At 56.2% G+C, this 54,511-nt stretch overlaps 3 protein-coding genes across 10 annotated transcripts; 1 reads left to right on the top strand and 2 right to left on the bottom strand.

Annotated features, from left to right (window-relative positions):
• Positions 1-4,266: 4,266 nt before the first annotated feature.
• Positions 4,267-16,732, top strand: Mafk (MAF bZIP transcription factor K). Its single transcript, XM_047533155.1, has 3 exons — positions 4,267-4,465; positions 12,637-12,716; positions 13,699-16,732. Exons 2-3 carry the CDS (start codon positions 12,681-12,683, stop codon positions 14,131-14,133), a joined length of 471 nt encoding a protein of 156 aa, XP_047389111.1. The 5' UTR covers positions 4,267-4,465; positions 12,637-12,680; the 3' UTR covers positions 14,134-16,732.
• Tmem184a (transmembrane protein 184A) lies at positions 16,355-33,784 on the bottom strand. Of its 8 annotated transcripts, none has more exons than XM_047533153.1 (9): positions 27,565-27,765; positions 26,665-26,892; positions 23,109-23,334; positions 22,802-22,892; positions 22,624-22,699; positions 22,376-22,467; positions 21,608-21,777; positions 20,878-21,072; positions 16,355-20,338 (listed from the first exon to the last, which is right to left on the bottom strand). In XM_047533153.1, the coding sequence occupies exons 1-9, from the start codon at positions 27,631-27,633 to the stop codon at positions 20,079-20,081; spliced, it is 1,407 nt and encodes a 468-aa protein (XP_047389109.1). In that variant the 5' UTR covers positions 27,634-27,765; the 3' UTR covers positions 16,355-20,078. The 8 variants fall into 8 exon arrangements, with proteins under 8 accessions (XP_047389109.1, XP_047389110.1, XP_047389105.1 ...); XM_047533154.1 differs by having other exon boundaries at positions 23,109-23,274; positions 27,565-27,763; XM_047533149.1 differs by lacking the exon at positions 27,565-27,765 and adding an exon at positions 33,559-33,784 and having other exon boundaries at positions 22,376-22,699.
• Positions 33,785-38,216: 4,432 nt separating this feature from the next.
• On the bottom strand, positions 38,217-39,796 carry Psmg3 (proteasome assembly chaperone 3). The gene is made up of 2 exons (XM_047533854.1): positions 39,246-39,796; positions 38,217-38,691 (listed from the first exon to the last, which is right to left on the bottom strand). Exons 1-2 carry the CDS (start codon positions 39,459-39,461, stop codon positions 38,539-38,541), a joined length of 369 nt encoding a protein of 122 aa, XP_047389810.1. The 5' UTR covers positions 39,462-39,796; the 3' UTR covers positions 38,217-38,538.
• Between the last annotated feature and the right edge of the window lie 14,715 nt (positions 39,797-54,511).

Raw genomic sequence — 54,511 nt, 5'->3', positions numbered from 1 at the left:
AACCGAGGATGCAGAGATGTCTCCAGGTTTGCCCCAGGGCTCCCGGGGCCTGTATCACCCCTGGGTGGGAACCACAGCCCTTGGCAGCATCAAGTGCATCGGTGGCTGCTGTATCTCTGGCAGTGGAGGGAAGTGGCACCCAGGCCCTGCCCCAGAGGTGCCTGGTGAGATGTCCAGGTGCAGCGGCACTGGTTTGGGGGCTGTGGTCGCTGTTGGTCACTCTCACTGTAGCTCATGGAGTTTGGCCACAAGGTCTTTGAGGAATGAATTTGAGTACTCTGAGCCCAGCCACTGAGACATGGGTGGCCTTAAGCAAATGACTTTGCCATTACGGCAGTTGACACTGAGCCCAAACTTTCCCAATGCCTCCTGTCCCTGTCCCAGCGGCCGTGGCTGTGAATGCATGGGAGGGGCGGGGGACAGATTTTTCTCAGGAAGTTTCAGGAATTGCTCTCAAGATGGGAATACAAAGCTATTTTATCCCCTGGTGAGAAACAAGCTCACGACAATAATGGTGACAGCAACGGTGACCATGAAGGTCTTTCCACACGAGAACATTGCACAGTTCTCAAGGAACCTCTTGTACTTGCTCCTCCATTCCATGCTGTCCCCGTTCTAGGGATAGGAAATAGGCTCAGAGATGGTGGCCGATGCACCCAAATCTGCACAGCTGCCCCAGGACCAAGGCCCATTATGACCTCTGCCTCTTCTTCTCCAGGGCCTGCTTTGCTCCCCGCTCTGCTACAAAGCCCCTTCAAGACCCCTTCTCCCCAAGACAAAGCCTGACCATCTCCATCACCCAAGCCAGGGGACGAGGTAGCAGGGGTTCCTGGCCCGACCCGCTGCTGCCCAGCCCATCCTGCGGCTGCGCCTGGAGGCCTGCAGTTCCCTCCCTCAGGCAAACTGCTCTCCGACCCGGGTGAGCCAGCAGTCCCGGCCTGGCCAGCGTCCACATGCTGGACTCTGTCAGGGCCTCGCTGTGCGCTGCGACCGTGCACTGACGCATGAGTCATGCATTGTATGGTCAGCAAACATCCGCCTGCAACAGCTGCTCCTTCGCAGGCATGAGGCACAAATACTGGGCCCCATTTCAGCTCCCGGAGAGCCATGCTTGGCTGCCCCAGGCAGCACTGCAGGATTCCTGAAGGCCAGCCCCTCCCAGACTCCGGTGCCCCATTTCTAGAGTCTGGGTCCCTGGGGGAGTATTTACAGAGGTCCCAAGGGGTGAACGACTGGACCCCTCTCCCCTCAGGTCTAGTGCTGGCTCACTCCGGCCTGTCTCCCTGTCACAGGGTGATCAGTGGTGGCCTCCATGTCGTCCCCTTTCCCTGACCTCAGCCATGATCAGTGGAGTCCACTCCAACTCTCCAGAAGAAGGGAAAGCAGGATGGATCCTGCTGCTCCTCAGATGCCAGCTCTGCTTGGCTGGGGCAAGGGCAAAGAGGGGCAGTTCATCAGGACACAACCAACGCCAACAGAGTAAAGTAACGTACGTAAAGCCAGAGTAAAGGGCAGCGTTATCAAGGCCGACCAGGTCCCAGGGACGACCTGCTAGAACTCACAGCTGCTCAGAAACATGGTTTCCTCCATTTTAATCTTTCTTGTAAAGTTTTTAATAGGTAAGTCACACAACTGATCTAAAAGAAACTGGGCGCAATGGTGCGTGTCTATAATCCCAGCAACTCAGGAGGCTGAGGCAGGATTATAAATTCGAGGCCAGCCTCAGGAACTTAGTGAGGCTCTAAGCAACTTAGGAAGACCCTGTCTCAAAATAAAAAATAAAAATAAAAAATGCTGGGCATGTGGCTTAGGAGTTAAGCAAGTGCCCCTGGGTTCAATTCCTGGTACCAAAACAAAAACAAAAACTAAAAACCAACCAAAAATCAATAACACACACATTTTTAGAAGTCTTTTTTTTTTTTTTAACTGGAAATTGAATCCAGGGATGCTTAATCACAGAGCCATACCCCCAGTACTTTTTGTATTTTATTTAGAGACAGGATCTCACTAAATTGCTTAGGGTCTCACTAAGTTGCTGAGGACGGCTTTGAACTCGTGATCCTCCTTCCTCAGCCTCCCGAGCTATGGCATCTTTTCTTGGTAGGCAGACAAACACTTAGTGCTCAGAATTGCAAGTGTTTTTCCCTAGTATGTAATTTGTGCTGTGAGTTCACTTGTGTCAATTTTTGCCTTGAATCTTTTTTATGATGTCTGGATTTTTTTTTTGGGGCGGGGGGGTTGCCGGGGATCGAACCCAGGGCCTTGTGCTTGCAAGGCAAGCACTCTACCGTCTGAGCTATTTCCCCAGCCCCTGATGTCTGGATTTTTAACTATGATTTTCTTTTATTTTTTTTAAATTAAAAAAATATTTTTTACTCCTGTACCTCCAACCGTCTCAAGAACTTTTTCATCATTTACTGGTTTCTTTTTAAAAAGTTTAAAATGCTGGATCCATTTAAAATATATACTGGTACATGGTATTGGCAAACTGGGACCCAACTTTATCTTTTTCTAGTTTCTAACGTCTCAGCATTGTTTGTTTAAAAGTCCACGTTCAGCTCACTATTTTTTTTGGCAGGGGGTGGTGATTCTGGGGATTGAACCCAGGGTTGCTATACCACTGAGTTACTTTTTTATTTTTTATTTTCAGATGTGATCTTGCTAAGTTGCTGAGGGTCTTACTAAATTGCTGAATTTGGCCTCAAACTTGTGATCCTCCTATCTCAGCCTCTCGAGTTGCTGGGCCAACAGGCATGCACTATCTTGCTGGGCACATTAAAGTCCAGGAAACTGACTCAAAGATGTGAAATAAAGAGAACCCTTGCCCTGAAAAGGTCATGCCCACATGTGACCTGTGTCCCCACTTGGGAAACACCTTTCAAATCCCAGGGGAACCACTCTGAAGACACTTTGTGGAGGGAAACTGTTGTCACCTCTGTTGCTGTTGATCTGTAGTAGCAGCCAGTGTAAGGGGGTCCTTACAAGCAAGGTGTCTGGAGGTCTCAAGGACTGAGAGTATCCAATGTGAAGGACCACATGACCACGCAGCACCCCAGGAGCCTTTGGGAGTAAGAGTAGGTGTCCTCTATAGCAAGAGGCCATGGTGCTTCCTAATTAGAGACTTGGGTGGTGCTGACCACTTGAGGAGACCCTCAGGCTCCTTGGCAGTTGCTCCTTTTGATTCCCAGGATGTGCAGGTAGCACTTCAGATCTGGGAAAGCAGACTTCAGAGATTTTGGGCAGATGCAGCCTATGCCTGTAGGAGCCTGGGCACGACTTCTCCTCTTCAGCTCAGACCAGGAAGGCCTCATCAGGCAGCTCCTGGTTCTGAGGGAGAGACCCAGAAACACAGTTGGGTGCTTAAACAGGGGCTGGCCTCTCATCCCAATGACTTAGAATGGCCATCCTCCAGCTCTGCCCACCTGGGGGAGGAAGAGGAGCAGCTGCCCTCAGGGGGCTGGCCCCATCTGAGGGTCAGTCTCAGGAGTCCTAAGGCTGGGGTCACTTGCCCACCTTCGGTTCACCTGTGCTCTGGTTTCAGATGAGTCCGGGTTTCTCCTGCTCCTGAACACTGAAGTAGTCGATCAATAATCATTTATAATAATATCCTTACAGTATTGTTTTCACAAAGAGAAGAAATAGTGTCCTTTATGCATTGCTTGGTCAAGCGAGAAAACAAAGGACAAAGGGGGGTGTTGGTCAGTCAGTGGGGAACACCAGGCATCTCTTCTTCCTCTGTGGGGCCCACCTGCCCTGCAGCGTGGGTGCTGGGACCCTGGACCCATTCCTAGCGCCCAGTACACTTCCCCTTTGACCTGTGGCCTGGGCATAAGCAAACTGTTCTCCACTCCCTGTGCGGGGCCCCTAGGAGTCCTCAGCACCTGTGGCTCCGCGTGGTTCGCCCCTAGAACCATAGTGGGTGGCGGGGGATGTGTCTCAGGTACGGAGGATGACACTATGCCCCATGGTGTGTGCCTGCGACCTGAGGGGTGTAGAGACGCCCCGAGGACTCCTGGAGTTCGCCTGTCATGCCCCGGCCTGGGAGGGGCGCAGGGTCACCACGCAGACACCTGCGTAGGCGGGCACAGGTGCAGACTCCAGCTCGGTTCCAGGTGGGCAACTACTTCACACAGGGGCTGCCGAGCCGCAAGTGGGGCCGAACCCGAGGGGCGTGGCCGAGGGCTGGGCGTCGGAGCGGGGCGGAGCCTCTGCGGGCGGGGCTGGGCCTGGGGGCGGGGCGGGCGCTGACGCGCGCCGACGCGCGATCCCGGAAGCGGTGTCAGCGCTGGAGCCGGCGGCGGGCGGCGGCGGCGGCGGCGGCGGCGGGCGGCGGGTACTTGTTGTTCTTCGCGAAGTCGGAGCCCGAGCGCTAGCGGAGGCGGCGACCCGGGGGGGCACGAGAGCGAGGAGCGGCGAAGAGAGCGCGTGCCCGCAAGGAGCCGCCGCGCCCGGGCCGCGAGGCCAGGTGAGGGGCGGCGGCCGGGCCGCGGGACGGGACGGGACGCGACGGGACGGGCGGGGCGGGCTGGACGCGGCTCGGCGGGGCGGCGGGCGGCCTGGCAGCTGAGTCACGGCCGCCGGGCACCGGGGCCGCCGGGCCGGGCCGAGACCCGCAGGCGCACCTGTCCGACGGCCGCCCGCCGCTCTCGCACATGCGGCGGACCGAGCTCGCCCGTGGTGCCCGGCCGTCAGTGGGACCCGGACTCCGCAGTGGCGAGGCACCCATGACCTGCCCGGGCGCGACAGGCACGTGCAGGAGGCCGCCGCTCACCTGCAGCTGCCGCGCGGCGGGGAAGCCCGCGCTCAGACACTTCCTGAGTGGCGCGACTCCCGCCCAAGGCTGGGTGCACGTGCCCCCGAGGGGGTAGGGGTGAGCCCGTCTCCCGGGCGGCCTTGGTGGCTAGTGTCACTTGCTAATCAGCTGACCTGCCAGGGGTGCCGGAAGGAAGGCCGCGATGTGGAAGCCATGGGTGGGGAGGACGGCAGGTGACAGTCTTGGCGAGCGAGTCACTTCCGTCACTTTCCTCAGGTGTGGTCAGGGGCCAAGGTCTCTTCCAACTCCTAGTGGGTGTTCTTCTGTGTCCCTGTGGGGTTAGCCAACAGGTATCTTCTACTCTGCGGCTGGCCTCTGCACACTTCAGGGGAGCCAGGGAGCAGGGGCAAGAAATGAGGCAAGTCTAGAAAATCACAGGTCACAGAAAGCCTTGTGGTCTCTGAGGCCTGTCTTAAGTCTGCCTTCTGGCTCTGTACCCCCTCCTATACTCACCTAGTGCCAGCACTTTGGCTACATGCATTTGCCCTGTTCCTATAGTAGTCTGTGTCTAGGAAGGCTGGCAGCTAGCTCCCTGCTCTTGGATCTCATGTTAGAGATTGTACCCTGGCTTGCTTTTCATGAAGCTGGTAGCATAGGAAGAAATTGGATGCACCTAACGGTTCATTCAGTTGATAGGCACAACCCTGCTCTTGCTGGTGCCTGGCCCCAGGAAGCAGCAGACCCTAAGCCTTCCACATGACCTGGTAGAAGTCTGTGGCTAGACCTGCTTTCCCCTTGACCCATCAGGATGGGCTCTAGGACCCCTTTATTGGCATTGATGAGTGGCAGTGAGATTGTAGAAGGCATCTTGGTGAAGTACAAGTGCAAGATCTGATGCCTCTGGAGATGGACTTCTTTAAGCCTGGCGGTTTCAGGGTCAGGGAGGTTTTTTTGTTGTTGTTGTTTTGGTAACAGGTATTGAACCCAGGGGTGCTTAACCACTGAGTCACCTCCCCAGCTTTTTATTTTGAGATAGGGTTTTGCTAAGGGCTTAGGGCTTCACTAAGTTGCTGAAGCTGGCTTTGAACTTGAGATTCTCCTGCCTTAGCCTCCTGAGCTGCTTTAAAAAAAAAAGGTGTTAGTCTAATCAGGTGAATGGGATCAGAAGAGGTGTAGGTGGGCTGTGCACTGTGGGCAGCCATCACCATCCATGAGAACTCCCCTCCTTAGGCAGCCCAATTGGAATGTCTGAGTCTGACCTTGGCAGAGGGGGGCCTGTTTTTATCACTTAAAACTAGCCCTTTCTTTACTCCAAAGTAGAACATTTAATAAGGCAAAAAGCAAACTGAGCTTTCCTCTGGAGCACATTTGCTTTTTTTTTTTTTTTTTTTTTTTTTTTTTAATTTTTTTTAGATGTTGATAGATCTTTATTTTATTCTTTTATTTATATGTGGTGCTGCGAATCGAACGCAGTGCCTCATACATGCTAGGCAAGCGCTCTACCACTGAGCCACAACTCCAGCCCCCACATTTGCTTTTATACTTGGACCAGCGGGGTCAGAGGGACCAGTTCCAAGTCCAGTGTTTCGTACTTTCCAGGTGGTTGCTAAAGTGGGAGTTGGATAGAGGGTATTTGGGAAGCCAGCTTTTACCAGGGGTCGCCCTTTCTCCAGCACCTAGACCCTGCTGTGGAGGAAGACTGTTTACCGACCGACCATTCTTTGTCCACAACTTGCAGCTTTTGGGGCTGTGGGATGACTCCAGGGTTTGTTTACAGTCCCCGTCTAGACCGAGAAGAAGTTGTGCCTGTTTCTGCTCTGGCCTTTTCTGAGGCGGGAATCTTCTGCAGTGGGCTTTCTGGATTTCAGGTCCTGTCCACACGGGAAATGGAAATCCGGCCAGCTGGGAGAGTTCTGTGTGGTGCTCCTGAGAGCAGTAAACAGTGACTCACACTCCACTCCCCACCCTCCCGGTTGTCGTTAATGGAAGATGTGTTGCTCCGATATTCACTTTTGCTTTTCATAAGTCACAGACCTCGTGTTTCCTCTTTCTTACGGTTCAGAAAACTGAAAGTGTTATCTGAAAATACGTAGATTTCAGAGCAGGTAGACATGAACCTGAGTGATCCCGCACGTGGTCCATTGCATCTTCCACTGCAGGTGAGGGGCGACCACCAGGGATTGTTCTCTGGCTGGGTTAGGGTCGGCAGCTGGGCGTCAGGTCTGGTCTGGTACCAGTCTGCTCTTCAGTGCTGCCCTCTGGTGTCTTGGGGGTGGGAAGGGTAAATACCTTACCTAGGCTCCCTGCTTCCTACTCCCTGCTGGAGCCCAGTGCCTGCATATGCAGCAGACTTTTCTCAATGGCTAGGTACTCTGGGGAACTGAAGTAGATAAGACCTGTTCTCTCCTTGCCAGGTGCTCCCTGCACTTAGGAGGCCTGCCTGTCAACAGAAAGTTCTAGAACCAGGTCTTGTTCCAAGGTGATTTCTTGCCCCAAAGAACACAGCTGGGAGGACTTTCTGGAAGAAGTGTGTTGTGGGGGTGGGATATGGCCAGTGCAGCCAAGGTCTATTGGGAGCCAGAAGAGGAGGGCTGGGATGGTGACAGAGATGGGGATTAGGGGCTCAGGAGGGACCTCACAGTCTCCACCTGCCTGGGGGACTCTGTTTGAGACACCATGGTCAGAGTTGGGGTCTTTTGAGCCAACGCTGTGTTCAGGTAGAAGCCAGGACCTGAGCTGAGGCAATGGTGTGGGCAGAAGAACTTGAGGACTAGGTTGTCGAACCCTGGTCACAGAGGAGACAGAGGAGAGGGACTTGGGAATAATTCCACCTGGGTGATGGGGTGCTGTTACCACCTAAGCTGGAGACCCAGAAGGAGGGGCTTTACAGGGAAGATAGGCAGGTCTTTGCCCTTGGTTTTTCCCAGGGAACATCCCTAGCCCAGCCTTGAGGTTGGGAGTTAGCTGAAACCCTAAGATGATTGAGGACAGAACAGGACCCTTAAGGGGAGCTGGCGGCAGAGGGAACACTCAGTGAGGTGGGGGTCAGGGGCACAGTGGTGCTGGAGGGGGCATGCCATGCAGCTGTCAGCCTCTGCAGCCCCTGCCTGAGTCACCTCTGGATGTAGCTGGGATGACACAGCTTCCTGCGACTGCAGACACAAGGTGACCAGACGTCCTCTGAGCCGGGCAGACAGTCGTGTCTTGCTGGAGGGCGTCCAGTCAGGGCCAGGCTGCAGGACAGCACTGCACACTGAGGGGGCTATGTCCAGGGGCAGAAGGGGCCAGTGGAGCCTTCCTGGTCTTCAGTGGGCTGGGAAATCGCTAGCGCTTCTATGGGACCAGCCGGGGTAACTGCTGGTTGGCACTCTTTGACAAGGGCCCACTGGGTGCCAGTGCTGTGTCGGCCCTGCCTCCCCTGTGGCTCCTAGGAAGGGCACTTGGCTTTGGGTGCTTATAGAAGGTTCTCTAACTCCTGAGCAGAGGTAACCATGGCCTTGGAGGCTTCAGGTTTTGTGAACTTGCACCCATTAGGCTGAGGGGTTGAAGAGCGAGAATTGTCACCAAGTCCAACTGGGAGTTTGGATCTGCTCTCCTCAGAGTATGTGCCCGGTTCCTGGTCTTCCTCCTGCCGCTTCTCCTTCCCCCTCTAGAGAGTAGGAAGGTTGGCTGAAAGGGGCAGGGACTGACCTGTAGTCACTGTCACCCCCAAAGAACAAGAGCCTTACCTGGAGCCCACCCAGCTCCACATCTGAGCTCCATCAAACGGTGAGTCAGAGGGTCCTGGTTAGTCATTTATCTCCTTAAGCATCAGGACCCTTTGGAACTGTTTGGAACCGCCTTTTCTCCTAGGCAGCCACCCTAGCACTATTATATAGGGCCATGGTGCTGGGCTGCCACCTGATTTTGGAGAAAACCCCACCCCCATGTCCAGGCCAGTTCTTCTCATTGTGTGCCTGGGAAGTCTGAAGATGTAAATGCCCCCAGGTGCAGTCAGGGCAGTGGGTGACCAGGGAAGAGTGACTGGAAGTTGAACAGTAAAGAATAATCCATGGGGGCTGGGATTGTGGCTCAGTGGTAGAGTGTGTGTTTAGCAGGTGTGAGGCACTGGATTTGATCCCCAGCACCACATAAAACTGAGTAAACAAAACAATTTAATGTGTCCATCTGCAACCAAAAAAAATAAAAATAAAAATAAAAAGATAATCCACAGAATGGGAAGTGTCCTGCTTTCTGAAAGGTCCTTTTCTGGACTGTTGAGTCAGGCCACCTGCCCTGCCCCCCAGGATGCCCAGGCTGGGATCCTCTGCTGCATGCCTTCCTGCTTTTTATGGGACTCGGGCCTCCTGCCTGGATCTATCCTGAAATAGGAGGGTTTCCCACCCTGGCTCCCTAATCATGTGAAGTGGACATCACCAGGGGCGGCTGGCATGCCCTCCAAGAATATGGATGGACATAGTTGATCCCTCTTTAGATGTTAGAACAGCGGTCACCTGAAAGGTGTTCCATGTGCACACACCCACTGAACCTTTGCAGTTCTGGGCCTTTGTGGAAGGTAAGCCGTCCACCGCTGTGAACCTTCTTGACCAGTTGCCTGTCCTGGCGGGCAGCGCGTTCCCCTGCTCACCCAGGTCAGGAAATGCTTGCATGAAGGGGGAACAGATACCAGTGTCACAGAATTCAGCTGCTGAACTTCTCTGACTTTTCTGGAATTCCAAGTAGCTCAGGGCATGGGGTCTTTGTGCTTTTGGCTGATGGGCATTAGATGGAAGACGCAGAGCTCCCTCACCAGAAGCTGCCTAAGAGAGGCCTGCCTTGAGCCACAGTCCCAGGAAGAGGGCTTCTCTGGGGCTTCCTGTGGGCTTCACACACCCTCCTGCCTGGAGTCTCAACCCAGGCTCAGAAAGGAGTCTTCTCATAAGGTGTGCCCTGTGGCCCTCGAGGTCAGTGACTTACAGAGCTCCCTCAGAGCGCTTTTAAGTCACTTGTTTTACAGACTCTTTTTCACATAAACGAAACTCTCCTGGGACTGGAGGTGCAGCTCAGTGGTGGCGTGCTTGCCTGGCCTGGCCAAGGCCTTGGGTTCCATACCCAGCCACTGCAGAAAACCAGAACAAAGTAGAACTCTCCCTTGAACCTTGTTCCAAAGGCCAGTTGTCATTTTTCTTGCCTTTGATGTTTAAAGCAACTTGAGGTCAGTACTTCACGGGTGTACTTTGTGAGTTTTGGGCAGAGGCACCAGTGTACCCACGGACTGGGTTCATGAGAAGCGCCATGCCTGGGCTGCTCCTGTGCCTGGCACCTGGTGGAGGGGCAGAACCTTGACCTGCAGCCCATCTGTGCTCACCTTTCGTGTGGGCAGATGTAGACTGAGTTGTCCCAGCAGAGGAGCCAGGCTTCTGCAGCAGACCTCATCTGCCTGAGGAAACAGGCGGGTTCGTGCACACACAGTGCTGCCTGCACCCCACCCCAGCACGTCCCCTGGCCTGGACTGCTGGGCTGGGCTCCCAGGAGGGCCTGGTACTCGGGAGTGGGTGGCGGTGTGGTGGTGGGGAACCCAGGTATGGTTTCTTTCAGTGTCACCTGCTAGGCCCAGCCTGGGCCCTTTGTTTCCTCCCTCATTTTTTCTGAGGAGGTGACCCATGAAGAGCAGAGGGTCTGCTTGTCCCTAGCATTGTTCCATGTGGAAGAGGAGTCTTGGAAAAAGAGCAGGTTTGCCTACATCTCCACAGTCCTCTGGTTTCTTGAGATGGCAGGCCTGAGGACTGAGGGAAGGTCCTCGCTTCCCCTGGGCCTGAGCAGGGACCCCTGTAGGTTGCTTTCTCCAGTGGTCTTGGGTCCCCAGAAGCCACGTGAGGTGGTTGTGGTAGGCTCAGAGCTGGCAGATGGAGTTCACGCCAGGAGAGTGACCTATCTTGCCACCCAAGAGTCCTCAAAGTCATGGAAGGGGTGGACTGCTGTGTGGTCACCTGGAGACTGAGTCCCTATCCCATGCATAATCTGGCCCCTCAGTTGTCCCACCACTGTGATCACAGGAGTCGATTCCTTCGTGGAAAGGTCTGGCCCTCAGCTCCCAGCGGAGCACAGCATATCACCCTTGGGTCTGACCACAGCCCCCTTCCCTGGCACCTTTCTTTTCCACTGGCCTCAGGGGCCCTAGCAAGCGCCATACGGGTGGGAGGGGCATCCTTGTGTGGGAATGTGAGCGGCTCTGTAAACAGCTGGTGACTCACCACATAGTTATGTCACTGACTTGTAGTTGCTGGAAGAGGTGCCTGGTCCCTCCTCCCTCCCATGGAAAAGTTTCTCATGGAGCTCCCAGGCCCCTGGGTCCTGCAGGTCCCTCACAGGGTGGCCAGAGCCCAGGGCTTCTTCAGTGTCTCTATAACCCAGGGTGGAAGGGGGGCATGCCTTGGGGCCCTCACATCATGGGGTCAAGTCATGTTGGAAAGCAACTCTTACCTCCCTCTTTGATCACCCTGAACTGCCGCTTGTCCATTTCAGGCCCAGGTGTGTAAGGGATCAGGATGCTCGCTCAGTCCCTCCCACACGAGCAACCCCAAGCCTACCTGAGGCTCCCCCAGCTGGCCCCTGCTGTCCTGCTGTCCATCATCAACCTCCGTGGGAGCGGCTGGAGTCTCCAGGGTGCTGGGTCCTGTGTAGTTTAGAGAGTGGCAGGACCGGGGTCTACAGGGCAAGGGGCAGTGGAGGTCACCCCATGCTTCACCCCTCTTTGGTGTGTTTCTCTGATGTTGCTTCTGCTCAGCTTATCTTGTTCCTGGAATGTGGGGGTGGGGTGTGGCCCATCCCATGGCCATCCGTGTTTCTCCCCTTTCTTCCTCAGTTGTTAGAATGAATGAGTTTGTTTACTGTCTGACAACCTCGGGATGTCGTGATGTCTTCGCAGAGGCCTGACCTGAAGTCATGATTGCTTTTGGGCTTCTCCATTTCTATGGCAACCATCAGGGGTTGGCTATTTCCCAAGGTCGCCATGGCAACTATCAGAGGGGAATCATGCTTGGGATGCTTTGGCTGGGTTTTTCATGAATGATTAGAATGTGTGACACAATGCAGACTCTAAAATGAGAAGGGCAGGTGGCGGGGACAAGTCTCACCAGACTATTGATTAGTTCTGCAAGGTGGCCATGACTCCTCACTGCCCATCTCTGGCCCTTGTTGTGAATCTGGTGCCCACCAGGAGCCCCCACCCATCCTTGGGCCCCAGAGTCACCTGGGCAGCCCAGGGCAGTGAGGCTGAGGTGGTGATGTCACAGCTTCAGTTCCCTTCCCCATGGTAGGTGGCAGGGACAGGTGAGCTGGGTGGGGCTGGGGAAAGGTGGCAAGTGCTCTGCTCTATCCCCAAGAGGGGGCTTTCTAAAAGGGCCTCCTTCTCCCTGCTGGGTCTGAATCAGTCAGAGCTCTTGCCAGGCAGGGTCATTGTCCAGGTGTGTGGCCATTCTTGGAGGTGGCTTTGCAACCGGGCTGTGGTCTATTGGACATAGCACCTTATACCTCACTGGTGCCAACACCTTGTGAGGTAGGAGGGGAGTGAGGACAGGAAGCAACAACTGCCATGCCAGGCCTTCACTCCTCAGTCCTGGTGGCTCCGGCACATGCTAGGTTTGGGGGCAGCAAGGGACCACGTGGCTGCTGGGCCTGGGTACCAGGGTTCAGGCTGTTCTGTGAGCTGTGTTGGAGTGTCAGCTGAGGCTGGGTCTTACTGGAGCCTCCTGGGCAGATGGGCTGGGGGAGCCCCTCAGGATGTTCTTGGGGCACTGTGACTGACTTATCTCCTGGGAGCCTCCTGCAGTGATTCAGTGCACAGTCCTGAGCTCACCAGGGCCTAACCCATGCTTCCTCTGTGCTCTTCTGTGTTTCTGCAGTTACAGTTTTCCAGCACTTCCATCCTGGTGATTGTGCCCGGGTTATGACGACTAATCCCAAGCCCAACAAGGCGTTAAAGGTATGGTGGGTGGCAGCCCTGGGCACAGACATGGGAAAGATTTGTCCTGGCCAGGAAGCTCCCCATTTCTCAGGATTGCCCTTAGGGTGTGAGGAAGGCCCTGCCCCTGAGAATAGGTGGGACCGTGGACTAGGAGAACATTCTCAACAGAGGTGGGTGACACACCAGGGATGTAGCCTGGGAGAACCTGCCGTGACCTCCAGGTATTGACTCCTGGGCCAAGGGGTAGATGCCTGCCAGCTGGGACTGTGTCCATGGGTCCTACTCCTGCCTGAATTCAACTCCCAGTACCAGGCATGGGCAGAGTGGCCTCCAGTGGGCGGGTGCCCAGTTCCAATGACCTGGCTCCATCTGTGCTGGTGCTTGCTGCCTCCTGGGCCCTTAGCTTCTGTGACAGGGTGCCCTGGGTTGGTTTCATGTTTTGGGGCTCTTGGGAGTTGTATACAGAGCTGGGACTCTGTGTTTGCTCCATATCATCTCTGGGGTCCCTGTTCCCTTGAGGTGGCTCTGCCTGGCCAGACCCTGGTTTCAGTCTGATAGGCTGATGGGCAGGTAGTAGGGGAAGACTGAGCCACCGTGCCTCACCCTGGAAGGGCTGGTCGAGATCCTTCCTGGATCAGTCTCCAGTGTTGGAACATCCCATGGGAAGGATACCTGTGCCCTGTGTCCTTATGGAACCTGGGAGGCTGACAGTGACAGGTAGGGGTGGTGTTACCTCTGGCCTTCCTTAGGGAACAGCTATCAGGTCCTCCCTGTTCGACAGGGTCACAGCGACAGCAGTAGCTGTTCTTAGGGCTGCCTGATGTGGCCTCACAGTGCTACGTCATGTGCACAGTGTCCCCATTGTAGAAGAGGGGACCAGCCCCAGATAGAGGGCAGGTCAGTGCTACTGCTGAGTCTTTCTATTGCCCAAAACCAGCTCTGGGCTGCCTGAGGTCAGACACCCCAAGTGCCCTGGTGCTGACCCCGTGTGGCCCTGCAGGTCAAGAAGGAGGCGGGCGAGAACGCCCCTGTGCTCAGCGATGATGAGCTGGTGTCCATGTCCGTGCGGGAGTTGAACCAGCACCTCCGGGGGCTCACTAAGGAGGAGGTCACCCGCCTGAAGCAGCGCCGGCGCACACTCAAGAACCGTGGATACGCAGCCAGCTGCCGCATCAAGCGGGTGACGCAGAAAGAGGAGCTGGAGCGGCAGCGGGTGGAGCTGCAGCAGGAGGTGGAGAAGCTGGCTCGTGAGAACAGCAGCATGCGGCTGGAGCTGGACGCCCTGCGCTCCAAGTACGAGGCCCTGCAGACCTTCGCCCGCACGGTGGCCCGTGGGCCTGTCACGCCGACCAAGGTGGCCACGACCAGCGTCATCACCATCGTCAAGTCCACAGAGATCTCCTCCACCTCTGTGCCCTTCTCAGCTGCATCCTAGTGCCTGCTTGGGCCGTGAGGCAGCACTTCCCTCGTGCCTGCCCAGGGTCCTGGCACAGACTCTAAACACCAGTCCATTGCAGACCCCTCAGGGCTGAGAGCGGGGACAAGCGAGGTGCCTGATGAAGAGTAGGCTCTTGTGAGCCAGGCACTGCACGCTGCTCATGCACACACACGTGCACACACACTCATGTCCCATCCCTTCTCCCCAGAGGTGTCTGTTTTCAGGAGTCGATGGGAGGACAACTCTACAGTCCCCTGCAGGTTCTGCCAGGAGGAACACCCCAGGAGGGGCCCCTGCAGCTGGGTGCAGGGCTCACCTTCCACTCCTCCTGTGAGCAGCCTTTAACACCGTCCCGCCATGGCTTCCACCTGGGCCAGGCACCCTGTGCTGACCTCACCGAGCTCTGGCTGCCCCTGGAGCGGGGTGGAGGGAGCTCACAGTCGGCTCTGGTCTTCCAGTTGTCCCGTTGAAGCGCGCTACAATGCGCGTTAGCCCTTCGCACCAGGCCTGCATCCTGGGAGGCAGATCTAGGAACGTCTGTGAGTGGCTGTGTGTGTGTGTCTGTGTGCTGTGGGCCTGCTGTCACAGGGCCTGTACACCAGAAGCACCAGGGTCATGTCAGGAAGGCTTGTCCAGTATGTTTGCAGAGAGTTGAGTGTATGTTGTGAAGTTTCCCTTGTGTTCTGTGAGCCAAGGAAGTTGCCCAGCAAGGCCCAGCAGCAGAGCCAGCTAGCTTTCTGCCAACCTGCTGGCCATCCCTGGATCTCAGCAAGGTGAGGGGCAGGAGCATCCCACCAGCTGGTGGAAAGCAGGTCTTGGTTTCCCTGGGGCTTGCTTCTGGCTGGCTGTGCTCAGCAAGGTGGAGAAGGTGGAGATTTGGGGCCTGTGGGGAAAACTTTGTGTGGTTTGGAGAGGAGTTGAGGCCTCAGGGATGTTGGTGGACAAGGAGGCAGCGGTTGATGTCCTGTGTGGAGTATCCAATGGAACACTGTGCTTCCCACTGCTGGGGGGAGGTGGGTAAGGATGGGGCGGGAGCCCTGGAGATGGGGCCCAGGCCCCAGAATATGAAAGAGGCCCAAGCGTGCAACGTGCTGGGTCAGAGGGCACAGCCAGGATCTCCTCGTGGACATGCCTTTGTTGAGGTCAGCCGGGAGCCCCTAGATGGGCTTGGGCACAGAGACGGGTCTCTGTGCCTTGGTGCTTGACCATCGCCTGGAGCCTTCGCTTGCTCTTCATTCATGGAGCTCTGAGCCACTTGTGGTCTTGGGGATCCTTCTGGGGCTTCCTTTTCCAGAGCACTGCTGCAGGGCACCCTCCTGTGCCTGGGGGGATTGGGCTTGGGCACTCCGGTCTGGGGTGAGCTGGTGGAGTGTGAGCCTGTGTCCTGCTACCAACTGGAAGCCACCACATGGGACAGGCAGTGAGGGGGTTCCAGCCCCTAACACCCAGTTCCCTCCTGACCTGACCTCTGTCCCCAGCAAGCTGCCATGCCCATGTGCAGACCGCCCCAAGGGCTGCAGTGTGGTTCTGAGTCTACTGTCAGAAGTGGATAGAAAGTGTCAGGGGCTCTCTGGTGGCACCGCCATGTGGCTGGTCCTCCTTCAGGTCCAGGGCAATGCTAATGGTTGGCCAAGCTGCAGCCCAGCCATGCAGGGTCACACTGGAGCCTCAGAGCAGGAGGCTCTGCTGGGCACTTGAAGCTGTCGATACCATAGCCATGGTAGGTAATCCATATTGGATATCAATAAGGGCCATGGGGAAATATTTAAAGAGAGAAAAAGAATATATATATATATATATATAAAAAATTATATACACATTTTATCGTACAGATTTTTCATAAGTTTTTCTTTTCCAGTTTGATACTGTAGATCTTTAGTGCAGAGTTGTGTTGGATGGGGAGGGATGGGTGAGCTGCCCTCCCTGGTGTGTGCTGGGCCCAGGGATGAGGCCTAGCCCAGCAGGCACCCTGCTTGGTGGGCGGCCCCCAGGGCAAGCCATGCAGTTGCAAGTTCTCTCTAGCCCCAGGGGTCTGTCACATCTCTGGGATGTGGCAGGCGGGTGGCAGCTGGTTGTGGGTAGCTTCTCACTCTTGGCCTGTGGTGCTGTGCTAGAGAAGGGGCTTCCTACCCTCAGCCTCCAGGATGCCCGCGGGCACAGGGCCAGGGAAGGAAGTGGCACATTCTGCTTTGCCTTTGAGATCACTGAAACTTCATTGTCACGATTTAATATATGAACTTTTTTTTATTTAAGAAAAAAGACAAGGACCTCTTTGTCGTGGGTTTGTTTGTCTCGCGTCTCAGACCTCCCAAAGAGGGCAAGCTCCGTCTTTCCCAGGTGGCCAGGCGCTCCCTCGACACGCCACGCGCACGTGTCCTGGCCTACTAGTTGCAGTTCCATTTCAATATTTATTTTATTTTTTTTTTTTTGCTGCTTTTCCCTGATATAAATTATTGAGAGGAGATCATAGCTGTGGACCCGCATCTGTGCCCGTGCCCACCCGCCCCAGCTCACAGCCCACCACCTAATTTATTGCTGTACACGTCGCTGCTCTGACTGCTTTTGTACCTTTGCAATAAAGAACCTCCTGGTTTCAGATCCTTGTGCGTAGCTGGTACTCTGGGTCGAGGGCCTGGTGCCCTGGGCTGTTAGGGTGGGCTGAGCAGGTGCTCCTTCCCATATCCTTGCCTTTCTCCCCTGGGGAGTCCCGTTAGGACCTGGGCCCATGATCTGAACAAGGGGCAGCCCTGGGATGGCAGCTTCTACCTCTGCTCCTGGCTCACTTGCTAGCTGGCAGGTAGAATTCCTGAGTGCCCCATCCCACGCTGGCCAGAGCCTCTGGTGGTCAGCACAACCTCTACCTAGAGCTAGGAGCCACAGAGGTCTGAGCTTCCTTCCCTGTAGGGCAGACACCCTCACAGGCCAGGCTGCTGCCCTGCTTTGCTGGGTGGGCTCTAAGATAAACCTGCAGGAAGTTTGGAGGGGGACTGGGTCTGTTGAGAGCAGAGTAAAGCCGCACTGGCTTAAAGCGAGCAGGTAGCTCCAAAAAGCCGAGGGCAGCCAGGCTGTCCTGAGCAGACGCTGTTCCTCTGGCCTGTTCCGTGGTGAGCAGCCCCAACCTTGCCATCCTTAGAGGGGCGAATGGGGCAGCACTAGTCTGCAGCCTCAAGAGGGTCAACCTTGCAGTGAGTCCTGCTTCTGGGAGGCTCCAACCCCCAAGTCCACCTTCCTGTGGCCTCTGCTGACCAGGGAGTGTACACTAGAACTTCAGAGTGTGCCTGACCCAGTGGGGTTTTTATCTGCTGAGGCCACAGTGAGGTGATACTAGGAAGGCAACAATGGCGTCCCCAGCTAAGCCAGACCTCGTTGTAGTGCCTGGGGACCCTGACCCCAGCTGGGTTCCCTGAGGCTGCAAGCCTGCAGTTGAGCTCGGAGCCCGGAATTCTGGCCCAGGCTCTTGGAGGCAGTAGGCAGAGAGGGAAGCTGTGAAAGTAGACACTGCCCCCAGCCCACACCAGGCCAGCCTTTCTCAGAAAGGAGACCATCCCCAGGCAGTCCAGCTCACACAAAACCAGATCCCCAGAAAAGCCACCCCCAGGCCACCCAGCCCATGCCAGGCCTCCATTCCCTCACGTGGGTCCCTGGTGACTTTTAGCTGGGCCATTTCACAGATGGGAACACTGAGGCCTAGGCAAGTCAGGTAACTTTGCTTAATGCTGGGTAGGCAAGCCAGTTTCTGCCTGCCAAGCAGCCACTTCCTTTACCCCTGTGGGGGCTGTAACTGGGGCGCCCCTCTTCATCAGCCCTAGTGAGACTGAAGCCACTCAGCCACCCACCTCTCCTCCCTCATGTGCCCATGTTTCCCTCAAGAGATGAGTGGAGCTGAGCCTGGGGGCTCCTTTAAAGCCACTCAGTGGCAGTGTTCTACCTGCATGTGGTGTGAGTCGGGGTGCCATGTTCAACCCACACGGCTTTATTTGCTGTCTTAGAAAGAAAAGGGGCCCGTCTGCAGGTGGAGGAGCAGGTGGCAGGTGGAGAGTGGATCTGTGTGCAGTTATCCCCTGCCAGCTGTGACCTCAGGTAACTTGCTGGACCTCTCTGGGCTTACTCCCCTTCCCCGGCTGTCGCAAGGTTTAGTCTGTGTAGGCTCTGGGCTTGCAGGAGGGGAGCCTTGCCCACTTGCTCTCTGCACATGGCTCTAGGTACCTCAGACCCAGAGGATGGCCTCTCCAGGGCAGGGCTGGAGCGAGCCAGCCCACTGGTGACCAGGCACTAGACCGCCCCATTGGTCATCTGCCGAGCCTGGCATCAAGCTTGCCCACGGTCTCTTTGGTCAGCAGGTCTCTGGGGAGAGCAGAGACGCCCCCTCCCAATCCTGCTGATGGAGCGGAATGTGGGGAGCCTCCCGGTGGGTCTGGCAGCTGCAGAGGCATGATAAGGTGGCGGGGTGTGGGTGGTTCTTTCCAGCCGGGTGCAAGGAGGAGCCTGGCCTATCTTATCTGCAGTCCCGCTGAGCCCAGAAGCCACTGGCCTTGAGTTCCCCTGTTCCTAGGCCCAGGGAGCAAGAAGGCAGGGGAGTGGCCCTTGACTCTCACACTGCTCAGCCCAGCTGATTGCCAAGATCCTGGGCATGCTGCCCTCTTCTTCCCGTGACTGTGGGAGTGGGCAGCCGGGTGGGTGGACAGGAGCTGTGGCGTCTGGGTGGTGCCTGCCAATCTTTCCCGTCTGGTGAGTCTGCCTGGCCAGCCAGGCCTGGATCCCCACACCTCTCCCAAGCCCCCTAGGCTTTGCCCACCAGAACTGCAGGACCCAGACTTTTGCCCCTGGGAGTCCCCTCTGCTTGGGATGCCTCATGAGAAGATGCCCCTCGGGCCAGGGTCCAGGGCGGGCCCTCCAGGAGGTCCCCCCCCATCCCCTTTGCTCTCTCCCATGTTTCCAAGGCCACTGGGCCCTCCAGCTCTGAGGCAGGGCCTGTCAGGCTCAGCTTTCTGGGTACTGGGCATGTGGGAAAGAGGAAGAGGAGAGGACAGCTCCCAGGTCTGAGTCCAGCTCCCAGGTACTCTGGGCGGTTGCAGGGTGGGGCCTGCGGAAGCTCCATTTTATGAGGAAAGCAAGGCTCAGAGGGAGGGGGCTGCTCTGGCTCCCTAGAAACCAGGTCCCGTCTCAGAATCCGCGCTCAGGGGCCTGCAGTGCTGAGTAACGCCTTGGGCGGCCACCCGGGCAGGGAAGAGGACTGAGACCCTTCCTGACACTCAGCTCAGAACAATGGGCCTTGGTAGACCACCCCTCTGTGGTTTGTGACTCTGGGTACTGACTCTGCAGGAACAGAAGGTAAACAAGCCATTAAAAATCCAAGGCATTTATCTATAAATAAGGGCGATTCACTGGGAAGCAGCTAGTCACTGGTAAGTCCTGGTGGTTCCATACATGGCCAGAGGGCCCCAGGATGGGGACCTCGAAGCTCCCAATGACTGGAGTGGGTGGAGCAGCATGAGCCTTCTTCACGTGCCACAGCAGGCACAGGCCCTCAGTGCCTGTCTCCTCTGCTAGCCCAGGCTGCCCAGCCGTCCCCTGGCCATCCCTTCCTGCAGCTGCCTGGCCTGGGGTCTGACCATCCATCTATCTACCTGTCACGTCGAAGGAGCAGCCAACATGTAGCTCCCCTGGGGCCCCTGTAGCCAAAGCCCCAGTGGTCACATTAGCACCCTGCCCCACGTGGGCCGCCCTGCAGGTGATGTCCAGGTCATGCCAGTGGGTCCTCAGGCTTGTCCAATTTGTTCAGGTGTCTTCTCCCAGGGAAGTGGGCCCACCCCTCACCCTGAGCCTTGGCATGAGTGTGAAGGCTGCACCTTTGGCAAGAGGGTTGGTGGGTAGGGGGCCTGTCCTTTCCAGAGGCCTGGGCAGCCTGGGTCCCCAGCCAGGCACTGGACACCCTGAGTTCCCTACAGGTCTTCTGAAGGGATCAGCATGCGCTTCTCCAGGTTTTGGCTCCTCCTACCCCTGTCAGAGCCACTAGTGGAGCTGGGCTGGGTGCCAGGCGAGGGGTGTCTGCCTTGGCCAGGCCCTGGGGCCTCCTGGGTGGCCTGCTGTGTGTACTGCTGGTAAGCAGGGGAGAAGTTGTGGATCGCATCCTGCACGATGTCCTGGGGGCTGATGGTCTCCTTGAGGCCACTGGAGATGCTCTGCATGGGTGCTGGGGGACCTGGGGGCACAAAGCACGTGGGCTGGCCAAGGGCTCCCTGCCAGATCCCCCATCATACGCTCAGCCCTGGGACTCCTGCATAGCCAGGCCTTGGCCGTGTTTAGCCAGGTGACCCCAGGCCTCCTGAGGCCAGCCCAGCTCCTCCTCAGTCTTGGTGCTGGGGCCTGTCCCTGTACAGGCCCTTCTGCCAGGGGTCCCACTCCCCGCGAAGCTCTGGGGGAGCTTTGGGCTGGCCTGGTGGGAGTCTTTCATGCTCTTGGCTGCTTTTCACTGACTAGCGGGAGCCAAGCAACCTTGGCAGCCACTGGCCATCCTGGCCCAGGTGGCCTACTCACCAGGGATGCTAGCTCCGCCCCTCCAGACACCCACCCCCATCACCAAGGGACCCTCAGGCCATGGTCCCAGTCTATCCCACTTCCCTCAGAGCTGGAAGCTGCTGCCAGCCTGGCTCAGGCAGCACGGGGACATCCCCTTGTCCAGCCAGTGGACATCCCTAGGGCTGAGATGTTCCAGGGCCCAGCTGGCAGGGCCTGGCTCACCTGGTGAGTCCTTCTTCTCTGAGTACACCTGGCAGGTGAAGGCGTAGCGCAGCGCGAGGGAGGCGAAGAGCATCTCGATGCAGATGAGGAAGTTCTGGTAGCCGGCAGCCAGCGTGCCAGCCCCCACCCTGGTGCCATCCATGGCCTCGACCTCAGGGATAGCTCCACACCTCTCTAGTATGGCCAGCAGCATCCCTGCGGGTGAAGAAAGCCATTCAGGCACCAGCCTTTGTCAGGTGGCCGGGCACGGCCAACACTAGCCAAGGCTCCCCCTGGGCACCGGCCAGGGTTCCCAAGGGACGGGCTTGGGGTTGACAGGGCTGGCGGAGGGTTTCAGACCTCCTTTCCATTGGGAATGGCGAGTTGGGAGGGCGGGGATTCCTGAGTGCCCTGCCATGTCCAGCCCCAGGCCTGGGGCCACCCCAGCTCCCATGGCCTACTGGTCATCATCCTCCACAAATAGGGACCAAGTACCCACATGGGGCCTGGCAGGGCCCAGGTAGCCTCTGTGGCCTCCACCTACACCCTCAGGGCTTCCCTTCACCAGCCACCAGGACAGACTGGCTGGTGGACCTCTCATGTCCCCGCGCCTGGGCTCTGCCAGCTTAGCACTGGTCACTGCTCTGAGCTACAATGGGGGGACGGGGCACAAAGGCCTGGGACGAGGTGCAATCGGAACCCAGTTCCTGGACTCAGGCCGGTCGTGGCGCTGCCCCCGTGGGTCACACACCCTGCCAGAAGGAGAGGAAGATGACGGCCTTGACGGTGAGGAACTTGAGGACGGGCTCGAAGGGCCGCAGCAGCTCCCGGGTGGCGGAGTAGAAGAGGAACAGCGCGTAGAGGGCCAGGCTGACGGAGGCGTTGTAGACCAGCGCCACGTACAGGTAGCCGCTGTGGACGCTGGGCCCGCAGAGCTCGGTCAGCTGTGTGCCCGCCTCCCTCCAGGGCTTGCAGACGGCACCGAGGGGAGCAGGGCCTTGGGGAGCCCTACCTGCTGCCTCCCCTCCATGGCCCCAACCCTGCTGCCCAGTCAGAAAGCTCCCTGGCCACAGCCTGAAGGAACGGGTCCTTCTGCTGTGGACATGGGAGTGCAGTGTGTGCTTGGGTGCCGCGTGCGGGTGTGAGCAGTTGTTGGCCTGTGGTGCGTGGGAGCCGGTGTGGAGCCGGCCGGGGCTGCTTCCCGTGCTCACCCGTCTCTCTGCTCCACAGCAGGCAGGTGCGTGTGCTCCTACCTGTGCACCCTCACATCCAACCCTCGTCCTCCATGGCAGCCCCTCAGGTTGGGGGCCGGGGGCCACCACTGCCTGGGCTGTGCAGCCCTGTCCCCATGTGTGACAAGGCCAGCTCCTCTGTTCCACCTCGCGTCCCCTGGCAGTCTCCCATGAGGAGGGGACCCTGCCTGCCTGCCGTGGGCAAGGAGGGGCCCTTCCTGGGCTGTGACGAGCCCCGCCTCCAAAGGCCTGTGCCCCTTGGGTTCCTGCTCCCGCACCTGCCCTACCTGAAGTCCCCGTCACGGTATCTGCCGAATGCTTGGAGGATGATGGTCACCACGGCCATGATGGGCTTCACCATGCAGAACTGCAGCGTGGCCTGGGGCGGGCACCGGGGCACCCGTGGGGGACAGCAGCTGGCCGTGAGCTTGCCCCCAGCACAAGGGTAGGGCGGACCCAAGCCTGGCCGTCGCTCCTGCTGGGTGGCCAGGGGGTGGGGAGGGGGCGGAGGAGCCCACGAGTCGGTCCCACTTACCTGCTTGCAAAAGCGCAGGAATCCGATGGAGTAGGACATGCCCCTCAAGCAGCAGGTGCCGTAGACACAGCTGGACCTGGGGAGAGGAAGTCCCAGGCTCTGGGAGGCCAAGTCCCCAGCAGCGGCTGGCTGCCCTGTCCTGGGCCTCAGGTGTAGACGGCTCTGTGGGTCGGCTTACTTGATGGGCTTGCCCCGGATCTCGGCCATGATGGCACTTTCGCCCCCCAGGTACTGGAAGCAGAGGCTCAGGAAGCTATAAATGGCAAAGGCTGCAGGGCAGACAGAGGCGCTGCTGTGAGCCTGGCCCACCAGGAGCCCTGCACGCCGGCTCCCGCCAGCCCATAGTCGCGGGAGGCGGCCTGCAGTCCCCCCTCGGCATCCGCCTCACCCATTGTCAGGGCTCCCCGGACAGGGCCAGGAGGGCTCTGGGGCCAGGCCCCTCATGCCATCCCACCACCCAGACCGGACGTGGCCCCGAGCGTCACCTTCATAGCAGTCACGCACGGAGTCGAAGTAGACGTAGTACTCGTGGCCTCCCAGGAGCAGGAGGCTGAGCCAGGAGTCGAAGGCATAGATGGGCACCATGAGCAGCAGGCGGATGATGTAGCGCTGCTCCTGGGGGACCGTGTAGGAGCGCAGGTGCAGGTAGATCTGGGCCGGAGCGGCAGGGTCGGGGGTCGGCTGCCCCTGCCACCCTGCCACCCAGGCGCCCTGAAGGAGGTGGGGGAGCTCCTCTGGGGTGCCACCAGCCACCTGTACCTGCCCATGTTCCCTGGACGACTACAAGGGGCAGTCTTTTTTTTTTTTTTTGGTACTGGGGATTGAACCCAGGGGCGCTTGGCCGCTGAGCCACATCCCCAGCCTTTTTTATATTTTATTTAGACACAGGGTCTCACTAAGTTGCTTAGGGTCTCACTAAATTGTTGAGGCTGGCTTTGAACTCATGATCCTCCCACCTCAGCCTCCTGGGCTGCTGGCGTTACAGGTGTGCGCCACCGCACCTGGCTAAACATGCTATTATTAATTCACAGAAATTTTGGTCTGGGAATGTAGCCCAGAGGTAGAGTGCTTGCCTAGCACGAAAAGCCCTGGGTTCCAGTACCAAAAAAAGTACATACTTAAGTTGTTCAACCTGCCGTTTCAACAGACATGCACATTGTGGAGGCAAAATCAAGCCCATTAACATGTTCATTACCTCACATACCTATCATATTTTGTGATGAGGAAGTGTATTTTATAGTTTTTAAACGTGTAGCACATTTATGACCATCACCTTGAGCACAAGACTGTTCTCGATGAACCTCCGGCAATGGAGACACCCATTCATTCATTCATTCATTCATTCATTCATTCATTCATCTTTTCACTCATTCTGCAAGAATTACTTGAGCCCCACTAACTGTCAGACCCTGGGGAAAGGGAGGGGACAAGCCCTAGACCCCGATTGGGCAGGTCCTCAATAGGAGGATAATGGAAGGACTTACACCCTTTGTAAAAATTTGTTCTAATTAGTTATACATGACAGTAGATTGCATCTTGACACATCATACATAAATGGGGGCTTATACCCTTTGACCCCTCTAGGAATCTATCCCTAAGAGCAATTTTTGGGGAGGAGTACCGGGGATTGAACTCTGGGGCACTCGGCCACTGAGCCACATCCCCAGCCCTATTTTGTATTCTATTTAGAAATGGTCTCACTGAGTTGTTTGGGCCCCCCTAAGTTGCTGTGGCTGGCTTTGAACTTGCGATCCTTCTGCCTCAGTCTCCCAAGATGCTGGGATTACAGGTGTGTGCCACCACACCCACCTCCTAGAAGCAAATCCTCAAAATAAAGCAAAAGATTTGTGCACAAGGCTGTTCTTCCTATATATAGCAATATATAGGAAGTGACTGGTAGGACCCCACAAGGGAGGGCCGGGCTGGCCACACAGTGGAACAAGCTTAGCAAGGAATAGTATGCAGGCAGTAAAAATATGCTCAAAATAGCATCCCATGGTGAAGTGCTCTAATAGGATGCAACACCTCAGAACCAAAATGACCAGACTCGAGCTAGGATTGTGACTCAGTGCTAGAGTGCTTGTCTAGCACGTGTGAGACACTGGAGTTGAATCTCAGCACCACATAAAAATAAATAAATACAAAATAAAGGTATTGTGTCCATATACAATGAAAAAATATATATTAAAAAAATGGAAAGACTCATGGGACCTCAGTGTCACAAATGCCTGGCAAAAATGGAAGGAGATTCATCCAGTCTCTTACCCCTGGGCAGTAGAGAACACAGGGAGTACGGTTTCCACCTTTAACCCTCTCTGGATTGTCCATGTTTTCTATGAGGACATGACAAAAGGGACCAGGGCTTAAAGGGGAAGAGGGGCTGGGGCCCGGGTGCATGGACCCCTTCCAGGGTACGGCAGGGACGGCTTCCTGGGGTGGTGCCCTGTAGGAGGGCGTGGAGGGCGTGCTGTGTGGAGGGGGCATTGTGTGTGGGGCCACAGGGTCAGGCGCGGGGAGTGAGGCTAGGCTGGCATCGGGCCCGGCTCCTTATCTGGCACACTGTCCCCTGCTGGTGCAGTGGGAGGACCTGGCATGGCCAGCTACCGGGAGACCTCTCCCCGGTTGGCACTGCCTGGTGACCTTGGCAAGCTGCTGTCCTCTCTGGCCTTGGTTTCCCTGTCTGCAGTGAGGGCTCGAGCCCCTCTCTGTGCAGCCAGGTCTAAAGGGACAATGAGGTGGGCCTGGCAGTGGCGCATGGGTGGGAGAGGGGAACAGGGCCTGAAGCAGCAGCCCCAGGGGTCTCAGGAGCCCTGCCCAGGCTTTGTGGCCCCAGGACACTGGCTGGAGCCACATGCAGATGGCCTCTGTGTGATGCTCAGTCACTATCTCCTCTGGGAAACCCTCTCTGGTGGTCTAACAGGAAGGGCTGTCCCCGCGTCCTCTGTGGCTCTGGACTCTGCCCTCAGACATGCACCGAGCCCCCCTTGTATGCTGGACACCCACCAGGAGCAGGTGGCAGTCACCGAAAGGGCATCTGCTCTTACCTTCTGCCTTGGAGGCCCCTGGGCTCCCCTGCCCATCCATCCTGCCCAGTGCTGGGTACACCCAGCTCCCCTCCACACGCTCCCCCTGTAAGGGCTCCCCAGCACCCCAGCCCAGCGGCCCCACCCGGCCACACGGGGCTCCTCCTACCCACCTCTGCCCGCCGGGCTGGCCGATGCTTTCCTGCACCTCTTTGTCTATTGGAGAATGGTCAGGACCACCCTGTCTGCATCGCCCCCAATGCCCAGCCCCAGCTTGGGCACCACTTCCTGCCCACCTACTCCCTGATCCTTCCTGGCTGATAGGCCCCACCAGTCCTCCCTCTTGGGGGCTGTTCTGTCTCCCCACTTGGTGACAGGCCAGAGGTGCTGCGTGTGGCCAAGGTGTGGCAATGTTGCTTTTCCAGGTTCCCACAGGCAAAGACTGGGTGGGAGTGGCCCCTCCGGGAATCCAGTGCCCTCCAGCCAGGCTGGACCCTGCTCCCTGCCAGCCAGCTCCACTTCCCTGCTCCTCTGTCCCCTGCCGGCTCCCAGCTCCCTGTTCTCCGCTTCCTCCTGAAGCTCCTTACAGAGCAAAGTCCAACTGTCTCCAGCCTTCTCTGGGACACCGAGCCTCTGAAGAGAGAAGGCCTTTGCTCCTCTCAGTTACGTAAGCCTTGTTCTCTCAGAGCCTCGATGTTCCCGACTGTGAAGTGGGACTATGCCACCGACCTCGGTGAGCAGGGCCAGGGGCCAAGGAGACGGCCGGTGGTGCCTGGTCAGTGCCCTGCCCTGTGTTCAGGCCTGGCTCCTGAAGAAAGTCTCCCATGCCCAGGCCCGATGTCACCCTGATGTCCCCTGGGCACTGTTCCTCTGGACCAGCTGGCCTCCATGTCTAGTCCTAAGGGCCATCACTTGAGATCCCATGATCCCAGAGGCCACCAGTGGGGCCAGCCTGGGCTGTGCCCATGTCCCACGGAGACTGGAGTCCACAGGGAGGCTCGGAGATGGGCAGGCTTACCTGGTGGCAGGTGAGCAGCAGGGCAGCCCACACGAAGATGCCCGAGACACCTCGGGCCAGCGCGGTGGTGAGAAAGAGCTGGGCAGTCGCCTGGGAGCCATTCCCCACGACGTCCATCTGTGGCCCGTCCAGCAGCATGGGCATGGCCGGCAGGGGACTGGGCTGCGGCCAGGTCAGGGACACCAGGGGGACTCCGGCTGTTCCCAGCAGCCCTGAGGCTTCACTCATCTGCATAGGCAAGGAGGAGGCGGAGAGAAGGCCGAGGTGCAGCCTCCAACAGCTGTCGGAGGGGAGGCGGGCGCTCTGCCAGGCTGCGCCCACCTCAGCGCCACTGCCTGGCCCCGTACATTCCTGGCTTCCTGGGTGGAGAGCCACCTATGGCCACCTGTGCCCTCTGGGAATTTGGGTCTGACCTTTCAACACATGACCTTGACCCCGGCAGCCCCTGGCACCTCCCTGCATGGGGCTCAGCCTCGCTGCACCTGGAGGCCCCTTCGGAGAAGCTCTTCCACGGTTGAGACCTGGGCTTTCAGGGGCCCGCACTTGAGGGGCCTAGGACTACTTCCACTCAGGTGTGCGACGCGGAACCCCGTCCTGCAGGCCCCGGTGGTCTTGGGAGAGGCCCAAAGGCTCTGTATCCAGCGGCGGGAGTGCAGTCCAGTCACAGTGCCAGCCGCTGCCCCTACCCCGGCCTGCCAGCTCCCTGGGACCCGCTGGAACACGTCCAGGTGCCGGCATGGCCAGGCGCCCTGGCCGCCCCTCACCTGCTCTGCCCGGATGCCTGCCCCTTAGAACCTCGACAAGCTGCAGGACACCTGGAACCTCCCTCCTTCCACCCGGGCAGCCCTGTGTGGCCTCCTCCCCACCCTCTGGGTGGCGGTCACAGGGCCCAGAGCCTACCTCTGCGGGCAGGAAGCTCTTTGGTCCGGCCCTGGGAGGCCTGGCCTCTGGGGAAGCCTGGCTGGTCATTTGTGTGGCCACGTGGCCCCTGCCGGCAGCTTGCTGGGGGTGGGGCAAGGCCACTGTGGTAGGACTGCACCAGGCCTGGCCTGGCGGGTGAGGCTTCACCTGCCCAGTGGCCCACCTGGTCTCTGGGCCAGCCGGAGGAGGGACCAGGATGAGGAGGAGCCAGGCCTGTCTCCTCCCCTGTCGACACTCTATCCCTCCTGGTTTGCCCAGGGCAGCTGGTTTCCAGGAACCTGCTGGCCACCAGGTGCCCTCACCTGCCTGTGCCAGATGGCCAGGCAGCCACTGGCGGCAGCAGAGACAGGCAGGAGGAGCTGTAGTGGGCCAAGGTGCAGTGGCCCAGGCAGGGGAGGAAGAGATAGGGAACTTGTGTCACAGGCTTTCTTTTGGGTGATGAAGTTCTTGAACCAGACAGAGACTGCCCTGAACTGTTCATGTAAAAATGGGTGAATCAGCCGGGCACAGTGGGCACACCTATGATCCCAGGGGCTCAGGAGGCTGAGGCAGGAGGATTGCAAGTTCAAGGCCAGCCTCAGCAACAGCAAGGTGCTAAGCAACTCAGTGAGACCCTGTCTCTAAATAAAATAAAAATAGGACTGGGGATGTGGCTCAGTGGCCGAGCGCCCCAGAGTTCAATACCTGGTACCCGCCCCCAAAATGGGTGAATCATATTATCATATTCTGTGAATTGAACTTGGATTGTAAAGGAGCATCCAGGCCTCAAGAGGGGCAGTTTTTTGTGCGTGCGTGCGTGCATGCGTGTGTGTGTGTGTGTGTGTTTGTTTTGTTTTTGTGACACTGGGGAATGAACTGAGGGGTGCTCTACCACTGAGCCACATCCCAGCACTGCCCTGTCCTTTTGGTGCTGGGGATTGAACTCAGGGGCACTTTACCACTGAATTACATCCCCAGTCCTTTTCCATTTTTATTTTGAGATACGGTTTCACTAAGTTGCTGAGGCTGGCCTTGAACTTCTGATCCTCCTGTCTCAGCCTCCCAAGTGCTGGGATTACAGGTGTGTGCCACCATGCCCAACTAACATTTCTGACTTTTGGGGAGGGGGGCAGGGAGTGACAGGTCACTGGTCCTTGCCGGGGTCTGTCAGTGGGGCTAGAGGGCTATCCTGCCCCTATGGAAAAGTTCCCCTGCCCGTTCCTCACTCCATCTTTTGGTCCTGTTGTGGATACACGTGAGTCTGTTATGAAGTGGCCACTCTGCATTCGGACCTCACCTCACACACCTGTCCTTTATGCTATCTGACCTTCCCTGAGGCACTGGCAGGTAGACTGTCCCTTTTTGAAGATGAGACCTGGGGACTAAGAGGCTTATCCATGTGTCCAGGGTCTGGGGCTGAGGCCCATCAAGTCCTGAGGACCCGCCCAGCTCTCCCTCCCCGTCCCCACATTTCCCCCCAGGACTCTGACTCAGGCCCTGCTTTGCCTGGCCCCTGACAGCCCCCACTCCTGGCCTGCTGGCCCAGGGCCACTCCTGCATCCAAGTCCAGGGACTCCTCTGAGCCCCACCTGCCCCCTGCCTGGGACCTTCTGCACTGACTCCTCCTCGTCCTGCAGTCTCAGATGTCACCTCTGGAAAGTGTCCTTCTGTCCCAGACCGCCTTTACACTCCATCTGAGGTTCTGCTGGCTTGCTGTCTGCGACCCCTCAGGGCCCGCCACGCAGGTGGCCCTCGGGGCTGTGGGCCCTTCAGCAGGGGTGGCAGTTGGTGGTCTGCATCTGCAGCCAAAATGAGTCCCTGGTGTCTGCCAAAGGTGCCAACCCTGGGCCTCCTGCCCTGCCTCACAGGACCCTGCAAAAATGCAATTCAGGGGCTGGGGAGATAGCTCAGCTGGTAGAGAGCTTGCCTCGCAAGCACAAGGCCCTGAGTTCGATCCCCAGCACTGCAAAAAAAAAAAAAAAAAAAAAAAAAAAAAAATGCAATTCAGGTGTGGGGACAGTGCTCTCTGGCCATATGGTGGTCATTATGGACAATTATGGAGACAAGCACCTTCACTTCCCATAAGTGATAATGGTCCATGGGCTTTGAAGCATGAAAACTGTCGGGATATGGACAGGGCTTATCCGGCCCACTCTGGCCCCTTCCTATTTTGTTAACAGAACCCAGCATGAGATGAGGCCTCAGGTCCTTCTCTAGGCTGATACTGAGCGTACAGCAGGAAGCATGGTGGTTATTTAGCAGAAGGACTTCCCTGGCTGGAGTCAGAGGGCCAGGCTTCTGGGAAGACTCTGAAGGGTCATGACTTTGGGAAGATGCAAGACCTGGACACTAGACAGGCCGGGGACTTCCAAAGCTCTACTCTTTCCTCAGAGGCAGATTCCACTGTGGGAAAGGAGAGGTCTGGTGATCTCCTTGGCCCAAAGCTCTGCCAGCTGCAAGGGGTCTCGGCATCAGACCCTAAGGGTCTGTGATCCTCGGAAAGCCCTGGCTGCCCCCTCTCTGATGGTGGAGGCCAGGTGCAGTGTCACTTCTGGATTGTCCTCACAGATGCCCCACCTGAGCTGTTCCTGCGTAGCCACTGCCCCTGGGAAGGCCTGTGAGAGCCCAGGCCCGGCTGTGAAGCCCATCCATTCCGGAACCTCCTGCACTCTGGAAGTGGCTCTGCTCATGAGACAGTCCCTCTTGGCCCAGCTCTGGGCCTTCTGCCTTCTCTACCCAGCCTCTATGCCTCCTGACGGAATCACTTCCAGACACAGCCTGAGCCCTGAGCCCTTGTCCTGCCCATGGCCTTGGTCACCAAGGCAGCTCCCTTTGCCTCTCTGGTCTGTTTTTCCATCTGTGAAGTGGTGAAGTCCAAGGCCTGGTCGAGGTGGGAACTGGGTGAATCGGTCTGCCTGTCCCTCCTCGGGTGACGCCCCACCTGGCCTGCCTCTGCTCCTACACCTGCTGCCTCACCTACCCAGGCAGTTCCGGTCAACATGCCTCTGTGGTCCCTAAGTCCAGGCAGGGCCCAGGCACTCAATCCCTGCCCGTTAGGTTCCTGACCATCCAGCAGGCCAACACCTCGGGTCCTGGCTGTGCGTGGTGGCTCTGCCCCTGGAAGGACACAGCAGGATACAAAGCACACTGTAGGTACCCGGCCCTGAGCCACCTACCTGCAGGGAAGGCCCTCTGTCCTACCTCTCTCTGAGCTGGTGCTGCCCCCTGCTGGGCATCTGTGGGACTCCAGGGTCTTCCCAGCAGGATTCCAAGGTGTCTGCAGCCTGGACTGCAACTCCGGTCCCCTCACCGGCCTTCCTCTCCCCCTGAGCTGGCCCCATCGTGTGCAAACTGAAGGGTTCCCAGAGTGGGGAGGGTCGGGGTGTCCAGCCCCTGCCTCCCCTCCCCTGGGAGGATGCTGGTCTCGAGGCCCCAGGGTGTCTGTGGGGCACTCCTTGCCCTGTGAATCTTCCAGGCAGCCAGCACACGCTGGCAACTGCTTCATACTGAGACTTGGCCAGACCAGGAGATGGGCGCCCTAGGTTCTGGCTGGGCACTGGTCAGCAGTGGGCCACGCCACACATGGACCCAACCGAGAGCACGGATCTGTTAGCCCCACTTCACAGATAAGGAAACTGAGGTTCAAGGGAATGATTCCTCGATGAGTCATAAACCCACAGGGGGAGTGGAGAGGGGCCCCAGAGTGCAGACCAGTCCCCTGCTTTGGCCTCTGAGCCCAACACCTAAGCCTCTCCTTGACACCAGCCCATCTCCCCCAGGCTGATCACTGGCCTGGTGGGCATCCACAGTCCAGCACAAAGGCAGGCATGCTGTCTCATGGGCGAGGACTGCCTGAGTCCCCAGAGGCAGGGGTGGCCCTAGTCCAAAGCCCCCAACCCTGTGCCCCTCCTGGCCAGGGCTTCACCCCATGTCCAATAGCGGGTGTTTGCCTGGGGCCTGAAGGGGAGGGGCCATGGCCAGGCTCCACATGCTCCTGGGGCCCCACGCTGGTCCCATAAGCAGGTGGGTTGACCCACTTCACTACCCTGAGGAATGGGGCTCTTGGGCTGGTGACATCCGGCTGTAATGAAGAGGAAGTGGAGGAGGCCAGGGCTGGGGGCTCTGCAGACGGGCCCCTGCTAGGCTGGGGCTGGGACGATCCTCCTTTGCCTGGTTCTGGGGTCAGGGGACCGCTTGTAACCACGTGGCGCTCACAGGGGTCCAGACCCCCAGCAGATGACTTCAGGGTGTGGCCTGTTCCCCAGGTAGGTATCTGGGCTGGCTGTCCTGGCCACTCTCTGACAGGCTCTCTGGCCGCTGAGGTTCCGCCCTGAGGCCAGTGTCAGTCCACACCACTCAGGAGAGGCGCCGGGCAGGCTAGGCCTGATTTCCCTATCAGGGGCTGGACGTTAACCAAGTCCATGGCAGGACATACCTGCCCGGATCCCAGCAGTGGGACCTCTGGCCACTGTTTACCATGACCATGAGACCCGGCCCATCCGGCAACCCCAGTGCCCAGGGCGGTTGCTGGGGGACTGAGAAGCTGCAGGACCTGTCCATGCCTTGGTCTTGACCCTGGCAGAGCTGCCTGCCCTTTGCCCTACGCCCCGGCTCCTGGTCTGCCGCGGTTGCAGGCTGGTCTGCGACACATCCCCAGTGCGCCATCTTGTTTCTCTCCAGGGAGGGTCAGGCCTGGCCTCACCTTCCCTGCTGCACCAAGTTGCCCCATGGCCCTAAGGCCACTTCCAGCAGCCAGGTAGCCGACTCCCCTGGGGCTGCTAATTAGTATCTAAGGATCCGCCTTGGGGCCTGCAGAGGGGGCGGGGCTTCCACAGGCTAGCCCACCAGGTCCTCTTGCTCCCCGCCTGGCACCCTCCTGTCCTGGATGTCCAGGGAGGCCGCAGGCAACATTTGCACTTTTTGTTCCAGCAGTGCTGCGGCTCTGACCAAGCTACACCCACCCCTGGGTGAGGCAGGATGGTAGCAGTCAAGGGCCCTCGGTGGTCAGGTCTCGGTCACTCACCCAGCGATCAGGGGTAGGGGCCTCCAGTTGGAAGGCCAGCTCAGTTGGCTGCCCTCCATCCCAGGGACCCTGGAGCCACCTCTTCCCTCTCTCTGGGTCTCCTCCCAGGTCTAGTCCTGGGATCCCCTGATCCCCAGCACACTTCCCTCCAGTCCCCAGCGCAGGCAGCACCGCCTCCTGGTGGCTAAGATGTTGCTCCTCACCTGAGACCGAGAGCAGCCTCTGCAGTCAGGATGGGCATGCTTGGCACTGCTGTGCGGGGGCCCTGGCTATTCTTGGTGTCTGAGAACTTGAGTGAACCCTGTACCAACCTAAGCCTCAGTTTCCCCGGGCAGTCTGAACCCCCAGGAATGGCCAGGGCACTAGAGCAGAGACTCTCTGCAGGTGGCCATAGGTGCTTGAAGGGGTGCCTGCCAGGCCTGCAGGGACCCAGGGCTCTGCTGGCCCAGCTGGCTTGGTGTTCGCAGTCAGGTGAGGTGTGGGTGGCCTCTCACTTCCAGCCCTTGGGTTGACTTGGCTCTGTCTGTCGGTGGCCCCAGATCCCAGGGGGTAGCGTTCTGGGGACGTGGGGACATTGCTCCCCCACCAAGGGTCTCTGACCTCATCTTGCCAGCTGGCTCTCCCCTCCCTACTCCTGTGCCCACCTCTACCCCTGGTCTTTGGCATCGGTCCCAGAGAGAACCCACCAGGGCCTGTCTACACCTGCCCTTGCCCCAAGGTGAGCTGCCAGCCTTGGGTGTGGCCTTCCATCTGAGCAGGGGCATGGCCCCGACACCTCTGGTCGTCAGGTGACTTCCTGGGCTCGGAGAGGGGCCGGACTCTGGGGTAGAGCTGGGGCCAGAGCAGAGGGTTGTGATTTTCGGAATTTCAGGAATGGGGTTCTCCAGGAGCCCCCACCCCAATAAAGTGCGTGAGGCCCCAGCACCAACGCCACGCCCCACAGAGTGGCCCCACCGCCCACGCGCACTCACCTCCCGGTGGCTCTCGGCTGCTGGCAGGGCCCGCTGGGCAGGTTTGCAGCTTCGGTTTTCCAGACAAGGGACACGCTCTGCCACCTCCAAGCCTGGAAGGGTGGCTGAAGGGGTGTCCCACGGTGTCTGCCACCCTCCTCACAGCAGCCAGGACACCCTGGGTCCCTCGGACTCTACTGCTGCTACCTTATCACTGGCCTCCCCGGCCAGGCTCCTCCCAGCCTGGCTGGCCCTACCTGCCGGAGCAGCCTCTGGACCACACCCTGCTGCGGCCACACCCTCTGCCACCCCCACTCCAGAATCTGGGACCAGCCATTCGCTTCCTGCCCCATCTACCTGCCCCTCCCTCCTGGCCACAGGCCTGGGCCTTTGACTTGCTGCCGTATGTACCCGTTTGTTTTGGCCACGGATTGAGTGTGGGTGGCCACTGCATCTCTCTGCTCTGGGTGTGGGTGGGGTGGCGGTGCCCATGTCACAGGTGCACTGAGGGTTCTGGTGACTGGCCTGTCCTCCTCTAGCCCTTCCCTCTGTACATGCTGCTGCCTCTCCCCTTCTTTGGGCCCTTTACCCCTGAAGAGCCTGAGGGAGGCTCTGGACAGGCAATGCCACTCAGTTCTGGTCATGACCCCATTCCCACCCGTCCACAGGACACCTGTGACACAAGCTGAGGGCCTTCCATGGACTGAGAGCCATGATCCTCTGGCCCTGGCGGACGGGCACGAGCTCTGGAAAGGGGCTGGGAGGCCCCTGGCGAGCTGGTGGGGAGGCTGTCAGAATCAGCCTCAAGAAGTCGCTGCTGGGCCTTGAGCCTCGGTCTTCTGGTCCGTAAAGTGACCTCAATGCTCCTCATCCCCTGGTGGCTGTGCAGTCAGGGAGCCAGGAAGTCCTGCGTAGGGCCAGTGTGGCCTGAAGACCTCTCTCTCTTCCAGCTGCTGTTTCTCCCAGCACCTCCCTCCTGGTCCTGTGTCCCTTCCCAGGCCCTGGCACATGGGGATGGTCTGTCCTCTGCCCTCCGAGCATTCACATATGCTCTGGGACAGGCTCGTGGTCTGCGCAGCCCATTCCGGGGCTCCTTGGGGGCTGGCATGAGCATCCGAGCCGCATGGGGACTGTTCTCACGTGCAGCACCTGCCACGTCCACCTCACCCTGGGCATCTCTGTGCCCAGAGCACATTTCTCAGACTCGGGCTCACTTCAAAAGCCTCTCTTTGTCCCCGAGGCTCCGGAGCATTTTTCTCACCATCGTTTTGGAACTTACGAAGTTGGTTTCCAGGCTGAGGCACCTCTGCCCACACAGGCAGGGTCTGCCCTCTATTTCTTGCTGTGACGACAAACTCTAAATCATGGCGACAGTGTCCCTGCGGTCACTGGCACACCTTGCTGGCCTCTCCAACTACATCCCACCCATGGGCCCGATCCAGCGTTGACCCAGGACTCCTCTTCTGACTTCCACTTCACTTCCCAACTTCTAACTAAACCAGAGGAGGCCAGCTCCCTGGTGGGTCTGGGTGTGGCGTCCCATCGCATGGGTGGTCCTAACTGGTTGTGGGGAACCCAGGACTGTCAAGCCCCTGGATGAGCTACTTGAAATAATCAAGAACCACCGCCCTCCTGGTTTCCCTGACCTCCATGGTGCCCACATGCCCTTGGCTAAGCAGGGACACTCCCCTGTCCACTTGAGAGGAGGGAGGGCATGGCCTTCAGAGATACCCTGCAGAGGTCCAGCAGCACAGCCTTGAGAGACTCTCTCCTGCCGTGTGCAGGGCTGACAGATGAGCCGACGTTCGTTATTTGTGTTTGGCTGTAATGGTTGGAAGTGGTAATTACAGTTTGATTGCTGGGTAAGCACCGCACGCAGCCCTCCATCTACAGGAGTAACAATTCCACACAGCAGACAGCCCTGTCCATGGAAACTGCTGGCTCTAGATTTCCTCACCGGGCCGAGGATCTTTCCTCATTCCAGCAGCTGGGAGCCGAGCAGAGCACACAGAAGGCGAGGCCCACCCAGCTCTCACCCAAGTCCAGCGTGCACCAGGTTTATCAGGCAGAGCAGAGTAGGAAGGTACTGGCTCAGCTGCTGAGGGCATCAGGCTCGGTCTGTATTTTAACAGCGACCAGACAGCTTTGGGCAGCTCCAAGTGTGACTCAGAGACAGTGTGGGAGACCGGCTCCAACCACAGGTCAGCCTCAGGTCAGGCAGGCCATGGCTCTTACACCCAGGCAGTCACTTGTCCTGCAGGTCTGAGCAACAACCTCCTGTTCATGGGCCTTAACTAGCTCCACTACCTGCCGCAGGGGTGGTCCCTGGGACCCAAGTGGATGGCACAGTCTGCTTGGGCCTGACTCTTAAGAGGCCCTGGAACAGGAAAGTCAAACCAGAACCAGATAGGAGACTGCAGTCAAAACTGCCTGTGACACCTACAAGGATTGTCTATGACTTAAAAGGAACCAGGGTGCGAGTCACCCAGGGACCCAGTGACTAGGGAATAGCGGGGATCCAGGTGCCTCGCCTGGACTCAAATCCCAGCTAGTCCTCAGGAGCAGCTGTCTGCAACTCAGGTGGAGTGGATGGCAGTGAGGGTGAAGGGGTCACCTGCCAGGCCCTGAGTGCTGCTGTTGCCCTTGAGGGACCAAATGAGAAAACGGAGGCTGCAGATGTGGACTCAGGACGGGACTTGAGTCCTAGCTAGGTTGTCCCCCCAGATGTTAAGTAAGGGGAGCTGTGGCTACTTGGACAAAGTCATCTGATTTTTTAGATGACTGGTATGAATGAGTATATGCAAATACTGAACAAAGACCTTTGCTCCTGTTGCCAGCTCTAAGACACCAATCTGAAGATGCTCCTGGGTCAAGTGGAGTTCTCCCAAGTGGGTTCTGGCCCCTCCTGCCCAGTCATCCCCCAGCTCAAGGGGCTCCTCATTCCAGCTGTGGTGTGGCCTCGTGCCTCTCCTCCCTTTTCCCTTAGTCCACTCCCTTGTGACCTGTAAGGGTTATGGAGTCCAGGCATTGGGGTTCTGAGGGGAGGGCCCTGTGTGAGGAAATGAAGAGGCACAGAGCAGGGCAGGTTATGGGAGCTGCCAGGAGACGCAGAGAAAGGCTAGCACAAGCCATTGTCTGGGGAAGGCTGGAAGAGCCATCTGGGAGTCCCTGGGCCAACACTGGTCACTGGGGTCCTGACTGCCAGAGTTGGGATTGCAGCCACAGGTGAGAGGCTGGGGCTGCCATGGGCCCTGGGTCACTCTCATACTTCCTTCAGGAAGTCTGGCAGGATCCCCACATGGACTCCCTGACTGTCCTTGAGCTCTGAGCTGGTGTCTACCTACAGATTTCCTTGAATATCTGCTGGGAAGACTGGGAGGGAAGAGGTAACAAGGCACTTGTCCTGAGGAACAAGCTTGCGGGACCATTAATTTCCCTGTCCCACCTGTAGCACATTTACCTTCTAAATTCACCAGTAGTCTGAAACCACCTGCCCTTGTCTGTTTCTAGAGAAACATTCCAAAAGCACGAATATAGCAGGACTACAGAGTATGGTGGTGTTCACTTCTAATCAGCTACTCAGGAGGCTGAGGCAGGAGGATCCCAAGTTCAAGGTTGGCCTGGAAAATTCAGTCTGTCTCAAAATAAAATAAAAAGGCCTGAGAGTGTATCTCAGTGGTAGATGCCCCTGGGTCCAATCCCCAGTACCACAAAGAAAACAGAAAAATCGCTGGACTATAGGAGCCCCTGGCTCAGACGAAAACCAAGTAAAAATGTTCCTTGCTGATTTCATAAACACACGGGTGCTACCGAGCCTTCTGTGTGTCCTCTATGCCAGGACACCCGGGTGGTACCTTGCTTCTGAAATCCTGTCAGCTTCTGCTTCATGACCTCCTCTCCGAACTTCAGCTGCCTCTTCCTCACTGGAGACTCAGAGAGCCAGATGGTGCAGATGTCACCTTCTGGAACTCCCCATGCACTGCGATCAGCAATGCTTCCCTCAGTGCAGGGGAGCCAGGCTCCAGACTGCCTTCCTCAGAGGCGTTCACACCACAGGCAAAAGTCGGGGTGTAAATGCCCCAAAGACGATGCCCGACCCTGGTTCCCACCAATTCTTGCAAACATCTCCGGAGTGTATTTTTGTTCTTTCTCCTCCTCCTCCTTCTTCTTCTTCTTTTTTTTTTTCCTGGTGGTGCTGGGAACTGAACCCAGGGCCTTGTCCAGTAGCATTTCTAAAGGCCGGCTCTGATCTGACTTAAAACCCTTTAAGCCCCCCTGAGCTCAGGATTGTCCTACAGAAGGCCCTCGGCCTCAGTGACCCCATCCAGCGCGGCAACCCACCTGTGGTGCTGCCCTTGCTGTGCCTGCCATGCCTGGCTTCCGAACACACTGTTCGTTCCCGACACATCCTTTCCCCACCACACTCTGTGGTCCGGGCCTTGGGTCCCACACAGGAGCCAGCACACAGAAAGACTACAAAAGCCAGCAGAATGGAAGCTGGCACTCAGAAGAATCATAGGAGAGAAGAGGACAGTATGCAGACACATTCTTGGGGTTCATGTCATTCCATCGACCAGAATGCATTTTTGCCAAACATGAAGTTTTCCTTCTACCTAAGGTATACTGAACTGAACTTTCCCTATTTCTTAGTATTATTAAGAAGTACGATGAGGTATTTTGGGACACATATTTACTTTTAATTTTAAAAAACCTCCCTTTACAAATGATACCCCACACCGAGGGTCACAAGTCACAGCAGTTGACGGGTGCTTTCCATCCTCAAGTAGATGCACCTCTGGGAGTCCAAGGCACACTTGCTTCTGCCACCTCCACGATGCAGCAACCAGTTAGAGTTCCTGAGACATGATGTTTTTTTCAGCTTCAAGGGTTAAAGTCAGAAGTCTTTCCTCCTGGTTGTGCAGGAGGGAGATCTTTGAGACCCTGCCATGGGGACTGAGCTCCTGCCTAGTCCTATTGAACGGTGTGCACTGCTGATCCAAGTCACCATACCTGGCACACTCGGATCACCTCCTTCAAGGCCTTCAACCCTTCGACACTCTTGTCCTTCACAGCCATGGCCAGGAGGACTGCTCTGTTTCCAGCTTCTTGAGACACGAAGGCTACCAGGTTCTTTGCAAAGACATGGATGAGAGGCTGGAGGAGAGAAGGCACAAACTACTGTGACTGCAGAACACCTGGTTTTCCTTGGTTCCCTCAGGAACCTTGACTGGCTTCCCACACCACCATTAAATCACTCAGTAGGCTCCATGCAACAGTGATTCAGAGCTCAGTGAGACTCCACACTGCAGGCATAAACAAACTGTTAGGGAGGCATCATCAAATTTATTCCTTGGTGTCTTCTGCATTCCTGTCTCTCCAGGTATCTCTAATCTGGAAGGACTCATGAAAGGCAGGTCTGCAGAAGGGAACGCTGTCAAGCCACTCATTAACATAATGTACCACGACAGGGTCAAATTGAGGAGGCTTGCATTAAAGAATTAGTCCCTGCACAGTCTGCTAGGTAAAGATGCTGACTGTCTGTGAGAAGCTTCACCAAGGGCAGGTTGTTCCCTGAGACTCAGAGGGGACCGGGGAATGCTGTCGCTCTGTGTGTGTGTGTATGTGTGTATGTGTTTAGTACCCTGCTACAGTTCACAGCCGGGAAAGTGGGCTGTCCTCCACCCGGGGTCCCTTCCCGACCACTTTACCTCGTCCTGCCCGAGAAGGACTCTCGTAGTGAGCACTGGCTTGCTGATGTCGCTGGCCACGTTGCTGGGCTCCAGGGAGACCAGAGTGCCCATCTTCCCGAACTGGGTCACCACCACCAGAATGTGGCTGCTGAAGGCTGTGCAGACCACCTGGGTGGGAACCCCGCACACCACCTCCGATTTGTGTTTTGATACCACCAATGGTCTGCTTTCCATGGCCCCTCTCTCAAAGGAGGCTTTGGCTTAAACAGAGAAAGGAGTCGATCAAACAGTGTACGCACAGTCAGGGTCCAACACTAGCAGCGAGCGGCTTTCGCGCGGGGGCTCCAGCCCGCGCACTTGGAAGCAGGCGCCGCGCGCACCTGCCCGAGTTTTTCCGCACGCGGTGCCCGGACATCTGCTCCGGGGCCCCTCGCCGCCGCCCCGCTGCGTCCCAGGGCTCGGCCCGAACCCACAGCGCAACCGCGTCCACCAGGCGCGGGACAACTAGGTGATTGCGTGGGGCCAAACACGCGAACTCACTGCACCCGCCAGGCCGGAAGTGGCTCTGCCCGCCCCCGCCGGAAGTGCAGGCCGCGGCTTCCGGTCCCGGCCGCGCGGCTCCGAGTCCGTGGGGCGCCGGCCCCTGAGCGCAGGGGTTCCGCGCCGCCCGAGTGCTGGGCGTATGGAATTGGCGGTGCCTTCCAGTGGGCGCTGCGGCCCCGGCCTCCGGCCTCGGGATCTTGGAAACTAAACCCTGTGGGCCGAGCTGCGAGCCCTGCGGGGTCCGGTTGGTGGGCTGGGGTCTCAACGACCTTGGCGAACTCTTTATTTTCTCTGGACATGCGGGGCACGTGCAAACGCTCAGCGCACTGCGACTCGTCCAGTCTCCGCACCTGCTCGGCGCATCCGCGAAGGGCACGGGCGCCTAGGCCCCTGGAGACTCTTTCCCGGGGCCTGCGGCCCTCGGGGGCCACTCCGTGGATTGCCGGTCACGGCCGCACACCTCTCCAGCTCGCCTGTCCAACACCCTTGTCCACACATGAACCCTGGGCAGCCTCAGGCACTGGCGGCCTCACTCTCCTCGTGGTTTGGAGACCCCTTATCCAATGTCAATCAGATCTCAGGAAACAAGCTCCTTCCAAACTGCTTCTTGGTGGCGTAAAATAAAAGGCATGCATAGAAAACATGATCAAAATAGACAGAAATCAAGAGGAAATTCATTCTTGCAGTCAACACACAAACGGAAAGATTACAGTTTCATGGTGCTGATACTCAAGAAGCAGGAAACATCAATTTCCCAGCAAAGTCTTTTTGTCAGTTCTAAATTTAAACACACATCCACCCACACACCCCAAAAGCAAATTGCCAGTGTGTGGCTTCACCGCGTGAAATCTTCAAAAGAGGCACTGATTTTTATTCACCTATTTGTGTATTCTCTCTGGGAGGCAAAGAGACTTGAGAAGTCTGACTCTCACCCAAACAAAAATCTCCGAAATAAACTTATCACCTTGGTTGTTGGAGTACAAGGTGGACTACATCTTGATGACACTTTTAAGCAAATCTGTAAGGAATTGTCATTTGCCTGTTTTTGATCTAGATATGTGATACAGAGGGAATATGAAGGAACACAGGTGAAATGTCCTAGTTCAGGCTGTGGCTTCCGGCCCTGGAAGGTATGAGTGGAGGGGACTTCCTGGTGGCCTAAATGGATGTGTGGGCAGAACTTCTAGTTAGAAGAATGGAAGAGGGTCTCATTACCTGATATTGACTGTTCTTCAGTGCCAGGGGGTAATTGCACTGGAACGAAGAATTCTTTAAATTCATTTAAAATGGGAATCAAATAGTAATAATGTCAATAGTGGGGCAAACGTCTAAGAGGTTATCTAGAAAAATGAAAAAAATTCCCCAATCTCATAAATTTTCCTTATATTCAATAAATTGTAGGTTATAATTGAATTTATGAGTTAATTTGTAGAAACAACAAAGAATCAAGTGTTGATTTGGTAGGGTCATATTTTTTCCAACAAATTGTATGATAGCTCACATAAAGAGTCTTGTTTTTTTGAAAATTTGCAAGGGTGCCATCAATTTTCCCAAGAGCCTCTTTTAATCATTTGATATTCAAATAGTTTGTTGAAGTGCCATCCAGTCCTGAGCCTTGGCAGGTTCCTCATTCCTAGGCTTTCGCCTGTCTAGCTTTGCCAGGTCCTTCCACGCGTGCCAATGGCTTTGGGCTCCGTCTGAGCATTCCCAACCTTACATTCCTGGGCTTCCTTACATCTTGCATCTCTGGAAAGATTCACACTTGGCCTTGGCTTTCGCTGTACTGCCAGAGCTTTCCAACATGATTTCTGGTCCTGTCAACATGAACGGGGGAGGGTGCAGGAGCGACATGGGGAGGGAGGTTTGAGTGGAACTCAGTACATGAATGGCCAAATCATTAGTGAGAAACGTTTTGTGTTAAGATGATTGTTTCCCCCTCCGAAACTCCATCACTGCACGGATTCAGATGACAACTCCTCAGATGGCAAAACCTCTAGGAGAAAACTCCAGGCGGCATCAACCTCTTTGGACCTCACTATGACTTTAATGAAGGTAATAGGGCTGGGGGTATAGCTCAGTTGGTAAAGTGCTTGCCTAGCATGCACAAGGCCCTGGGTTCAATCCCCAGCCCCACCCGGGAATAAAAATGAAGATAACAGTTGTACCTGCCTTGTTGAATTTAAGCATGTGGTTCATGTACAGTGATTCACAAGAATGTCATCTACACTTAGCTATTAAATTTATTATTACCGACTCTTCTTCTCATCCTTAAATTTAAAAAAATATATGCCAGATAAGAAGCAGTGTGAGCACAGTGATCAGGACCCAAAGGGACCTGCTGTGTGTTGCTCTTGACCCATGTGGCCAGAACCTCCCCCTAGAAGGTCACTGTCTCGCAGCTGCTGGGAGGATGACCATCAGCCCCGAGGGACTCCAGGGTCTGCCGGAGCAATGGTCTGTGTGCACATCATTCCCTCTACATGTTTGGGAGACGGGATAATAGGTGGAACCATTTTATTTATATAAATGATAATCACTTGCTTCTCTCAGCCAGTCTTTTAAGGGGAGCGGGCTAGCAGAAGCCAGGTGCAGCCTGAGCTAGGCATTAGATTCAGCTATTTCATTATATTTAGATTATAGATATTTTGGATTGAATGAGGGAGGATGTGTGCACCCATTAGGATTCTTTCAAGGGTGGGTGACAGATGCCTGAAAGAACCCGTTACCCTGCAGGGAAGAGATGGACTTCCAAGTGAAGAGACCCAGGCGCTCAAAGGGTCCCCTGCCACGTCTGGACTTGGCACTTGTGCCGGCTTCATTTATTCCCAGATGGGCTGCTCCCTTGTGATGGTGCAGGTCACACCCACTGGCCCAGGTCTCACCTCAGCAGCTTTTTTTGCCCAGTATTTCCAGTGATGATCCCAGGACAGACCCTCTCTTGACCAACCTGGGTCTCTTGCCTATCCCTAAACCAACCACTTTTTAAAACAAATTAATGTTACAGTAACTTCCCCTGCATTCTGGAGCGAAACAATGTTTCCAGATGAGGCGGGTCAAAGATGAAATCATAATGGGAATTCCACACAACATTTAGAACTCCCTAGTTTCCCTCTGCTGAAAACGGTCGATCTGTTTTCTGCTCCATGGATTTGTTGTTCTAGACATTTCATATAAGGGAAGTTACAGGCTATGTGGCCTCTTGGGTCTGGCTGCTTTCACGGAGCATCACATCTCTGAGGTCTTACCAAGGTGCGCCTCCTTCCTTTTGTAGAAACCAATTCTTGCCAGATGCTTGGGAGAGTTAAATAGTATCACATTTATACAAGGGCCTCCCTTAGGGCCCGGTGCCTGAGAAGTGCATGATGGCTTCTTTCCCTTCTGGGACGTAGGAGTAGCATCAATGTGCCGAGGCACCTGGTCATCAATGATTCTGAGCCTCTACTTTCCCAGGCTCTTGCAAGAAGCAGAAGGACTAGAGATGACAACATATTCAATTCGCCCACCTCCCTAATTCCCCTAGACAGGATTGAAAATGTCAAAACAGCCTCAAGGCCACAGTCCTTTCCACAGAAATGGTCTAAGTGACTGTGGGCTGACCTCACACCAGTCTGTGGGTCCATCTTCACGCAACTGACCCTGCAGCTGCGGATGACAGATGTCAGGCCCTGGGCTCCAGCTTGCACATGGATCTCACCAGTGTCCCTTGCCTTGCCTACAGCTGGGTGTGACTTACTTTTGTGGCTTTGCTGTGTGCACACTTGCTGGGCAGTGTGCCCTGCACACAACAACTGCAAAGACTGTTTTGGAGGGGTGGGGGTACCGGGGATTGACCTCAGGGTCACTCGACCACTGAGCCACATCCCCAGCCCTATTTTGTATTTTATTTAGAAACAGGATCTCGGGGCTGGGGAGACAGCTCAGCTGGTAGAGTGCTTGCCTTGTAAGCACAAGGCCCTGAGTTCGATCCCCAGTACCGCAAAAAAAAAAAAAAAAAAAAAAAAAACCAAATTTCAGAAACAGGATCTCACGAAGTTGCTTAACACTTTCCTTTTACTGAGGCTGACTTTGAACTCACAATCCTCCTGCCTCAACCTCCCAAGCTGCTGGATGACAGTCAAGCGCCGCTGTGCCCCGCAGCTGCAGAGACTCTTAAATGAATTACAGTGCACATAAATAAATGCTCCACGAAACAGAAATCACCTTTAGCAGTACCCGCTTATCTGGAAAAATATAATAAACAATTGATTTTTTTTAAACTATGATCATCTAAGTTGGGGGGACAGGCAGAACATAAGGAAGATATTTATAGCTGAAGTTTTTGGAGGATAAAAGATTAAAAGCAATCAATTTGAAATTACATGTATTTTATTACAAAAACAAAATTCAGGGTTGTCTTTGTGAAATTCAAAAATTTTCCTAAGGGAAACGAATAAATATTATTAAAACCAAATTCAGTCGGGCGCGGTGGTGCATGCCTGTTACCCCAGAGGCTTGGGAGGATCCTCCTTAGGAAGGAGGATCATGAGTTCAAAGCCAGTCTCAGCAATGGCGAGGCACTGAGCAACTCAGTGAGACCCTGTCTCAATTAAAATACAAATTAGGGCTGGGAAGTGGCTCAGTGGTTGCGTGTCTCTGAGTTCAATCCCCAGTACCAAAGAAACAACAAAACCCAAATCCAGGGCTGGGCTTATAGCTCAGTAGTAGAGCACTTGTCTGGCATGAGGCACTGGGTTCAATCCTCAGCACCACATAAAAATAAATAAGTAAATAAATAAAATAAAGGTATTGTGTCCATCTACAACTAAAAATATTCTTAAAAATCCAGTTCATCAGAAGGCTCAAGGAAGAGGTTCATTCAGAAAGGGAATAGGTCCTCCACCCAGGGAGCAGGGGAAGCCAATTTCTAAGATGCCTCAGCACGGGGTTAGAAAGAGACACGTGGCTTCCCAGGGAGGCCAGCATCATGTCCCTCTTCTGAAGTCTCCGCTCACCGAGAGCTGGACCCAGCAAAGACCTGACATTTGGAGTTTTGTGTTGTCTTTTGGTACCAAGGATTGAACCTGGGGGTGCTTGACCACTGAGCCACACATCCTTAGCCCTTTTTTTATTTTTTGTTTTGAGACAGGGTTTTGCTTAGTTGCTTAGGGCTCCACTAAGTTGCTGAGGCTGGCCTCGAACTTGTGATCCTCCTGCCTCAGCCTCCCGAGTCACTGGGATTACAGGCGTGTGCCACCACTCCTGACCGGACCTTTGGAGTCTTATGCTGACTGGAATGTTTTTATTTAACATGACAACAGTGAACACAAAGAAAATCACTGCTGCTCTGCCCGATTCCCTGGGGCGCAGAATTGAGAGTTTAGCCTGTCACCTCGTTTTCTGCCCAACTAGCCAAGCTTGGTTATTACAATTTTTCTTTCCTACGGTGAGGCTTTCTGCCCTCATTACAAATATGGAAAGCCGCCGCCTCACATCTTGCACTATTTGTTTAGTACTTTAAGAAATGAAACCTTAATCCATGTACAATTTCTGAAAGCCTTTATTTCAATATTTTAAGAAGTTATTTCCCCTGGCAAACAAGCCGTCTTGTTGCTCATGTCCAGCCCAACGACAAAGCCCCTGGGTCTAAACGGAGGCCGTCATTGCCTGTGCGTTTCTCCTCTTCCAGGAGCAAGCCGAGCGCCAATGTGCAGTGACTCAAATTTCCTCCCAGGAGCATTTGTTGAACTGGATGGAGTTAGACAAGACATGCAAACCATTTGGCTCTAGTGATGGCCTGGGGGCTGGGGATGAGGAAGGCAGAGATGGCGGGATGGAGCCGGCGGAACCCAGGCCCTGGCTGCAGCCTGGAGCTTGCTGTGACTGGAAGATTCCCTTCCCCTCTGGGCCTCCATTCCCTCACGTATAATGGGCACGTTGGCCTGGCGCCTCCAGGTCTCTGCTACTGAGGTGCTTCTCTCTGCTCTCACAAACTGCTGTACTGACGTGCAGACAGGGCTAAGGAGGAAGAGGCAGCCCAGCGCTCCTGCCCCAGGGGAGTTGGAGATGGACCCAGAGCTGATTTTGTCTAGGAGGGAAGCAGCAGTGGGGCGGGAGGGTGCCAGGTGACTGTGCTTTTCCAAAGGCCCTGTCAGTGTCTCTGGGCTAGTGCCTGAGCAGCCTGGAGCCTCAGGAGGCAGATGGAACTTTCTAGGGAGTTCACAGCCTTCCTGGGGGGTGGCAGGAGCCCTGCAGGTGAAGGCATTGTGCCCCGGATGGTTGTGCAGGGGAAGGACTTGGGAACATGTAGGTCTGTGTTTGGGATGCTGGATTCAAAGAGTCTGGGAGATTTTTCTAAATTCAAGTGTCTATAGCTGTGCAAGTTAAGGTAGAACAGAAAACCTCAATGAAATTCTGCTATATCCGACTGTAAAGACCAGCTCAGCCAGGTGAGATGGCGCACCCCTCCGATCCCAGCAACTTGGGAGGTGGAGGCAGGAGGATCACAAGTTCAAGGCCAGCCTGGACAACTGAGTGAGATCTTGTCTCCAATATTAAAAAGAATACAAAATAAAATAAAAAGGGCCAGGATGTAGCTCAGTGGTAGACAACCCCTGGGTTCAATCCCTGTACACATGTGAAAAGTTCACAACCAAATGCAAAATGAAACCCAAACCAACCTGACAATGCTAAGTGTTGGCAGGAATGCAGCACCATATTGCTGGTGGAATGGTAAAGGGGTACAGACACGTGGGAGAGCAGTTTGGCGGTTTCTCAGAGTTCACTATGCACCAGCCATATTGACTGAGCAACCCCATCCCCAGGTCATCTCTCCCAGAGAAAAGATGAAAATTGATGTCCACACAAACACCTGTGCACCAGTGTTTAGAGCAACTTTATTTGTAGTGGCCAAAAGCCAACCCAACCCAATGTCTTCAACAGGCGAAAGGATAAACCAGTCAGGGTCCAACCAGGGAATACCCTTCTGCAATAAAACACGATGGACCATTGCTACATACACAGTGCGGATGGGTCTGAGAAACAGCAGGTGCAGTGGAAAAGCCAAGCACAAAAGACTGCTCGCTGTAGGATTCTATTCAGATGACGTTCAGGGACAGGCAAGGTTATAGGAGCAGGAAACAGATCAACCTTGGCAGGGGTGGGGCAGGTGGGCCTGACTACAAATGGTCGGGATGAGGGAGCTTTGGGGAGACGGGATTTCTGTGTCTTGACTGTGGTGAGGTCACATGACTATATATTTTCTACACTGTAAGCCACAGGCAAATTTTAGGGTATGTAAACAAGAGTGAATAACCGATGTGAACAATGACAAATGGAATTGATAGAAAAATCCCACCTTCAATCTGGAGCAGGCCCTTGTTTCAAGATGGTCATGATTTAAAAAAACAAAAAACAAAAAAAACTAGGCAGGCGTGGTGTAATCACAGTGACTCATCAAGATGGTCACTATTTAAAAAAAAAAAACTAACTAGGCAGGTGTGGTGGCACATGCCTGTAATCCCAGTGACTCAGGAGGCTGAGGCAGGAGGACCTCAAGTTCAAGGCCAGTCTCAGCAACTTAGTGAAGTTCTAAGCAACTTAGTGAGACCCTGTCTCAAAATAAAAATTAAAAAGGGCTGGGGATGTAGCTCAGTGGTTAAGCACCCAGGACCAAAAAACAAAAAACAAACAAACAAAAAACTAAAACAACAAGTGTTGATGAGGATGGTTCCAGTGGGGTCACCGTGGGAATGAGGCAGCTGGGCAAATGGTGTGGAGCGTCCTCGAAAGCTGAACACACGACTGTCACGTGAAACAGCAAGTCCACTCGTGGGATATACCCAGAAGAACTGAGAGCAGGTCTCAAAGAGACACGCCAGGGCAGAGTTGCAATCTTCACAAAGCAGTACACCATGGCAGGGGCACACGGCAAAACAAAGCCACTTTCCTCATGAGCCAGGGAGCGAAAGAGAGAGAGGAAAGGACCAGGGTCACACAGTCATAGAAGGCAATGACCTAAACACTTCCTCTAGTTCCGCCGTCCCCATGGTGCTACCCTGGGACCCATGCCTTTAATGCATGACCTTAGGGGACATTCCAGACCTAAACTGTGGTAGTTATTGGTAGAGTGGTTAATTTGCTCATGCCATATGATATCCCAGGACACTGTATGAGGTTAGATTCCTTTTATACCTGGAAGCCCTCACCCTCAACACTTCAGTGCACTCAGGTCTGATTTCTACTGCCTGTTCCTATTTCATCATTGGGGGCTTCCTCTGAAAGTGCTAAAGTCACCATCCACTTACCCACCCATCCACCGATCCATCCATCCACCCACCCATCCACCCACCGACCCATCCATCCATCCATCCATCCATTCATTCATTCATCCATCCAATCACACACCCACCCATCTCTCCATCCACTCACCCATCCATCCTTACAACCATCCACCCACCCACCTACCCACCCATCCACCCATCCATCCACCCATCCATCCACCCATCCACCCATCTATCCACCCGTCCATCCATTCATCCACTCATCCATCCATCCTTTCATTTACCCATCCACCCATCCATCCACCCATCCACCCATCTATCCACCCGTCCATCCGTTCATCCACTCATCCATCCATTCATTCATTTACCCATCCACCCATCCATCCACTCAGCCACACACCCACCTGCCCATTCATCCACCTATCCACCCATCCATCCATGAGAGAAGTGTTTGCTTGGCTGTTCACTCAATGAGCGTTTTCTGCTAGGAGATGGTCTGAGTGCTTGCCTCATGTCCACCATCTCACTGCAGAGATCGGAAGGATAGCAACCAGCGCAGGTCCAGGCAGTATTGGGCAAACACAGGAATAACCCACCCCCACCAAATGGGATGGGGGGAAAAGGAAGGAGAAAACAGCTGTGAAGAGGGATGAGGAGAACCTGTGAGCTCAGAAGCCCTACAAAGACAGGGTGTCCTGCCTGGTGGACAGAGGTCATTTGGGCTGTGTTGGGAGTAGACTTCCAGGTTCCATGTTCACCCCTCTATGTATTGTTTGAATTTTTATGGCCAATATATTTCATTTTATAATCAGGAAAGAAATAATAAAGAAAAAATACTTGCAGGGGTTGCAGACAGGGAAGCTGGGGACGCACCCTCAGTTCCCTGGTGAGTCCAGGAGGGCATGGAGTTGGGTCTGGGCAGGGTATGATGGGGGAGCTGCAGGTCTCCTCCCTCGCCCCAGGGAAGCCCTGTAGAGAGACCGCAGTACCAGAGTACACCTCTGGGGGGCAGCAGAGGCCACAGAACGCTCAGGCCGTGCTGAGCTGGACATGGCTCCCAGGTGGGAAGTGTGGAGGAACCCGTCCCCAGCAGGGGAGGAGGGGAATCCTCCTCCTTCCCTCAGGTCAGTGCCCACACACACTGACTCAGCCACCCACCAGGAAATTCTGTGTCTTCCCAGAAGGCTAGGAGCAGATTCAGTCTCTCTATCTGTCTGTCTCTCTTTCTCTTCCTTTCTTTTTTCTGGTGTCTCTCTCTCTCTCTCTCTCTCTCCTCCCATCCTGCCGCCCAAAGACAAAACACTTTGTCCTTCGAAGGTGCTGGCATCTGTATTTTATGTCACTGACACCTGCTGAGCCCATCACTCTGCTGCATGGCAGAGGCTGCGAGGAGAGGCAGGCTAGCCCACGGTCACCTGGGGAGAGTGCCAGGTACCTACAGGAAGCGGGATTACCACAGACAACGGAATGAGCCCTGTGCATGGGGGAGGGTAAACTGGCATGAAATACCAGGACCAGGATGGAAACAGAGTGTGCATGCTCGCCACACGGGCACTGTTAGTAGGCCTCAGTTTTAGCTTTGACCTTCCTGGTAGACGTAGAGAAAAGAGAAACAAGATGAATCATGCAGGTGCCTATCCCTGTCCCTGGGCAAGGAATTTACCGGCTGCTCAGAAGAGGGAGACTGTCTCAGGGCCTGCTGGTTCTCTCCAGGGCCTCCTGCTGAGCGTGCTGAGGGGCCAGGTCTGTGCTCAGACGCTGCGGCATGCCCACAGCAGGCTCATCCAGGAACACAGGACCCAGAACTGCAGGAAGTGGGTGTCGGCAGGGGGCAGGGCCCACCTCACCCAGGGCTACACCTAGGATGCTTAAGGAACCTGGAACTTGGCCAGGTTTCTTGTTAGTGTTTTTAACTTAAAAAAAAAAAAAATTACAGGACTAATTTACACACAGTGAAAGGCACTCTTTTGGGGTACAAACCTGATCTGACAAACACACACACTTGCCTAACAGTGATCAAAATGAAGCCTGGTATGGTGGTGCCTGCCTGTAATCCTGGTGGCTCGGGAGGCTGAGGAAGGAGGATCGCAAGTTCAAAGCCAGCCTCAGTAAAAGTGAGGCCCTAAGCAACTCAGTGAGACCCTGTCTCTAAATAAAATAAAAAACAGGGCTGGGGGTGTGGCTTAGTGGTTGAGTGCCCCTCATTCAATCCCTGGTACCATCATCATCATCAGCAGCAGCAGCAGCATCATCATAATACATAATAAGAATAAATTTTAAAAAATCAAGACTCAGGACGGTGTCATCTCCCCCAAATTCCCTTGTGACCCTCTGCAGTCAGCACCCCTGCCCCACCCCCGTCTCTGCAACCCTGTCATGTTCTCTGTCCCTGTCATTCTGCCTTTTCCAGGTGATCTCCAGATGGACTTCCTTGGGACAAGGGTGAGCCGTGAGTGCCCAGCCCTGGGTCTCAGCGGGTGGCCACGCCTTGCTTGTCACACAGGGCACACAACATCTCTGTTCTGAGCTCTGCGTTTTGCTTTTACTTTGCTCTGGCTTTCAGTCTAGCCTCCTGGGTTCAGGACCGAGGTGAGGACTGTCCCTGCATGCCCACGACACCCAGGCTGGGCTCTGGTGCTTGTCAGGGATCCAGGGAGGCATGGATTTGAGGCTGGACTGCCTCTTGCCACACCCTCTGCCTCTCCGTATCTGCCGGTGGCCATCGTCCCACCCGCCATCCATCACCCTGTCTTACGCCTCCAAGCTAGAGATGGATTCCCTTGGGAATTAATGACTGTCGTGTTACCACTGTCCCTTTATCAAATGCAGCCATTTATCAGTTGACATTTCAGGGACCTTCTCCCTGTCCCCAAATTACTTTGGGGTGGTTCCTAAGGAAACTGACAAAATGCCATGCCCCGTATTGGTGGGCCCCCCACACCCCCCTTGGGCTCTGCTGGGCACAACTTTATGGAAGACGCACAGGTGACACCTGGAGCTGTGACGTTGGGACCCCACGGCCCACCTGGGGCAGCCCGCAGTGGTGCCATGTGTGGCCTCGTGTGGGCTGTGCATTCATGGCTCTTGGGGGGGTAGGCAGGTCAGCCCTTCATCTCTGCCTGACCCTGGCGCATGGACTGACTTGGAATCTCTTATGTCAGGTGCTGCTGGGGAGCTTTTCCTGGTCTCCATCACACTGGGCCGACTCGCTCCAGCCCAAGGTCCCGTTCAACCCTCCCGGGCGTCACCTACTGCAACACTGGGTGTCTATTTGGAAGAAGCCCCTGCACACAGGCCTTGGGAGGTGTCTGTCCCTCACCCAGCTCCAGAACGTGCTTCCAGGGAGCACCAGGTCTAGAGTCCTCCCTTTCTTTGTGGAGACCCAGGGCAACATCCATGGCCCCACCTTGGCCTGCCTGGACAGCTCCTGTCCCCTCGGGAGCAGGCCCTGGTGGGCGGCCCTCGGCAGGGGAGGGAGGCCTGGCTGTCCCAGGCTGGCGCCAGCCCTCGCAAGGACTGCTCTGTGGTCATTTGCAGGTTCCTCGCCTTCCTCTGTGGCTGCCTCCCGGCTGCTGCTTCCCCACAGGGGCAGGGACTTTTCTGCCAGTTGAAGGAGTAAAGACTTGGCCTCTTCCTGCTCTGAGTTAGCAGGGCCCCCACCCCAGATGCTCTTTGTTCTTCTAAAAGTGATGCCTTGTCATGGCCTCGTACACCTTGGCGCCGGCTGAGGGCTTCTCTGTTCATGGTTTGCCCACGGGGCTGGGAGCTGCTCTGGATGAGGCCTGTGGCTCCCTCCTGGGCCCTCTGGGGTCTGTCTGGTGCAGGTGGACAGGAGGGTGGTACTCAGGTAGGGGACACAAGGACGACAGCTCCCGGCCCCGAGCCTGCGCATTCCTTGGAAATCAGGTTTGGCTCCGTCCACTCCAGTGCCCACCACCTTCTCTCCCTCCCAGCGGCTTCCGTCCTGTCTGGTGTCCCTCTGCAGCCCCCAGGGGCTGGGGCCCATGAAAAGCTGCGCTCTGGGAGCAGAGCAGCCTGAAGCCAGGGAAAAGAACACCCGGGCTTTGACTTAAACTCGTTAAACCCAATGAACCTTCCCGCAGAATGATCCCAGTCTGCGCTGGGCCTTTTAATCTCGTTCGGGCCTCAGGATAATTTGTTTAGCTGTGCTGATCAGTGGAAGGTTAATTCAATTGGACTTGGGTTATTTATTTGTGCCCGGATTTGCTAAGTGTCATTGGAGGTACATGAGGTCTTTATTATGGGGGCGAGATGGCTTCATTAGGGTGACGCCCGGCCCTCCTCCTCCGGCCTGCTCCAAGTCCTGGGGGTTGGAGCCTGGTAGCCAGAGCACGATGGTTCCCGGTCCTGATGCCGCCTGGCGTGGGGCTTGCCAGGCAGGGTACTGAGCCAGCTCCCTCCGGCCAGCTGCTATGGACAGCCCGCCGTTCTGCCCAGTCCTCCTGAAACTGGGAGTTCTGCTTCCCTAGTTCATCCCCTCAGGGCCCTAAAAGGTCGCCTCCCAGGTCCTAGGTTCTCCTCCACGGGTTGGGAACCCTGCCTTCCCGCTCCCTGCCTGCCAGGGCTCCTGGCGGCCAGTTAGCTCGCGCCACTACAGAACCTTCCATGACTTCTGCACATGGACACGAGGTCAGAGAGAGGGCAAGCACCGTCCCGCCAGCCGACGGAGCTGGGCCCAGAGCTGGGATCCCTCCCCGGGCGGCTGCAAATGATGGACTGTGACGGATGCCCTGGACGAGGACTTGGCTTTTTTGCCACAGGGCCCAGACGACCCTGGTTTCCTGTTCTCAGCCCCACATCTTCCCTCCCAGGGTGGCGGATAGGGGAGCCCCGTCCCTGGGATGTGGGAGGGGGGTCTCAGGTGGCCTTGTAGCCCCCATGTACCCCAGACACACATGAGCAGTGCTGCTGCGGAAGGAGGAACCCAGTCCTGGGAGCGGAGGCCCCGTCTGGAGCGGAGGCCCCATCTGGAGGCCCCGTCTGGAGCCGCGTCAAGGGAGTTGGGTGTGGGTGGCAGGGTTCCCAGGAGAGCCCCACGGCCCTTGTCAGGAGGGCTGCAGGTCGGAGCCCAGACGAGGGGCTTGTGTTCTTCACCCTCTCTCCACTGTAGAAGCCCAGAGCAGGGCAAGGTGGGAAAGGGGCCCCACATCCCACCTACACCCCTCCACCTCGGACAGCTTCCCCTTCTGTCCCTTCCAGGAGAGAAACCAGTTGGCAGTCCAAAGCAGAGGGTCCCCGCTGGAGTATTATGGATTCTAAGAGCTCAAGGGACCTTGGCCATCTAGGTCCATCCCTTTGCTGAACTGTGGAAGAATCTGAGGCCCAGAGAGGGGCAGCAATGTCTTCAAAGTCAACAGCACATCAGAGACAGAGCAGAGACCAATGAAAGTCACAAGAGAGGACACTAGTGATCACCTACCAGCCAAGCCCTGCATCTCCATCAACACCTCCAGAATACCCCAAAGGGGGCTGTTATTACCCCTTTTCAGATGCAAGGAAATGGAGACTCAGAGAGGAGGGGTGCCTTCTTTAGGGCCACACAGCTGCTTTGTTGTAGAAGCCAGTGTCTGAGTTTTCACTTCCTGTGCCAGCCCTTTCCTCCGTGTGCACCGACTCGGGTGGTCTCTGTGAGACTTGGCCGCCTTGGCCTGGGCTCCCCAGAAGCAGACCCTGAGAGAAGGGTCTCAGGAAATGCAGGGGAAGTTGGAGTTCATTAGTCAGGCTTCTCCAGAGAAACAGGACCAACACCCCAAAGGAGACAGAGCCTGAGCAGCTGGCTCCTGGTGAGTCCCACAGGCCTGGGAAGCCAGTGGGGAAACCCAGTCGCCGTCGACAGACCTGGGGACCAGGGGAACGCCAGTCTGAGGGCCGGGGAAGGCGAGGTGGGACCCCCAGCTCCGGCAGTGAGGCAGGAAAAGAGGCGAACCGCCACTTCCTCTGCCCTTTGCTCTGCTCTGGCCGGTAAGGGGTCCCAGGAGGCCCTCACCCCCTGGAGGGCAGTCTGCTCCGCTGAGCCCTCTGACCTGACTGGTGCCGTGGTTGGAGACAGGGCCTCAGCTGCGCGTCCTTGACCCAGTCAGGGTGACGCACAGAATGAACCATCTGCAGGGAAGGAAGTCTGTGCACAGGGGATGGTCACACGCCCGTCACACGACGGGCAACTGCAGCCGCCTTGGGGGACACAGGCCCAGGGCGCCGCCGGGGGAGAAGGCGTGGGGCGCTCATGCATCGGCTCTGTGGTGTTGGTGCAGCGACCACGTCCCTGACCCATGCCTTTCTATCCTCACGATGTCTCATGGTCCTTGCTCACAAGTGGAGGAACCGAGGCCCAGAGTCTCGGTGGGGTGAGAGCAGAAAGCCCTATTCCTTGGAAGCCCCATTCCTTGGTTTCCTCCAGTTGTGTAGGGGCCTCACCTGGGCTCCTGTGTGCCCTGTGTTTCCACCAGGACTGCCTGATGATTG

This window comes from Sciurus carolinensis, chromosome 18 (assembly GCF_902686445.1).
Source record: "Sciurus carolinensis chromosome 18, mSciCar1.2, whole genome shotgun sequence".
Classification (NCBI taxonomy): domain Eukaryota; kingdom Metazoa; phylum Chordata; class Mammalia; order Rodentia; family Sciuridae; genus Sciurus; species Sciurus carolinensis.
The sequence above is the reverse complement of the archived record's forward strand: the minus strand, read 5'-3'. Positions and strand labels throughout refer to the sequence as shown.

Bases quoted from the DNA above. Each gene is read 5' to 3' on its own strand.
- Psmg3 (XM_047533854.1), bottom strand. From the start codon at position 39,461: ATGGAAAGCAGACCATTGGTGGTATCAAAACACAAATCGGAGGTGGTG. The intron at 38,692-39,245 runs GTAAAGTGGTCG...TCTCTCCTCCAG, and splicing joins TCCTTCTCGGGCAGGACGAG to CCTCTCATCCATGTCTTTGC.
- Mafk (XM_047533155.1), top strand. From the start codon at position 12,681: ATGACGACTAATCCCAAGCCCAACAAGGCGTTAAAG. The intron at 12,717-13,698 runs GTATGGTGGGTG...GTGGCCCTGCAG, and splicing joins AGCCCAACAAGGCGTTAAAG to GTCAAGAAGGAGGCGGGCGA.
- Tmem184a (XM_047533147.1), bottom strand. From the start codon at position 27,633: ATGACCAGCCAGGCTTCCCCAGAGGCCAGGCCTCCCAGGGCCGGACCA. The intron at 26,893-27,564 runs GTAGGCTCTGGG...TTGCCTATGCAG, and splicing joins AGAGCTTCCTGCCCGCAGAG to ATGAGTGAAGCCTCAGGGCT. The intron at 20,339-20,877 runs GTGAGCCAGGCC...TTGTGCCCCCAG, and splicing joins AGAGAAGAAGGACTCACCAG to GTCCCCCAGCACCCATGCAG.